Source organism: Phacochoerus africanus, chromosome 11 (genome assembly GCF_016906955.1).
Source record: "Phacochoerus africanus isolate WHEZ1 chromosome 11, ROS_Pafr_v1, whole genome shotgun sequence".
Taxonomy (NCBI): Eukaryota; Metazoa; Chordata; class Mammalia; order Artiodactyla; family Suidae; genus Phacochoerus; species Phacochoerus africanus.
The window spans coordinates 88,279,310-88,351,398 of NC_062554.1; positions in this window are offsets into that span (position 1 = coordinate 88,279,310).

Consider the following 72,089-nt stretch of genomic DNA (forward strand, 5'->3'; position numbering starts at 1 on the left):
GAATTTACCCAATTTGTGTAATATTCCCTCAAAGTCTTTGGTTTTTACCAGTTACCTATTCCACTAATTTAAATTATGCAACATGAAGATTGGGCTAATAAAAAAGGAACAATTTGAGACTTAACAAATGTTTTTATTTCTCAATCAATATTGTTCCTTTCTCCCGACTTCTAGACTGCTTTTGGTATGAAAGATTTTTCACAAAATAAACCTTTAAAAAATAGATTTCAGAAATTTTTCAAGTGTCATTTTAGTTCTTGAATTTAGTATGATCCGGAGGGCTATCCCTGATATTAAAAGCTGCTATCACACTCAAAATTTTCCTCAGGTTTCAGAGATACCAATCATCCTCTACCAATCAATACTAGGATTGAGAGTGGGAGGTAAAATTGATGAGGTTATAATCTGTGCTTTGGGTTACAGGGCATGGCCCCTTTCTGATCCAAAAAATTTTCCCTTTTCATATTTATTAACAAAAAAGTCACCCAATAAGTTGATATAAAATGTAGAAGAAATAAAAGAATTTATGGCCTGCTATTACTTTGTAGAGATTCACAAAAACCCTCCATATTTTTTCACATTTGAGGTAAAAATGATTAGGTTCCCACCATTTATAACCTGTGCTGTGATTGACATAGTTCATTACTGAATTGCACTTTATTTGAACCTCTTGAACCTATAAAGTATTTTTATTATCATTTGCAACAAATATCAAAATAAAAAATTGTAGTATGCTACAGTTGGGAAATGTTGTTTTGACTGATTTTGGCCAAATACCAAGCTGATAGTTATTAATTCTGGAAGCTAGTACCAGCCATTGGCTACTTATCTTACATGTCATGAAGTGGGAACCTGATCCAAAAATTTTTCTCAGGTTCAATGTTTAGTTCAATGTTGTACTTTCTTGTACAAAAAATATTTGTTAATACACATATCTTTTTTCATTATTAAAATCACATTACTCATATTTTGCAACTTGCTTTTTATTAATCAAAATGGCATCTCATCATTTTAATTTGTATTTAATTAGCTAGTATATTTTCTAATGTTTATGTTGCATGTGTATTATAACTTCTTTTAACATGAGTTTTAGGGACTTCTTGTCTCACATCCAATATGAAGAGGACTTAAAGTTATCATACTGACAAACAGGAAAACACTGGATAAATAGATAACCAACAGATAATCAATGATTCTGTTTTTTGATTCAACAGAACACAGTTTGCAGGGCAAACTACCACCTCAAAATCAGTAAAGCGTATATCTAGAGAGACAAAGACCTGGTACAGAAAGCACTGGAATAATGACCTAGTAAGAACTCTTATATGGTAATCTTGATACATCATGGGAGACTGAGTGTAGACTAGCTTAAGAATGAAAAGCTCCTGGGGTTCAGTCTTAAAGGGTTCCAAATGTTTTGTTTGCTTCCAGGAATCCCACCATATTGTCATGGTGACAGTACAGGAACTATATCCTCATGGTTCTTAAATAGAACAGGGGTTAGACAAAAGAAAAGTAGGTTAATTATTGTAAAATTAACTCAGAAACTTCTTCATAAAAACTGCCTAGTCTGATATATAAGGAAAAGCACTTTTCCAGAACTGATTCCAGCAGGAGAAAGGAAATTTTTCCCACTCAAGCCCTCCAGTCTTCTTGTCTTACCTACTGGGAACACAAAACAAAACAAAATGTAATCAACAGGAATCAGGAAATTTTGTAGCTGGGAAAGGGATAGGAGGCAAGAAGGAAAAGCTATACTATTGGAGAAATACTCATGAAGGTTGCATCCCTGAAACACAAGACTACTAAAAGACTGTGACTTAATCATAAGATTATGAAATGTTTCCCTGCTTTTAGACCTTAACACGAAATAACAGGGATCCAGTGGCTTATAGCTTAAAGAGCTGTATGACACAGACTCTCTGTGAGGGAGATTATTTAGGAAATCCTAACATCCAGAGGAAGAAATAAAAACAAGAACAAAAGAGGCACTAGAAGTCTCTGGAACCTATATTTACAGAAAACTTTAAACATAGCCCAACTACTAAACAGATTAACATAAAGCCTTATATTAAAGTTTATTTATAAGTTTGAATTATTGAATATGACATACACTGCCTTAAATCTAAAGTTACAAGATATATTAGAAGGCAATGAAATAAATCAATCATCAAAGCCAGACTTAGATATGACATAGACTTTGGAATTATTAGACAAGTCATTAAAAATAACTGAGATTAATATAGTAAGAAATTCTATGTTAAAAAGTAGACAACATGAAAGAATAGATGGATAATTTTAGTAAAGAGATGGAAGCACTAAGAAATGATCAAAATGTAACATTAAAATAAACAATAATGCCTCCAATGGGTTAATCAGTAGATTTAATGTAGCTGAGAAAAGAACCTGTGAAATTGAAGATAGAAATGTCTTAAACTGAAATGTGAAGACAAAGTAGAAGGAAATAAATGTAACAAAAGATCCAAAAACTGTGGGCCAATACTTAAAGTTTTTATGTAATTGGAATACATAAAATTAGAATTAGAAGAAACTCTAGATGAAGAAGAAAGACATGAATTAATAATGACCAATGACTTCCCCAAATTAATTGCAGACATTAAACTGCACATTCAAGTGCTCAAAAAGCACCAAGCAGAATAAATACCAAATCGCCATACCAATGCATGTTGGATTCAAACTGCAAGAAAACAAAAACAAAGAGAAAGAGAAGACAGAAAACAAAAGCCACATTACTTACAAAGGAACATGGGCAAGAATAACATCAACTTATAAGAAACTATATAAGCAGCAAGAGGGTAAAGTGAAATATTTTAAGTGTTGAAGAAAAACAACAATGTGGAATTCTCTATCAGTGAAATTATCCTTCAAAAATGCACCCCTCCAAAATGAAATTCATCACAAGGAGTTCCCGTCATGGCTCAGTGGTTAACAAATCCGACTAGGAACCATGAGGTTGCGGGTTCGATCCCTGGCCTCACTCAGTGGGTTAAGGATCCGGTATTGCCATGAGCTGTGGTGTAGGTTGCAGACATGGCTCAGATCCCGCATTGCTGTGGCTCTGGCGTAGGCCAGTGGCTACAGCTCTGATTAGATCCCTAGCCTGGAAACCGCCATATGCCATGGGTTCGGCCCTAGAAAAGACAAAAAAAATTTTAAAAATTTTAAAAAAAGGAATTCATCACAAATACATTCTTGCAAGAAATGTTAAAATAAGTATTTCAGGCAGATGCAAAAGGATATGTGTTAGAAAACTGGATCTACATAAAGACAGGACATCAGAGAAAGAATAAAGAGTAAAATAAAATGTTACATGTTTATTATTTATAATTTATTTAAAGGTAATTATTGATTAAAGCAAAAATATATGTGTTGTGTGATTTTAGAACATGGGTAAGTTAAATAATGACATAGTATTATAATGGTCAGGGGAAAGAATTGGAAATACTCTGTTATAAGGTAACTGCACTGCATGTCACTGGGTACAGTATTATTTGAAAATAGACTTAGATTATTTAAAATGCATATTGTATACTGTAGGACAATTTTTTAAATTTTAAAGTATAACTGATACACTAAGAGAAGAAATAAAATGGAATTATATTAAATTCTCACTTGAAATAAGGGAAGGCATAAAAATGGCAAAGGGGAGAAACAAGTAACAAATGCATCAGAGAGAAAACAGTTACAAACATCCAGCTCTATCAATAATCACTTTAAATGTAAATGACCTAAATACACCAATGAAAAGACATATTGTCACAGTGAATTTAAAAAAAAACCAAAAACTCAATCATATATTGTCTACTGTAGTACCACTTGAAATGTAGATATTCAAGTTAATGAGAAAGTTTAGGAGAAAGAAAAACTATGAAGATTAACAGTAATCAAAAGCAAGCTGAAGTAGCCGTATTAATTTCAAGCAAAACAGATTTCAGAACAATAAATATTATTAGGGATAAATTGGGGCATTTTATGATAACAAAAGTGTCAATTTTCCAAATAGACAAAATAATCCTAACTCTGTGTTCACCCTAGAACATAAGTGTCAAAAATATGAGGCTGTAACTGATAGAATTGAATATAGAAATAGACAAATCCATGATTAAAGTCATTTCAAAGCCCTTCTGTCAGTAATTGATATATCAAGCAGGCAGAAAATCAGTAAGGATACAAATGATCTGAACACCACTATCAGTCAACTCTACATAATTGACATTTACAGAACACACCATTAAAAAATAGCAGAATATACATTTGTTTCAAGTGAACATGGAGTATTCACTGAAATAGATCATATTTGGGGCCATAAAACATACCCTAACAAATGTTTAAAAATAGGTAACAGACAAAGTTTGTTCTCAGATGATAATAAAATGGAAATTGATAACAGAAAGTTAGCTGGAAGAACCACAAACTATTGTTAAAGAAACAACAAGCAACATGAGTCAAAGGAGACTCAAGAGAAAATTTTTAAAACATTTTAATTGAATTCCAAAGCATTTTTAATTGAAAAATGAAATACAACATCAAAAATGGTGGGGTATAGCAAAAGTAGTGCTTAGAAGGATATATAATGAATTAAGATCTAAACTTTTAAAAATCTTAACTCTTCCTTAGAAAACTAGAGAAGAAAGATTAAAATAAAGAAAGCAGAGGGAAGTTCATACTGAAAATCAGAATAGAAACCAATAGAAATGAAAATAGGAAAACAGGGAAGAAACACAATGAATCCAAAAACTGTTTTTTGAAAATACCAATAAAATTGGAAAAACTTTAGCTAGAATAACCAAGAAAAAAAGAAGTGAAGACACAACCTAAAAATGATGGAAATTAAAGAGGTGGCCATTTTTACTGATCCATGGAAATTAAAATAATAATAAACAGAAACTATGAAGAAATCTATGTCCAAAAGCTTAATAATTTAGATGAAATACACCAATTCCTTGAGACAGAAACTACTAAAACACACAAGAAGAAATAATCTTAACTGGCCTACATCTATTAAATATTAATCAATAATTATTAACCTAGAAAAAAGGAAGCAAAAGTCCACACAGTTTCACTGATGAATTCTATCAAACATTTATGGCAAAATGATACCAAATCTACAAAATCTCTTCCAGAAAGTAAAAGCACAATAAATACACCCTTATTCATTTTGTCAGGTCAGAATTATCCCAATACCAAAACTAGATAAAGATATTATGATAAAGGAAAACAGTAGATCAATATTTCTTATGAATATAGACGCAAAATTCTTCAATGGAGTATTACCAAGTTGAGTCCAATAATGTATAAAAAGAGTTTTACACCATGACCAGGATTTATTCCAGGTATGAAAGCTCATTTAACATTTGAAACTCTATCAATATAACCTACTATATCAGCAGGCTAAAAAGAAATCTACGTGATTATATTAATTAATAAAGAAAAAAATTTGAGAAATTTATTTAAAAAAAATACCTCTCTGGAGACTAGGAATATTAACTTGAGAAAGAACTTCTACAAAATACCTATAGCTAACATGATACTTAATGATGGGACACTGGATGCTTGCCCCCTTCATATTAGGAAAAAGGCAGTAATATCCCACTCACCAATTCCATTCAATATTGTAATGGAAATCCTAATGTAACAATGAAATGAGTACACGGTTCTCTGAATTCAGGGGTTCCACATTCTCATATTCAATACCATAGTATTAGGTATAATAATAATCTACAGATGATTTAAAGTATATGGGATGTGCAGAGACTATATGCAAATACTAAGCCATTTTACATAAGGGACTGGAGCATCCTTGGATTTTGGTATCCAAGGGAGTTCCTGAAACCAGTGTCCCAAAGATACTGAGGGACAACTATAACTCCATTTTTTTAGTTTAATTTTATTTTTTTATTGAAGTTAAGTTTACGTAACATAAAATTAGCTGTTTTAAAATGAACAATTCAGTAGCATTGAGTGCATCCACAATGTGCAGCCACCATCTCTCTCTGGTTCCAAAATGTTCCCATTACTCCAAAATAAAACCTTATAAATATCTGCAATTATTCCTCATTTGACCCTTCTCTCCCATTACAGACTTTGGCAACCACCAATCTACTCACTGTTTATACAGATTTATCTATTCTGAACATTTCATGTAAGTGGAATCCTACATGTTTGACTTTTTCTGTCTCAATTCTTTCATTTAGCTTAGTATTTTCTTGATATATCCACATTGTACAATGTATCAGTACTTTATTTTTTTTTTACAACTGAATAAGATTCCATTCTGTTGAGATAGACATATACCACATTTCCCCCCCATCCATCCATTGACAGACATTTGGGTTGCTTCCAACATTTCAGCTATTGTGAATGACATTGCTATGAACATTCATGTTCAAAATCTTGTTTGAGTACTTTTTAACACTCTTTTTGGGTATATATCCAGATGTGGAATATTCTGGATGATATGGTCATTCTGTATTTAACTTCCTGAGGAAACATAAAACTGTTTTCCACAGATGAATCACTTTATCACTTTATATATCCATAATCAATGTTCAGGTTTCCAATTCCCCACATCCTTGTCAACGTGTGTTATATTTCTTTTACTTATTATAGCCATCCAGGTGCATGTGAAATAATATCTTATAATGAGTTGGATTTGCATTTCTTTAATGACTAATGATGTTGACTAGCTTTTCATTTGCTTAATGGCCATCTATAGCTTTTTTTTTTTTTTTCCTGTTTAGGGCTGCATCCACAGCATATGGATGTTTCCGGGCTAGGGGTCAAATTGGAGCTACAGCTATTGGCCTAAACCATAGCCATAGCATGCTGGATCCTAGGCATATCTGTGACCTACACCACAGCTCATGGCAATGTTAGATCTTTAACCCACTGAGCAGGGCCAGGGATCGAACCCATATCCTCATGGATACTAGTCAGATTCGTTTCCACTGAGCGATGACGGGAACTCCTGATTCTTTTCTTTTTTCTTTTTCTTTTTTCCGGCTGCACTTGCAGCACATGTAAGTTCCCAGGTTAAGGTCAAATTGGGGCTGCAACTGCTGGCATAGGCCACAGCCACAGCAAGTAGGATCCGAGCTATGTCTGCAACATCGTGGGAACACCTGATGCTTAACCCACTGGGTGAGGAACTAGAATCTTCATGGATACCAGTTGGGTTCATAACCCTCTGAGACACAATGGGAATTCCCTATATCCTATTTGGATAAATGTCTATTTATTTTCCCATTTGTTAATTGGATTGTTTGATTTTTTGTTGTTGTGTTGTAGGAGGTCTTTAGATATTTTGGATACTTGACCATTATCAGATATACGAATGTCTGCAAATATTTTACCTCATTCTGTAGGTTATGTTTTTACTTTCTATTTTTCCCAAAACAAACAACATTTTATTGAAGTATAGTTTATTTACAATATTATGTAAGTTTGTTCCTTTATTTTCTTGACAGTACCCTTTTTGTGCAAAAGTTTTTAATTTTGACAAAATCTAAATTTTTTACTTTCATTGCCTTTGTTATCATGTATAAGAATTCATTACTAAATGCAAGGCCATGAAGATTTACCCCTATTTTTTTCTTACAAGAGTTTTATAAATTTATTACTTATACTTAGCTTAGTGAATTTTTTGAGTAAATTTTTCATGTGGTGTGAGGTAAGGACCCAACTTCATTGTTTTCTATGTAAATATAGAGTTGCCCCAGCATCACCTATTGAAGAAACATCTTTAACCACTGATAATCCTGAAACTTGTGAAAAATAAGTTGAGCATAGATGTTAGGTTTATTTCTTGGCTCCCAACTCTACTCTATTTGTAGTAACTTTTGAAACTGTTAAGTGTGAGTCTCCCAACTTTGTTATTTTTCCTGATTGTTTTGGCTATTCCAGACTCCTTGCAATTTCTTATAATTTGAAAATCATTTTTTCCATTTCGTCAACAAAAACTGTTATAATTTTATTAAGGATTACAATGCTTCTGTATAATATTTGTGGTAATATTGCTATTATGATGATATTAGCTCTTCATATTCATGAATATGAAATAATTTTCCATTTATTTAAATCTTTTAAAATTTCATACCACTATCAACTTAAAAAATCCACAACTTAAAAAGATGAGGGTTAAATTTTGAGTTTGGGTGCAAAATTAGGAACAGCATCACAGGGAAGTCTGAGAAAACCTGCTCAGAGGAGGCAAGGGGAGAGCTAAGATATACAGGAGTTTTTGCAACAGAGGGCAGATAGTAGGAACAAAAGAGGTCTGGGCTAAAAAAAAAGAAAAGAAAAGAGAAAAAAAAGAGGTCTGGACTGACTGTAATCACTGTGATATGCACCTCAGTTATTGGGGCCAGTATCCTCAGGGACTGACCTTAGGAGTGGCTGCATTCTGAAGGCTGCTAGATAGATGGCAGGTATTCTTTGTTTCTTTGCTGAGTTCCCTCAGGGTTCACCAGCTCACCCTTGGAGGTGGCTGCAATACCAGAAGACTGTGGCATCCTTTGTTTTGTCAACTTAACTAAGCCCAGGTGGCACTATTTCAGATAGCTCTAAAATACTGCCCCAAAGAGGCAGACAGAAATAATATTGGTGTATACGATAAAGGTAAGAGGGAACTGCATGCAGCCATGCACACATTTTACAAAAGTTTGCTGGTGGTCTCGTGAAGATTACTACTAGTCAAGAGGAGCAGACATCATCATGAAGCATTTTAGTGGTTTTATAGATATGAGGAGATGCAAGAATTGGACACATAAAATCTTATCCTAAAAAAAAAAAATCGGACTATCTGAAGACCTGTTCTTCTAGTATTCCCAGAGCACAGAGTGCTTCACTCTTGATTTCCACCTTGAACTCTGCTCAAGGGGTGCTACGGGTCAGCAGCTGCAGTGGCTCATGATTTAATCCATGTAGAAGCTGATGGCAAGTGATGGCAAGTGCCCAATTCCAGTTCACATAGCAATAATTGGTAGTTTTCATTGTACAACATTCACTACCTTGGTTAAATTTATCTCTAGGAATTTTATTCCTTTGTTTGCTATTGTAAATGAGATTGTTTTCATAATTTCCTTTTTGTTTTTGTTTTCATTTCTGATGTATAGAAACACAATAGGCTTTTGTGTGTTGGTTTTTTACGTTGCAATCTTATAGAATTTATTCAAGGTTCAGAAAGATTTATGAATTTGTCTCCAGTTATTTTAAAGATTTCAACTTTACATTATCCCCTGGTTTTATTTTCCAATTATTTATAAATAATCTGAATTACTTTTTAATATCTATAAACTAATTCTAAAGTTTAGATGGAGAGGCAAAAGACCAAGAATAGTCAACACAGCGTTGAAGAACAAAACTGTAGGACTGATACTATTTGATTTCAAGACTTATTATAAAACTACAGTATTCAAGACAGTGTGATAATGAAGAAAGAATAGACAAATATATTAATGGAAAGAATAGAGAGCCCAGATATGTACCCACATAAAATAGTCAACTGGTCCTTGACAAAAGAGCAAAGGTAATAATACAATGGAGCAAAGATAGTCTCTTCAACAAAAGATGCTGGATCAACTGGAAAACCACATGGAAAAAAAAATCTAGACACGGATCTTAAACCCTTAGCAAAAATTAACTGAAAGTGGATCACAGACCTAACTGCAAAACACAAAAATATCTAATTCCTAGAAGATAATATAGTAGAAAACTTAGATGACCTTAGTTATTGTGATGACTTTTTAGATAAAACACCAAAGATACAATCCATGAAAGAAATTAACTGATAATTTTAATTTCATTAACATGTAAAATTTCTGCTCTGTGAAAAAAATATTAAAATAATTAAAAGATAAGCCACAGTTTGGGAGAAAATTGCAAAGGATACATGTGATAAAAACTGTTATCTAAAATATATAAAGAAATCTTAAAATTCAACAAAATCAAAAACAATCCACTTAAAAATAGGCCAAAGACCTTAACAAATTGCTCACCAAAAAAGGTACACAAATAAGCATATGAGAAGAATACCACATCATAAGTCACCAGAAAAAACTAAAATGAGATAATGCTATATATCTAATAGAATGACCAAATTCCAGTACACTGACAGTACCAAATGCTGACAAGGATGTGGAGCAATGGGAACTTTCACATAATGCTGGCAGGAATGCACAATGGCACATCATTTCAGAAGACATTTGAAAGTTTCTTTCAAAAGTAATCCTATCAAATTGGATTGTGATGATCATTGTACAACTATAAATGCAATAAATTTATTGAGTAATAAAAAAATTAAAAAATAAATAAAAATAAAAAAGGAAAAAAAGGTAAAACACATTGTTACCATATGATTCTGCAATCATACTCTGTTATTTACCCAAAAGAATTAGAAACTGATGTTCACACAAAAACCTGCACACAGATGTTTATAGCAGCTTTACTCATAACTGTCTAAACTGGGAAGCAACCTGAATGGATGAATAAACTGTGGTATATCCAAACAATGGAATATTAGCACTAAAAAGAAATGACCTATCATGCTATGAAATGCCACATATTACTAAGTGAAAGAGGCCAATCTAAAAAAAAATATTGTATGTTTCCAATTATATAACATTCTGGAAAAGTCAAAATTGTGGAGATAAAAAGATTAGTGTTTGCCAGTAGGGAACTGCCAGAGGGTAGAGGGACGCAGTGGAGATGAATAACCAGAACACAGAGAAATTTTAGGGCAATGAAAATGCTTTGTATGATGTATAATTATGGATATATATTATTGTATTCTTGCCCAAACCCACAGACTGTAGGACACCAAGAGTGAATTGTAAAGTAAACTATTCACTGAGGGCTTATGATTTGTCAATGTAGGTTCATCCTTGATAAAAACATGTATCATTCTAGTGAGTAATAGCAATAAGGTGGGAAGGATATTTATGTGTATAGGCATGGGTAAATGAGAAATCCTGTACCACCTTCTCAATTTTATTGTAAACCTAAAACTGCTTTTTAAAAATGTAGTATTTCTTTTAAAAAGAACACTTTAAGAAATCTTTCTACATCACTTTCTATATATATATAATGAAGCCTATATATATGTCATGCTTATCTGAGCATCTGTTTAGTAATCCTATCAAGGAAAGAAATAAACCATACCCATCATAACTTGTTCTAAATGAATAAATGCTGATTCTTTACAATCATTTTTTTCTTTAGGTGCTCAAAAACTATCCAATTAAAATTCACTCTAGAATCTTGCTGAGATAAAGTCATTAGTCTGTAGTTTGTGAGAAATGCTGTCTTTTTCCCTTTGAGAATAAGAACTTTTTTCCTAGCTAACAGCCATTGTCAAAAAGACAATCAAGATAATTAAGAAATGTTTAATAAGATTTATTGCAAAAATGAAAATTTTTAAATATAATGCATAGAATTATATTGGAAAGGAAAGATGAAGGTATATGATTCTGAGGAGAAAGAGGAAATTAAATTTTCATGAGAGAATTAAGAAAGGAGAAAGAAGACAGGAAAAGAATAAAGAAAATGATATAAGAATAAGCACGCAATTGATCCCATAGAAGGGGAAAACACATTCGGGGGGGGGGAACAAAAAAAGAAAAAAGCACATGTTCACCAAATACTCACAAGCTCCAAAAAAAGGCAAGCACTTGAAATATTTATTAGCACTCTGAGGTGTTATATAGAAGTTTAAAGTATTCTCAACAAAGCTGAGTTAGAATGAAAGATTCAAGTTAAGACATTCACTACTCACTCCTGACAATTCATGTGTGTCTAATGAAACCAGGAGGCACATGGAGACTGAGATGGTAGAATAAAATAAGGTAATTATGATTTATTCCAATTCCCCCACCCTACCAATTCTACTAAAACTGACAGTGATTCCCTACATAGCACTTAAGAAGGGCATGCTCCTGAGTTTTCATATGGATTATTTTAATACAAGAATTAAATGCTACTGTTATACTCATTTGTCAACAAATACATTGAAATGATGAGAGATTAATTTGGCCAAAGTTGCACAGCTAATATGTGGTGAAAGTGGCATGTGAACTTGATTTTGTTACTTCACAACTTAATTTCTTAACTGGAAAATTTGTAACCCAGGGACATCCCACTTGATTTTTCACTATTGCACCTCCTAAAAGTTACATATAGCTAAATATAAGTTTGGAATATCCTTTTTCTGAATATGTAGGACTAAAAAATGCTTAAAAGATAATTCAGGGCTGAATTATCTGGAGATGAAACTGTCACACTTACCTTCTGTTCAATGGGACTATCCAGTGCAGTGCCAGGGCTGATACTCAAAAGCCAAAAGCTAATTGCTTTATCATTTAGGCACACCAATATCTCTGGCTCAAGGGGTCTCCTTCCTGTATGTAAAATTATAAACATGATCAGTCTAAGCCCCTTTATACATTCTTCTCATCCCTAAGTGTAATAGAACAGAGAATAATTTGTTAATGGCAGCTTTGTTTCTTTCGATGCAATCCTGAATTGAGTCTGCAAATTTATTCCAAGGCTGACATTTTCAATGTTGTTGTAGTTGTTGTTGTATTCCAGGGGGGAGTTGGCTACATTGGAAGGTACTTGATGGGGAGGCCAGAGCAGGGGAGTGCTGTCTGATTCTCCCATCTGGGCCAGGGACTCAAGCAGCCAATGGAGTATAAAACAGTGAAAACAAGAAAGCTAGTAGGGCAAATCCAAGCCAGATTCCTTAAAGGAGATATGCAAATAGATAGAAGCTCAAAAGAGCAAATGCCAAAGTCAATTCCTTCATGACAGTCTGACATAGAACTGGTTTATTGCAAAATTCTTTAGAAAAGTGACTCAACCTCATAAAAACATTCAGTGTTAGCCAACTAGAATGAAATTATACATATATTTCACCAGTCATCTCTCTGGGTTTAAGTGATGATGAACAGGCCCTAGCAGACTTGCTTTCATTCTAATAAATACACTAAAGTTTGAATATTAACCTAAGGCTCAGAATCCCTCTCCAGACCAGACCTACAAAATTGGACTGGATCATTTTCAACAGCTCTTTGTTTTTTCTGGCTAGACTCATGGTCCAACATGTTTATTGTTGGTCAGGAAATACCAAAACACAGCCTTTCCTGAGGAATTTGGCCATTTAGCTTCCGATTCTTTGCCAGAATTTAAACACGTTAAAGATAAGAATGAAGGGATGCAGAAAACGAGAAACAGAAATAGCACAAATTTTCAAAACTAGGAGAGGGACAATTGAATTCTTTTGGAGTATCAAGTGAAGAATTTAAAAAGACATCAGCAAGAAAGTAAATGTTTTACAAATAATCTTTTTTACAAAATTTATGTTTTACTTTAGGTTACTGCTTTATAAAATTGATCATTAAAAAAAATATTAGAGCAAATATTCCCTGAAATTGAACAGTGAAATATGTCACTAGTGTGTGTTTTACATCTTGGATCAATTTTCTTCCTTCTCTTTGATGAGCAAGATGGTCTTTATAAGATACTGCAAAATGGAATAAAAATGCCAACTGGATAAGATAATTAAATATTACTGCCAACTTCATACTAGATGAGATTAGTTGAGAAAAGTCAAAAGCAGAATCTTGAACATTTCCTGAGCATGTACCATATCTATCCCTTTATCTCATCTCTACCTGCAAGAGGTAGATAATTATAAGCAAAATTGGTTCTAAACCAGTATAAAGAGGGCAGATTTCCAGAAAAAAAAAATGTGGATGGTAGATATGTCTGGCAGCATCACAGGATAAGGAACCTGGGAATGCCTGGATAAGGTAATGGGCTCTGGTCTAGACACTGTTAAACTCTATTTGGCAGTACTGTATTTGACTTGAGACTTAGTTAAAATCCTGCAGTGGGCGGTTCTGAAAATAAAGATCCAGTTAAACCATCTGGCTCTTCAGTTATGCAAAATACAAAACAACTTGCCTGGCTTCCCTCTTTCCATCACTCCCTCTCTGTTGACTTTCATTGCTAAATTCTATTTTTGGCACTTTTATTATTCAGGAAAACATTTGAGCTTGCTGAATCTGCTCTATCAAATGACACTGATAGCAAAGCTTCTCAACACATAAAGCATTAACAGTCACAGAAAAATGATCTTTGAAAATATAAAAACACAAACCTTAGACCAAATGATATTTTATATACTTTATTTTACTATCACATAGTTTTATTTTTTGAAATGAGGTTATATATAGATGCAATTTACTTAGTGCTCTAGTGGCTGGTTTTTAAGTTTTGTAAGCTATCAAAGCATTATCTAACCTACTTAAAACTAAATCTTCCTAAGTGGAAAAAAGCCAATTATGAAGTGATAATAATACAGAGCAAAAAGATGAATTTGGGGGCAAATTCATACTTAATGGATATAAACTCAATGATTTTGGAATTGAATGCTGAATACAGTTAATCTAATTTAATGGCAATCTCCTTTAAAGCAATCCATACCATCTCAGAAAATTAAATAAACTATTACATATATTATTTTTGGAATGCAGATTTTTTTGTGAAGTATGTCTAGAAAAATACACATATAAGGTTAATCGAGATATGAAACAAAAAGAAATGCTTAGTTTATGAAATCAGCCTTTTAGATACATTCCTCATTTGTGCTGGCAAGTGTCTCTTGGCCCTTAAACATTAAAATATCTAATATTAGTAATATTCAAAGAATTATACATCTATACAATGAGACCTCTTAAAATAATAAATTTGAAAACATTTCAAAGAATTTCAATTATTCAGTACTACTGAAGCAATGAAAGGTTATGTGTATCTATACACTGCTGGTAAGAGTGTAAAAGAGTAGGAAATTTCTGGAATATTACTTGATGACATTTAAAAAGACTTCCTCTTTGACTCAGAAATTTCACGTCTAACAGTTCATTCTAAGGACATAATTAGAATCATGTACAAACATTATATATATAAAATATTACATATATGTCTCGTGTATATGTGTGCAAGAATGTAAATGCTTTATGATATGTGTGTATACATATTGTACATTTGTGTGTGTGTACCTTCTATATACTTATACATCAAGGCAGAACTTTTACTTACTTTAAAAACTGGGAACAAGCTAAACATAAAATTCATGACATATCCAGAGAGTACAGGGTTATGAAGCCAGAAAAAAATAATCATTTAAATTTATTTTTACTAACAAGGCAATTTATTGATGATTATGGTATTAAGAGAAGGACATGTATGATGTTTCTGAGTGCTGTAACAATCTATTCTGCTTCCGTGTGTGTGTGTGTGTGTGTGTGTGTGTGTATGTGAGAGAGAGCACACATATGTGTAGGTGTGGGAGAGGAAACGAACAAGAATGGTAGAATGCTGAAGCTGAGCAATGAGTTCATCAGAGTACATCATAATAACCTTTTTACTTTTGAGTGTTTAAAATGTTTTCAAAGCATTTTTTTTTAAACACACAAGGTTTCACATCATTTTCCAATAGCAGTATGTTGCCAAACTCCTGCTGTTCTGATTCTTGCTGTTACCCAGAACCGACACTTAAGTCCCAGCAGTTTTCCCTGGCTAATTTCTTTCTCTCTCATTATTCTGGTTTGCATTTATGTGTACATGGGCCTGCATGTCTGCTTGCCCCTCCTGACCATGGTCAATCCTCGTCTTTCCAAATCTGTCCTCCCAAATCTGTCCTCACTCCTGGCTCTGGCCTTCTGCTCTGGTCTTTGCCCCTTTTCTCCCTAGATTCATAGCACCATTTGGTTTTTCTCTTGTTAATTATCTTTACCAATCTGGTTTGCATGCCATATTGTTCACATCTGTTCTATACCCAGCTCAAGCCAACCACCTCCATGTACTGTACATCTCTAGTGCTATGTAGGAATGAAACAAATCTTAGCAGGGAAAGTAAAAACAAAGTATATCAATTATGAATGAGTTCATCTAATAGTTGACATTTCTATATTGTCAGAGATGAGGTACATGACTGTCAGAAAAGCTTGACTCTGGAACTAGTCCACCTGAACTTAAACCTTGCAGGTGCAAGTCAGTAGCTGTGGAACCCTAGATAAATTAAGTGCTTCAGTATTACAATCTGTAAAATGGGGGTAATATTGGCTGAGAGGATTAAATGAATGAATATACATAAAGCTTTTAGAACAAGTCTTGAAATATTAAATTAGTATTTGTTATTATTACTCTAATATTTATTTTTAGATCCTCTGAATGTTAAAATTACTAAATATATATTGTAGGAGGAATTTAGAATGGTTATTAAAAAACAAAATAATGAAAGCACAAAAATTGTCTTACATGAATGAATGAATACATTCACTCTTTTAGTGAATATTGATTGAGCTTCTAGATGAGGTAGCCACTGTGTTAGATACCAGGCAAAAGACCAAGAACAAGCGAAAACTTTGCACTTATGGCACTTATGTTGTAATGAACCTTAAATTGGAACTGATAAATCAATGTATCAATGACTTTGTGGATGCCAAGGAATGTGATTATAACCTTTGTTATCAAGTAGCTGCCTCTTTGCCAAATAAGTAAAGCCATCACTAGGTATGCTCAACTATTTTAAAAATCTTGTCTCTATTCTTTTTGCCCTTGAAAGGTGATTCATGACTGTGTATTTATTAATCGAATTAAAGTTTTATTACTCATTTTATAAGATTAGATCCAATTTTAATTATATAAAGGGTTGAATAAAATTAAACTTGCTTCACATCATCATAGCAAAAAAGCATTAGGCCTGGTAAAATATTCTCCTTTTTGTCCTTATTTTTCCACAAGAAAAAAAAAGTAGCTTTTATTATTTTTATTCTATGCTTTTATAATGCATGCTTATTGACAAACATTAAATAATACATAAAAGAATAAAATAAAACATAAAGGAATTGCAACCCCCTGAGATAATCAGCATCAATATTTGTGAAAGTCTTTTCATGAATCTCATGATGCATTTATATGAATTCATGAATCTTCACATAAATGGAACCATATTATACCCATGTTTCAGTCATCACATACTTTCCTTCTCTTCTTTTCCTCTCTTCTTCCTTCAATTTCTGTCTCTATACAGAACATTGAAATAACATTGCATATGAACATTGCATATTGGTGCTTTCACTCCTGTAGGTTAGATTCCAAAAGGAGGATTTTGAAGCCAAACTATCCACACAGTTTTAATTTTTATTGCTACTGCCCAACTGCTTTCCAGAATAGCCATATCAACTTAAAGTCTACCAGCTGTTGATGAGTGTTCTCATTGCTTCTGTCTTACCAACACTTGGCACATTCAAGATTTTACTTTTTTTTAACAATTTGGTAGGTATAATAGTATGTCATTTTAATTTTGATTTACATTTATCTGATTTGTTCTTCTCTGGATTAGCTTTTCATGTTTAGGGATTCATTGGACATTCTAAATATAATTTGTCTTTCATAAATTCAACAAAACATCAGCATTTTTCTCTTCTAATGAAGCTTCTCTTTTCTCCCCTTCATCTGTCTGTTTAGAATATTAGAGAGAGAGGTTTTTACTCAATCCTTTACGTCACTTAACTTCTCTTTCAGATTTTCGATCTTATTTGTCTGATATTTCTATGTAATCTCTTCAGATATTAGTTCACTAATTATTTCCTCAGTTATACCTAAGCAAGAATACCATCTTAACTAAGTTTCTAATTTCAATGCTCTATTCCTTTCTAGTATATTTAGCTGATTTTTCCCCTAACTCATTTTGATAGACCTTTATTTATTTTTTTTATTTATTTTGTCATTTTGCCATTTCTTGGGCCACTCCCGGGGCATATGGAGGTTCCCAGGCTAGGGGTCCAATCCGAGCTGTAGCCGCCGGCCTATGCCACAGCCACAGAAACGTCGGATCCAAGCCGCAACTGCAACTTACACCACAGCTTACACCACAGCTCACAGCAATGCTGTATCTTTAACCCACTGAGCAAGGCCAGGGATCAAAACCTCAATCTCATGGTTCCTGGTCGGATTCGTTAACTGCTGCGCCATGAGGGGAACTCCTATAGACCTTTATTTTTTTTTAATTACTTTTCAAATACTCACTCTTATTTCCAAACTCATTGGGTGTATTTATTTTGTTTTATATTCTGTATATCTGATCATTCAAAGTTGGCAATCTATGTCCATCTGACTTTGCAGAGATCATTTTTTGTAATTTTAGTATTTTGCTATTATTATTTACTAGTGTGGAATTTTAAGTATTCTAGTTATATGGTCATAATGTTAGTATAGAGAGATAATTTTTATTTTTCCAATGTTTATACCAGTTGTTTCATGTTTCTTGCCTAATTGCATTAACTAATTCCAAAACTACGTTGGATATCATTGAAAATTATAGCATTCTTGTCTTAGTTCTGATAGTTTTTCTATTTAATTATGTCTACCTCCTCTATTACATTTGTTTGTTTGAATGCTAAGACACTTGGCACATAAACAGCCAAAGTTCATTTAAAGAAACTTAGAAACCCACAAAAACGCAAACAAAAATGTACATTTATTATTCAACAATCATTTTCAATGAATTATATACATAGGGCATTATCTGGACACCTCTAAAGAAAAAAAAAACTTATACAAAAACACATAGAGTATTTAAAAGGTGTTAAGTATTTCTTTTACCAAAATCCCACAAAAGAGATAAGAAAGATTGAAAGGATGGAGCACACAAGGATAAGGACAATGTCCGAAGGAAATGACAACACAGTTTTGCAAACTAGGAAGCAGGTGTATTTGTTTCCGACGACTGCTTGGAACAATAAATACAAATGTGACGGCTAAAACAGCACACACTTATTCTCATAATTCTAAAGATCAGAAATCTGGAACAGTTTCACTAGCCTAAACCAAGGTGCTGGTACAAAGATTTTCAACAAAAATCTCTTCCCTTTTCCAGGTTCTAGAGCTGCATTCCTTGTATTCTTTGTCTCATGGCTCCTCCATCTTCAAAGCTAGCAGCAAAATCTCTGTTTCCATTGTCACATTAAATTTTCCCTCTTCTGTGGCCAACTCTCCCACAGACTCTCTTATAAGAATACTTGTGATTACATTTAGGGGCCACCTGAATAATCCAGAATAATTTCCCCATCTCAGGATCTTTAAGTTAATCACATCTGTGATGCCCTCTTTTGCCATGTAAAGTTATATTTCCTGGTTCCATGGATTAAGTCTTGACTATCTTGTGGAGCCATTATCCAACATTCTATATGTGGTACTGAGCTTAGTTTATTAAAGTTGCAAACTATACTGTCAGTTAGGAAAACAACAGAGGTAGGATATTTTGTCATAGAATCAAAGTAAGGAACAGGAATTGAAAACATCAGCCAGGTTCTTTGGCAACTGAGGGTATTTGGTGGAGTGAAAATCAAGAGAATTGGTTAACCATGGAAGAAATCATTAGTTTCCTCAGATCATCTTTTCAAACATTTGCAGTCAGATCACTCCCCTTCTCTAACGTGGTGGACTCAGGGATACTGAATATTGCTAGGGATAATGACACTATGTGGAAAATAAGGATATTCAATAATTATCATTGAAACCCGGATACCTTTCTCCAGTTGGCTCTAAGAATACTTATAGGCGGGTTGATACATCCTATGCAGGAGGATGAATGATATTCCCTGTGGAAGGTACAAGTTTAGAATAGCAGCTACTGGCAAATGTGGATCTCCCAATAAAACCAAATTAAGCACCGCACAGTTGGTCCCACCAATGGACAAGACCCACCTACCAACATATACCTTCAATCAATTTTTAATATCTATTTCATAAGTCTAAACGGAAAGTCATATAGAACCAGGCATTTGAAGAAAGCCTCTAACTATAAGAATAAAGACTGAAGCAAACATAAAGAACAAAAGGATTTCAGCAAAGAAACAGAAGACTAAAACAGACAAACAAACAAACCCTGGCACTTTAGATCTTTAGGTAGGTTAGGGTTATTATACTCATAAAATGAAAATATGAGGTAACTTTCTTAGACTGTCATCCACAGACAAAATCTTGGAAAGTGAAATTATAGCAGTTAATTGGATTAAAACCATAGAAAGGTTAGGGACAAAGTTGAAGAAACCTCTCAAAAGGCAGGAAAAAAAAGAAATAGAAAAGACTAGAATATAATTCCAGGACTTTAATCACCAAACATTTAGAATTTCAGAAAAAAAAAGGTGAAATAAGGTGACTTATAAAACTGTCAGACAAAATGCTTTTTCCAAGTTGAGGCACATGAATTTTTGCATTGGTGGCAGGTCATCAAGTGCTCAGCAAAAAGGTTACCTAAGACCTACACAAAAGCATATCACTGTGAAATTTTAGAACACATGGGGACAAAGAGTAAATTCTAGAGCCTTCTCACGAGGAGTAAAAAGAGCCTATACTCAGGAAGGCTTCTGGAGATTAGCACGCAGTGAAGGAATGCCTTCAAAATTCTCAGAGAATCTGATTTTCAGCTAAGAATTGTATATCCAATCAAGCTATTAAATGTAGAATAGCCCAAGTTAAAGACATGAGAATTTGCAATACTTTTACCATGCATGAAGTCTATCTCAGAAAGCTGCAGGAAGATATAATCAACTAAGATGAAGAGATTAACCAAGAAAGAAGAAAACCAGGGATCCAAGGAACAAAAAAGATCCCCTACAAAAAGTAAATGATAAGAGTCCCCAAAAATATAGTTATAAGACACCTAGGTCAGTTTTTCTCAACTGAGGGTGATTTTGTCTCCAAGGGGCATTTGACAATATCTAGAGACAATTTATTATCACAAGTCAGGCAGAATGCTACTATCATCTAGCATATAGAGGCCAAAGTTGCTGCTAAACATCCTACAATCTACGGGACAACCCCCCTACAACAAATAATTGTTCAGCCGAAAATATGAATAATGCCAAGGAAGTTGAAAAAACCAGTCATAGAATAATAGCTGTGAAGCAGGCTTGAAACAGAAACCAGGGCAACTCAAGTAAAGATTTTGAATTCATTCTCTAGTCAATTTAGAACCACTGAGATATCAGAGCTAAATCTCAGAAAGTAATGTTTGACATAAAAAATGATATAATGTGGGCAATGTGGTAATAAAGGTGAACAGAAAGTACTTGGGCACACAATTGAGTCATTTCCCTTGACTCTGATTACCACATTACCAACTGTTTGCCTACCATAAAAGACTCTTCATGATCTTGCCACAAACTATCACTGCAACTTTATATCCTACCAGTTTCTTCCACTCTACTATGTGTGATTTTTGAATACCCATCAATTTAATTCTCCATTTGTTGCACATACTGTTCTTTCCTCTTGAATTTCTCTATCCACCTTGTCCTCACAAAGATTCATCACTAATTTCCAAAACAAAGGTCCAAAAGTCAATAAAGCAGGAAAAAATTAAAAATGAATAAATGGCCTCTAAATATCAGACCATTCTTATGTAATTTTGCATAATATATTCATGTAATCAATTGGTATGTGTATTAGTTAAAGTAATACCAGCTACTGTAATTGAGCTACTGTAACCCCCCAAATGAACAAAGCACAAGCATTAGAAGACTGTTGCTCACTCACATAAAACCCAAATCCCAATTAGTAAGTGCCTCCCCTCTAAACAGTGATTTAAAATTCCAGGCACCTTCTATTTTATAGTTCTGTTTTCTTGGCTTCTGATTTTTATGTGTTCATCACTATTAAATGGATGGTTGGGTAAAAGCATGCAGAATAATATACAGCCCTGTACCTGGCATGTATCACTCACTTCATTGGCCAAAATTCAGACATGTGTCATAGTAAGGGAAGCTATAAAATATCATATGCCTACATGCCCAAGAAGAGAAAAAAATGGCTGAGGAATGGACAGCCCATCTCTGCCATTGTGTTTCTGAAAATTTTCTAGTAATATTCAGAAACAAAAAACAAAGTGTAAGAAGATTTGGTTATTTGTAAGGCGCATATGTACTAATTGATTATCATACAGCCTTTGAAATCATAGAGCAGAATGACAGTAAACCAAAACATTAAGATAGGAACATTAAAGAGTACAGAAAAGGTCCCTGAATTTCACAGTATAAAATAAAGTAGGAAAAGCAGATGAACAAATCATGTCAATTTCATCCCAGGGGATATTGTAAAGAAATGGTGGAAAGCAGTGAGCTAAACATTGCCATAGGGAGCAAAGAGGAGGCTTTCTTTTCCCCATGAGTCAGGATAATTAGAAGCAAGAGCTCTGCTGGTTATTAAAAAGAAAAAAATTAAAAACTGGAAAACTAGTTTTATCTAAGAGGTGAGAAAGCTTCAAAGACGGCTGGGAAAAAGTAGAAATGCTGAAGGAAATTTTTTTAATACATGAGATTTCTACCTGCAGTCCTGAGTAGGTAAGTTGAACTGTATGAAAAATGACTGCAGAGCAGAGCAGGAGAAGATTCTGTGTGAGGTTCTTATTAGGTGATCATTTGCTTCACAAGTTTGGAGGCAGTAATGGAAGAGAGGGCCAGAGCAATTCAAATTTACCTTATGGTTTAACCACATGACCTTTAATTGTGACCTTTGTGCTAGGCATTTTGCTAATGATTGAGTCCTTACAACAAAACATTGAAATGGGTACTATCTCATTTTTTTGAAGAAAGAAATTGAGGTGTCACTTGTCACATGGGTAGATAAGAGGTTAGATTAAAATTAAATATTGGTTAGAATACCTACGGAGTCCCTTAAACATTTACTCAAACACACTGTTATCTTTTTTTGCTTACTGTTATCTTTTTTGTTGTTGCCTATCTGATCATCTATTTTTTAATCATATCTACATACTAAGTTATAGTAAATGTATTTAAAGGTTTATATTTAAATAAATGTGGTTGCAGTGTTTCATTAAAAAAATACCATAAAATCTATGCACTATGGAATTATTTTTCAGTGTTCATTAAAATGGTGACTATCAATCCAATGGCTTAAAACAAAGGTGAGCTTTAGTGGTAATATTGAAGAAGAAAACAGGAAGGATTAAATAGACAATAAGTGGTTTCTTGAAGTTTTTTCTGGTTCTAGCATCCTGTCTTTAAACTTAAGATTCCTAAGTGAAAATGTGTATTTCAAAGTTCTCTCAGCAGATTTAATTTAGAAGGCAATAGTGGTCACACACTATATAAATGGTGACTTTTAAAAACTGCGCTAAGAATAGATACTATTACCAACCTCAGTCTGTGTAAAGAGTCCTAAGAATTGTCATTACAATATTTATTTCTTAAAATGAATATTTATGAAGTAATTGATTTGGGAAGGTGTCACAACTAACATTTAATTGCTACTACATATTTTGGAATTTTAGCTCTGTCCTTCCTTTTACAAATCATGTTAGCAAATGTCAGATAAATACACATTACAAAATGCTACACTCTAGATAAGGAAAACAGGAATTTTAAGTGGATCTCTCCAGCCTTTCCTATTTGGAATATCCTTTCACCTTGAAAACTATGCAAACAAAAGTAGAATTATTTGAAATACCCAGGATATACTCTTGTAATTCCCATTTCTCAGCTAACAAATTTCCTTCAGATTGAAATTTAAATGTCATTACAGTGAAACCTTTCCTGACCTCCCAGATGATTTCAGGTGCATATTTCCAGGACATTGAGAAAGATTCAGAAGAATGATTATCATGACAGATCATCAGTGTTTGCTGTGAACATAACTAAAATAATTGTTTATGGGCCATAACTAATATGGATTGTTAGGAAGACAGAAGTAGATATTCCTAATATACCTATAATAGTAATACTTTTCAGTCCATGTCAAGATTTAGTTTTTGCTCAGGCTATAATTTCTTTCTTTCTTTCTTTTTTGTGGTGGGGGGGTGAGAAGGGATGTATACAGGTTTTGAACATATATCCCTCTTATCCCATATTCAGCAAGTTTCCTCTCCTTTAAAACCCCAAACTATTTTGCAAATTCCAGAGATTTTAGGATATCAGCCCAATTTAATGAGAAAAACACAAGTCAATCCTATCTAGCCTGGCTACCTACCAAGTTTATACTGGCCCCCTTCTCCTGCTTTTTACTCCAATTGAAATGTTCAACTCAATTTGTCCTATTACTTGACACTTCTTTATGTTTCTGCTAAAATTCTGTTATATGAGTGTATATTCAATTACTTAATCGTAACTTAGATAAGGTCATTTTCACAGATCACCAAAAAGTCAACTTAGTGTGTATACCTGATTTTATCAAATATATGGTATCACTGAAGTACAGATTTTGATTGTGGTTAAGGACATATAACTGAGGTCCTATTATATGGTAGTTCTGGTTCTCAGGGTAAATAACCTTAGATCACAAGTTTAACAGGAAGGGCATTTGCCTTTTGGGCTTGATGGAGCCTAGCACAGAGTCTGGCACCTAACAGATATCTGAAGGTATTTGTGGCATGAATAAGTTAATAAATAAATTTCTTAATTCCTAAGGCATGGTATTCTTTTCCTTGCTTTTGTTAACAATGTATTGTTTTATTTAATAAACCACAAAATACTTTCGAATGAGATTTTTCATTTTGCTTATTCTTTCTGCACAACATTGTAAATAAGACATAACTTTACTTCAATCACTTTCTAGTCCAAAAGTCAACATTTTAGTAGAAAAGAAGCTGAACATTTCAAAATCTTAAAGAAGGGCTTACTTTTGTTTGAATTAATGAAAAGGCCATGGGAATCTGACATCTTGATCCATCTGGTCAGACATAAATGTCCTTATAATGATACTTTGGAAGTCACTTTTGAAATCCCACTTGGTTATACTATGTAATGAGAGTGGCACCAACGGTTGCAGAGTCTGTATCACATCCCCATTCCCCAGAGATGGATCATCTTTTGAAGCATTTGAAAAGTTAAAAATAGACCCTCATACAGAAATCCTACTACCCTGCCTCATAGAGATTGGAAGTTATTGAGGGTTGGAAATTTTGTGGAATTATTTTAAACTGATTTGTGTATAATAAATTGAGCAAATCTAGAGTGCCTTTGCAGATGTTAAGGAAAACACTATCCACTCCATAGGTAGAAAAAACAAATCTCCCTCCCACTGGACTGACATTTACAGATATTTACTTCCTTGAAACCCAGCATGATTCCTTGCTATTTTCAGCTATAAAACACCAGTGAAGTAACTGAGTATGAAACCTTAATATCTTTTGCTATTTCTATTTAGCACTTAAGCCCATATTCAAAGAGAAGGCATCCAAGGGCGGGGAAGAAGGAGAGATAGAAACTGCTCCCCTTACATCCCTCTTGACCTGTGCTGTCTCTACAGTTAAAGACTTCAGTTTATTTCCTCAGCAAATCAATCTGACACCTCTGAAGTTTGGTGCATTCACTTGCCTATTCAATTATTTCTTTAGAACCCAAACTAAAAGATAAGCACTTTTCAAGAGAACAGCTAAACAAATCCATTGCCTGCATTATATCAAACTCTTTCGGACAGAAAATGCAGTCAACAGTGATCATCCCACAGAGTTGCAGATGTTGAAAATGTCACTTCTACTGGATATTTCCCTCCAGGAGAGATTTTATTTTTCTTCTAGAGATGAAAATGCTTTCCCAAATAACTTCCTTGGGCTTAGCAGTCTACAGGCACTTTATTTATTTTTCTTTTTAAAAAAACCAAAGGTAATGCCTGTGATGAAGGGGGCAATGGTGGCCCCTCTTGTAAAGGGAATGTGGAGATCCATAAGAATATGTAACAAATGGGACGACCAGCTAGAAGCCCTGGGGTGCAATGACTTTTACTCTCTGCCCTGTCAGCCAAAGATTGTGTGGCTTCACTGAGCTCTATTTTTGGAAACATAGGGCTGATCATCATGAGGTTGTCTTACCAACTGGACTAAAATTTCCATTGCTTGTGTCATTCAGGAACTGATTGCCCTTAAAAGATAGCAGGGATGTTTTTTTGGCAAAGGTCAACAAAACTATAGTTATTAAAAATAACTCTTTTACAAAGGAATATGTTGAATAATATCAGAGACCTGGCAAATATTTTGATGGTTTGGTCCTTTGAGCTATGATTAGGGCACAAATCAGAGTTTAAATTCTTCCCACCTGATATGTGACCCAAGTTCTCTGTTTAACATTTTTGGGCCTCAATATCTTTATGATAAAATAGGGATAATATATCACTTCTAGAGGTTACTGCAGAGATGAAATGAGACAATGCATGCAGTGCATTTGCAGGTTATCTGACATAAAGCACTGAACAACAATAACAAAAAAGCCACAAATCTCTTCCTCCTTTGTTGAGAAATTGTGGCTCATATTCAAAAGAATGCCTTATGGAACAAGAGGTTTCTGAAGGCATTGATCATTTTTAATGGTGCTCCAGTTTGTCTCTAGTGTTTTCATCTCGGTTTTCCTGTTGTGTGGCTCTGGTAGATGCTTAGACTATTATTCTTATTTTGACATTTTGCTACAGTTCTGACCAAATGTTTGAAGTAAAGGGAGGATCATAAGAAATAATGTCAGTTTATTGATTTTAAGAAATTTCATTTCTAAATTAACCATTAAATACCTAGACTAAAAACTGAGCAGCCCATCTAATTCATTGCAGAGAGTTACTTTCTCATTTGATTTTCATAACAATACTATTAGATTATGCAGAGATTTTTTTTTTCCTTGCACAGTAAGTAGACTGAGGATTCATGTGATAAAGTCATTTGTTTAAGAATAAACACTAAATTATACAACAAGCCTAGAAACCCAAGTCTCCTAAAATTGTAAAAAAAATTTTTTTGGTGTTCTCTCATAGCATATAATCTGCCTATCTACCCAGGTTACCTTGAGCAGGTCACACAATCTTTGTGAATTTCAAGGGGGTTATTTATACTTAACTGAATGTTTCACTACAATATTAGATGCATAAATGAAGATAATGTATATGAAATATTTTGAAAAATATAAAATTATTATTATTATTATCAGGAGGGACTGTCAATATGTTTCCCTATGGCCTCTTTCCAACACTTTGGAAGGTGATATATATATTTTACATATATTTATTATACATGTATATATATATATTATTACAAAAGAACAGATTAGTTGTGTTTTAAAACAAAATTCCAAATGGTGTAAGAAAGTACAGTTATAAACTCTCCCTATGAATTACCCTTGTGATAATGAAGGAAATGATACCCTAGAGAAACACTCAATTTCACATCCCTAGACTATGAACCTGTATCCATTGCAGCTTAACAACTGTGAGAGTCAGGGTTCTCCTGAGAAACAGAACCAAGATGGGGTATACAGCTATACATAAGAGGAAGTCACTGATTTATCTAAAATCTGGACAACTTCTATTTTCCTTTCTCCTCTTTTCTATCTGTTCCTGTGAACTGCATTTACTGCATTTCTTACACTGTCATATTTTACTTTTAATTAGTTCCAAGCAGTGTAAATTAAGGCATGTTCATAACATTTTTCATTGCCTGGAGTAAAAAAAAAGAGATATATACATGCCTAAAGGTATTTAAATTTTTCTTTTTTTTCTCAATTTTTCGTGGTAGTAGTGAGGGGCACAAGGGTGTTGAGGAGAAAGAATAACTGTACACATCATCAAACAAACAGCTTTGTTTAAACTTATGCTTCTTACTTAAAATTTTTTTTTTCTCTTAGGGCCATACATACGGCATATGGAAGTTCCCAGGCTTGGGGCAGAATCAGAGCTGCAGCAGCCAGCCTATCCCCCAGCCACAGCAACAAGAAATCCAAGCCACATCTGTGAACTTCACTGCAGCTTGTGGCAACACTGGATAATTAACCCACTGAACGAGGCCAGGGATCAAACCTGCATCCTCATGGACACTAATTGTGTTCTTAACCCACTGAACCACAGTGGGAACTCCTTATGCTCCAAATTTTATTAGGGGGGCTCCACTGGAAATTTCACTTATCATTCCTTATAGTTTTCTAATATGGGCAATATTAATGTTGCTAATTAGCCATGTTTTATGATTTATAATATCAATTTACAAATATCTACAAGGCATCTAACAAACAGAGGAGACTAAGACTGATAAGTGGCCCCCAAGTAAAGGAAGTCTCATGCTGTGATCTACTTGGAGGCTCTTGTCAAGTCCTAGAACAACAAGCGCTTCTGCACAATCAAATTATCATTTAGGACATGCAAATTATCACCATCACTCTTGACACTGGAAAATGTTGCCTTTTTTTTTTGAATGAATACAAGTTTGTTGTTTGCCTAAGTTTCATTTAGCCTTATAGTGAGCATTCAGTTAAATGAGTAAAAAATCTGGGTTGTACAGGATATTCAGGGGATTTTTAATAATTTATTGTTTCTCAGTACCTTAGTGAAATATTAGGGTAAATGTTCAAAGAAATTGATGAAGTATGGGTTTTTCAAGGTGTTTTATTAAAAGACTCTAACAAACAGAAAAGTGAGACTTGAAAAGTGATCTAGATGCCCTGTTAGAGAAATCGCTGTTTGAAGGTTGTCCAAAATGAGGAACCCAAAAAATGATGTGTGTTGGGCTGAATTAATGTGAATCAAATGGTAAAAAAAAAAATAGACAGAATAAGAAGGAAGGCTGAATAAGCATGGAGATTAAGGTGCACATGGCAGATCAATTTCCTGAGATCTTAAGGACAAAAGAAAAGGAAATAACATTTATTGAGCATAGTATTCTATGTGCCAAACATTCTATTAGATATTTTAAATATGTTCTCATTTAATCATTCTTTTGATAAAATTTCTTCCAAATGCTATATATGTGCTTTTTAAAAATAGACTTCATTTTTTAGAACACTTTAAGGTTTTCAGAAAAATTGAGGAGGTATAGAGACTTTCCATATATGGCACACACACCCAGCATCCCCTATTATTAACATTTTATATTAGTATGACACATGTGTTACAGATAAATGTGCTTTTAAAACTCATTAAAATCCCAAAATATTTTTCATTATTTCTACAGGTGAGAAATCAAGGTTTAGAGAAATTGTCCCCCAAAATTACGTGGTCAAGAGTTTTATCCACACTCCATATAGCCACAGATCTTTCTATGCTCCAACAAAGTCTAAAATGTACATCATGTCAATGATCTGACCAACAAAATGTCTGTCTTATGCATTTGTACTTATTGCATGTCTTCTATATGTACTGCCCTTAACTATCCCTTAAGAATTTTCACGTGTGAGTTCCCGTTGTGGTGCAGAGGAAAGGAATCCGACTAGTAACCATGAGGTTTCAGGTTCGAGCCCTGGCCTCAGTCAATGAGGTAAGGAGCCAGTGGTGCCCTGAGCTATGGTGTAGGTTGCAGATGTGGCTCAGATCCTGCACTGCTGTGGCTGTGGTGTAGGCCGGCAGATATAGGTCTGATTAGACCTCTAGCCTGGGAACCTCCATATCCGTGAGGGCAGACCTAAAAAGCAAAAAGAAAAAAAAGAATTTTCACATGTGATGTTATTTCATTTTTCAGAAGGATTTATGGATAAATATAAAGAAAATTAATAGCAGATCCAAAAGTTTGGTCATTAGGGACTATGCCACAATTTGTACCTAGAAGGAAGTCCACATGATGAGGCTTAGTTTTATTTTGACATTTTGTTTGAATATTAAATCAATGATAGCAATAATACCAAAAACCTAAAAAAGACAAACTAGTTTTTCTTTCCTCATCTATGGAACCTACTTACTCGTCATATCTGACAATCATACTGTAAAAGTGTATCTTCTACTTACATGCCCCATATCAATTCACTATTACTTTTTCTTAAAAAATCCAAACCAACTCCTTTGTTCATTAGAATAGTTCTTGATGCTTTATTTTTATATCTACGCATTTGCCATTATCTGGTTCATATATAATAGGGAGTGTCCCTTCAGTCTTCTTTTCTTCAAATTACTTAATTTTATGGCATCCTCACTTTAGTGATATTTCTCAGACAGTGACTGTACACTTTCCACTTTTACCATGTTAGCTGTGACTACAGGCACAGGTAATAATCTCCATTAAAATGTGTACTAGAAATAAATCTTTCTAAAATGCTTGCTTCCGCAATGCCTGAAATGATACCTCCATAAGTCCCTTTTCTGACGACATAGTCTCGTTTTTACTCTGGTAGTTTTTTCCTATTCCAAATTTGTACAAATATGTTTTGTTGGAAGTTTTATATTTTATCTAAAAATGAGTCTTCAGAAGGAAACTTACCTTTTACTTTTTATTTTTGTCAAATAGCACATGAATGCAATTTAGAAATTTAAATAGGCCATTGGGCTTATATGGAGAAATAGCCATTTTCTCTCCCAACTTCCAACCAAATCTCTCTCTATAGCAGCAGCAATATTCAAATATCTCGGCCCTTTTTTCAACTGTCTTATGATTTTCAAATTTATGCCCATATACTGTGTTTTAATTTTCCAGTTTTAAATAAAATTTTTGACTATCTATAATGGAATATGATATCATCCTCTTTTCTACTACTGAAAATATTGAGTTCCAATACACCCCACTTTCAGCATTCACCAAATAGGCAAATATATAGAAACTAAATATTCAGTTTTCATATTATTATAACTTACAGATAATGCTCACATGTAAGCCAATGCTGGACATTGATTCCATTTAATTCTTTAACGCTTTTTATTTCTCTGATGTTAATAAATTACTTACTGCTTTTGTTTTGCCTTCCAGAGGAAAAAAGAGAAATTTCAAACACACACACATACACACACACACACACACACATACACAAAAGGCTAGAGAATTCTTTACCAGCACATACACACTATGACAGACTCTGAATTCAAGGCTTTATACTGAAGGAAAATGACCCCACATAGAAACAGAGAACTGTAAAAAAAGAGTGAAGAGGGTAAAATATAAGTAAATATAAATAAATGCTGTTTAAGACACCAATAACAACAGTAATAATAGCACTTTGTGGGGTATATAAAATATATAGAAAGAGAACATGCAGACAAAAATTGAAAAAAAAAAGTGAAGTAGGGGTACACGGAGTTAAACTTCTAGGGTCCTCAAATTTGCCCTAAAAGCACCAATCTGAAGTTCAATGGAATAAAATATATGTGTATATTATAACATTTCGGTTAACCACCGAAATGATAATACAATGTTTATGACTAAAAAGGTAATCAGGAAATAAAAGAAAATAATAATCATTCTAGATTAATAAAGCAGGCAAGGAGAAATACGGGGAGAGATGATAGATCAGATTATTAGAGTACAAGTTGCAAGGTGGTTTATTTACACCCCATTCTATCAATGATATCAAATATAAATTGACTAAATAATCAAATTAAAAGACAAAAATTACTAGACTGGATTAAAAACAAAGCATAACAAAATCCAATTTATTCGATTTACTAGGGACACATGAATTAGTTTGTCAATACACTAATACTGTATTTGGTTTTCTCTTGCTACTTCAACAAATTACTATAAATTTAATTGCATAGAACCACACAGATTTATAATTTTCAAGCTGAGAAGTCCAAAATGATTCCCCAAGGTAAAATCCAGGTTTTAGCAGGGCTATATTCCTTCTGAAACTTCTACGGGACAATTCATTTCCTTGCCTGTTACAGTTTCCAGAAGGTACCTAGATACCTTGGCTGGTAACTCTTTCCATCTTCAAAACCATCAGCATAGCATCTTCAGTCTCTTTTTAATCTGATTCTCCTGCACCATCTTTCACTTACACTTGGCACATCCAAATAATACAGTAAAATCTTTCTCTATCAAGATCCTTAACTAATCAAATCTGAAGACTCCCATTTGCCATGTAAAAAACAAAAATAAACACACAAAAAAACATAAACTCGTGGGTTCTCTGATTAGCTGGGGGGTAGCTGGCCTGGAGATTCTCTTAAATCAATAGAAGATTACAAGAATGAATGAGAAATACATTTTGTGGTGTTAATTGACTGAAGACTCAAGAATATTTACTAGAGCATAGTCCATTTCTCCTAATCCACCTAATTAAGTATAACACTGATATAAGACCATTATTCCATCACTTGCTAATATACCCTGCTTTCTTATACATATACACCAGCTGAAAATAAAGACAGGCAAAAATCACATCCATGTGATGTTATACATTAAAGTTATAAGCATATATGTTAAAAACTACATTTATCACATTTAATGATATAAAGAAAAGTGTTTACATCATTAAATATGGTGAACATAGTTGACCTGAAAATAAGTGCAGGGAACAAAAAATTATAAGTGACATTGCAGATTTAAAGAATTATCAAGCAGATGTTCTAGAAAAATATACAATAAATAAAATAACGATGGTAATGGAGATATTTAGCAACAGTTCAAACAAAAAAAGAAAAGAGACTTATGAACTGGCAGATACAAAAGAAGAATGACACATGATGAATCAAAAGAACAGGAGGAAGGAGAGATGACTGAGAAAAAGACACAGAAGTTAACCAGAGACAGAAACACATTCTCTTACCACAATAGAATTAAGCTAAATAAATTTTTAAGGCATTAAAATTAAATTGGAAATTTAAAAATATACTTTTAAATAACCCATTACACAGCAGAAAAAGTTATAATGGAAATTAGAAGATAGAGTACCATAAACTGAATAACAAGACAAATATAATACAGTATAAGAAAATTGTTAAAGGAGATTAAAGTTAATTCTTGGAGAAAAATTCATAGCCTTAAATGCATATATTTTTAAAAATCAGAAAGATTGAAATTATATAACTAAGAATTCACTTCAGATATTAGTAGAATGAGAGTAGAATAAGCCCCAAATACCAACAGAAACTGTAAAGCAGGAAAGAGAAACAGAAACAGCATAAATTAATGATATATGTGAAAAAAAAAAAAAACACAGAATGTAGAGACACAACAAAGCCAGAAGTTGGTCCTGTGAAAAGACTAATAACATTGGCAAATCTTAAATAAGTCAAGGAAAAAGAAAATTACCAATAGCCAATGTCAGGATGGGGTAAATATTAAATAAATATGAAGAGGCTATTAGTAAAAGTGTTTGTATTTTTCAAACTTCTAGGAAAAAATGAGAAATAGTAAATATAAAAACTCCCACTAACATAAAAGAAAAAGACTTAGTGGTTTAGTGTCTTCCCACAAAGAAAATGCCAAGACTAGATATGGCTTCACTGCAAAGTTAAAATAAACATTCAGAGAAGAAATAATTTTGATCCTACTTAAACACTTCCAGAGAAGAAAAAAATATAACACATTTCAATTCATTTTATGAGGCTAAGATAACCTTGATATTAAAAAACACAATTTAAAAAAGGAAAATTAGAGGACAAATTCACCTTCTTTAAGGAAGTACAGCTGATTTGACTTACAATGTTGTGTTAGTTTCAGGTGTACAGCAAAGTGATTTAGTTGTGTGTGTGTGTGTATGTATTATTTTCCACTATGTTATTATATGATACTGAATATAGTTCCGTGTGCTATACAGTAAATTCTTATTCCTTACTTTATGTATAGTAGTTTGTATCTGTTAATCCTATACTCCTAATTTGCCCCCTCCTTCCCCTCTCTTTCCCCTTTGGTAACCATAATTTTGTTTTCTAAATCTGTGAGTCTGTTTCTGTTTTGCATATAGATTCATTTGCATTATTTTTTAGATATGTGATATCATATAATATTGTCTTTGACTTACTTCACTAAGTATAATATTCTCTAGGTCCATCCGTATTGCTGAAAATGGCAGTATTTCATCCTTTTTTATGGCTGATAAAACTCCTAAGCCAAGAACTCAGTACTATGTAGGAAGGACAAGCTATCAAGAAAAAATTGTGTTTATCCCAGAGAAACAGAAGTTTAATATTAAAAACATTAGATCATATTAGAAAATAATTGAATGTATTTTGACACAAAAAGATGTTGAAGGAGAAAATATAATCATAGAGTTGTTTCAGTAGATGTTGAAAAGGCTTTCATAAAATTAACTTTCATATTCATCATGCTTAGAAACTAGAGAGAAAAGAAAGAAAAATTCACTTATTTGATAAAGGATATCTGCACTATAATTCAGAGCAACCCTCAGAATTGATGTTGAAACACTAAAAGCTGCCCTTTTTAAGATAGAGGCCAAGACAAAAATGCCCACTCTCTCCTGTGCAGTACTGTGCTAGAGATGCTACACAGAGGAAGCAGTAAATCAAAAAAGCAATGAAAAACATAAGAATTTGAAATGAAATAAAACTTTCCTTATTTCCTGGTTATATGATTGTGTAAAAGAAAATCCAGAAGACTCTGCAGATATATGATTAGCCTTCATAAAAATTTATCAAGATTGCTGGATTCAAAACTAAATAATCAAAATCAAATATACAAATATCCACCAGGAACAAACACTTAGAAAATGAAAATAACATTTGAAATAGTGTTAAAAATATCCTAAGAAAATAGGCAAGATCTGTATGGCAAAAATTATAAAACTTTAAGAGAAAATAAAGAAAATCTAAATAAATAGGAAATTCATCAATTGATCATTGGAAAACACATTGTTGTAAAAATGGCACTTCCCTTAGTTTGACTTATAGATTCAATTCTTATCAAAATTCAAGAAATTTTTGTGGAAATATAAAAAGTATAATAAAATGCAGAGTCAATTGGATCCATGACCCTCTTGAAGAAGAATCAAGTGAGAAAACCTGCTTTAGTAAGTAATTTTTAAAAAACTATTCAAAAAACAAATTCATCAAATGGATTAAGAAGTTGTAGTATGTATATAAATGGAATATTCCTCAGCCATTAAAAAAGAATGAAATAATGCCACTCACAGCAACATGGAGACTAAGCAAAGTAAGCAAAGTAAGTCAGAAAGAGAAACACAGGCATCATAGGATATCATTTGTATGTGGAATCTAAAATATCACACAAATGAACGTATTGTTGAAACAGAAATAGATTCACAAACATAGAGAATAGCCTTATGGTTGCCAAGAAGAAGGGAGAAGAGAGGGATGCATTGGGAGTTTGTTTAGGAGATGCAAACTATTACATTTAGAATGAATAAACAACAAGATCCTACCTTATAGCACAGGGAATAATATCCAGGATCCTAGGATAGAAAATCTATATATGTATAACTGAGTCACTTTGCTACTCTGTAGAAATTGGCACAACATTGTAAAACAACCATACCCTAATAAAAAAAAATTAAATAAATAAATTCACCATGTTATTGTTGCATGTAGATGAAAGACCTAGGAAAAAATAAAATTAATTAAAATAAAGTTTAAAAAGGCTAGAAACAAAGCCATTGCTTATATATAGGCCCTTGACTTATGAGAATTAACAAGCAAACACAAGCTTTCCGAAAAATGATGTTGTGATATGAATATTAAAAAAGTATATGTAATTTGCCTCTATCTCATATCACATACAAAATTAACTTCAAGTGGATTAAGGACTTAAATATGAAAGTTAGGCTTATAGTTTTAGAAAAGAATATAAACAAATATCTTCATTATCTTATTTAGAGGAAGATTTCTTAAAGAAGGCACAAAAATGTTAATATGAAAGGAGAAAATGAGCACATTCAACAATATTGAAATTAAGAATTTCTATTGCTGGAATTCCTGCTGTGCGCAACAGGATTGGCAGCATCTCTGGAGCACTGAGACACAGGCTTGATCCCCAGTACAGTGGGTTAAGGATACGGGTCCCTGGCCCAAGAACTCCATATGCCATGGCGTGGTCAAGAAAGGGAAAAAAAAAAAAAAAAACAGAAGAAGAATTTCTATTCCTTATAGAATACTCTAAGAATTAGATGGTAAGTCATTAAATAGGGGAAGTTGTGCAAAACACCATCAGTCAAAAACATTGCCTATAGAAACCCCTACAAATCAATTTGAGAAGGAATATAATTCCATTTAACAAATGAGACAAGATTTGAACCAATACGTCAATGTGGAATAAATGTGTTACTGTCTAGGACAGTCCTAATGTATGTTACTTATGGTTTAATAGCTAATAATTCACTCTTTTATGCTCAAGAGCATCCTAATATGTTCAATAAACTATACATTCACCATATCCTTCAATCATTCTGATCTCAGACCTATAGTTTACCCCTAACTTCTGTGCTATCTAAAGCTTCTAACTGGGGAGTCTCACTGCAGTTAGGCAGAATTAATCTTCTTGCCTCTCTCTAGTGGGCTTCTCTGTAGCTTTCAGCTTTCTGTTTTGAGTTTTCCATTTCACAAAATGTTATCACCCATTTTCTTTGTTCTCTGTCCTTGTGAGTTTACAATACTTTATTTCTTTACAACTACCTCAAAGAAGATGGAGAAGAATCCAAAATAAGTGATTATTCCAAAGTGTCATACTTTACCCAGAGTGCTTATTTACTGCTCTCTGTTCATCATTTAAATATCTAGTTGAAATCATTTCCACTTTAGAAATCCTTCACAATAAAGCAGATCGTACTATCTTCCTGAAAAACAAGCCTGTTCTTCATCACAATAATTGCATTTTACTTTTTGCATATTTGATCCCATACATTTCATGACTTTTACTGCTTTATTGCTTTTGAAGGAATTTTTTTTTCAGAATTATATTGACCCTACTTGTGTCTATTTGTGACCTTTATACACTGAATGGGAATTAAAGGCCATAAAATATGAACCCATGCTGCAAAAAACTTACAGAGTCTCCTGAGTTTATTACAGTATCTATCATCAGAGATATGTTGGAGATTCACAAAAATGTGCCATTTGCATAGTCTTTCTTTTCCTGATTTTTATTCACAATAGTATTAAAGACAGAAACCTACTTAATTTCTTAAAAGCTTCTTCCCTAAGGACATCAGTCCAGATTCCAGGTACACAAAATAATTTGCTGAAATTATTTTGACTGTTAACTGAAAGAGGACAGGAGCCACATTTTAATCATTTTTAGATCTTTGGCACCAAAGAAGGGCTCCATAAATGTTTGCACTTGAATGGTATTTAAAGTGACTGTTTTTAGTTCTGAATAGAAATGTATTTGCCATTTTAACTGAGGGTGAGGTCATGATGCTGCTCTAGTTCCTTCCTCCAAGTTTTTACACCCTAGTAGTTGAGGTAAAGACAGGAGATAACTTGTCTGAGGAGAAGATAGCTGGGTCAGCATTTCACTGGGTTTGTGCCAGTTCTAAGGAAAAGTTTTGTGAATTGATAAACTTCTTTAAAGATGTGACCTTCAAAATAGATCCATCTTCTTGAGAAAAAACTAGAAAAATAAAATTTTTGCAATTGCTGGATACTAGCATAATAAAAGGGGTTCCCATTGTGGAAGTGGTAATGAACCCAACTAGTATCCAGGAGGACATGGGTTCACTTCCTGGCCTCATTCAGTAGGTTATAGATCCAGCATCGCTGTGAGCTGTCGTGTGGGTTGCAGACATGGCTTGAATCTGGTGTTGCTGTCTGATTAGAATTCTAGACTTGGAACTTCCATATGCTGTGGGTGCGGCCCTAAAAAGAAAAAAAAAAGGATCCCAGGAAAGTGTCCTTGTGAGGGAAACAGACAATTGCTCTCGATATACTGACATTATGACCTGAGGTTCAAACACAGTCCTGAGCCTTAAATTGCAATACCTGGGCTCATAAGATGAAAGTAATCTCTCTCTCTCAACTGTACAGCAGTCTGTGCCTATGAGAAAAATTTCTCATAGAGTCTCTGTGAGGCAGGCCAGGAGTAGGATGAGCGTCTTTACTTGCAATCTGCTGGAACTGAGGAAAAGGGAATTTAAATAACATGACTAAAATTTCTTTGCGCATGGTGGGCTGAAATTAAAATGTAGATCTCCCAATTCAAGGTTGGACTACCATCACTGGGCCTGGGAGGAATCCAAGTACACTGACAGAAAATAGCTTTTGCTAACTTCACAGTACCTCTGACTGCTTGGTATGCAAAGAATTCAGCCCTTCATTGTGCTCCCCTGAGAGATGCAGGACTTGGAGAGTATACCCTCTAATTTTCCTTGGATAATTTTCCATCCCTGTAGAGTGAACAAATGCCAGTGACCTATAAGGACCCTAACAGTATGGGACTAGGGGCAGAAGATGAGAACACTGGGTCAATTTGTGTCTGAATGGAAGTGATGGAAGATGTCAGGAAGACTAGACTAGTTAAACATTTTGAGTCTTACACAAAATGCATATGCACTACATATAAAATAGTAATGAATGTGTGTTATGTTAGAAAGTTCAAATTAGTTTTTATGTACATCTATTTATTTGATCTTATCTTTGAAGCAAGTATTGCCATTATCTTATAAATGAATACAGGGACTTAGAGAAGCTAATAACTTGCACATAATTGTCCAGCCACGGAATAGTAAAGAAAGAGCAATAATCTTAATAAAAAAACATTAAATTTGCGTCTTTTCTTTCCTTTTCTTTTTGCAATAAGGAAGGGCAAATAGGGAGTGCTGGCAGTAATTGTGGTTTAGAGCAATTACTCTGAAGCAAAACATTATAGCTTTATTATGTTTTCAAAGCTAAAAAGAATTTATGTTTAATATCAAGACAGGTTGGCTGTCACCACTTAAAAAAACTAATAGTTGTGGTTTTGAGCAATGTGGGTAACTTCAAGCAGAACGTTACAGCTTCATTATGTTTTCAAAGCTAAGAGAGATTTGTGCTTAATATCAAGACAGGTTGGCTGTCACTATTTATAAAAACCAATAGAAAATAGAATCCTTCCTTTGTACAATTTGTAGCCAAATGAGCAAGTATAGAAAACTTAGTGTCATGTATACCAGCCCAGAAAGTATACATATTTGGATGTGACTTCATTACCAATTGTTCCAGCGGGTCCCAAGTATATGTTTTCTCTAAAACTTGCTTAGTAATTACTTAACATTTGTCACTTGAGATTAGCCACTCCTTGATTGTGTGATGTGTTTTTTTGTTTTTTTGTTTGTTTGTTTTTAGCAGCATAAAGTTCCTGGGCTGAGATTGAATTGGAATTGCAGCTGTGGCAACACCAGATCCTTTAACCCACTGCAATGGGCTGGGGATCGAACTTGCGCCTCTGCAGTGACTAGAGTTACTGCAGTCACAGCAGGAACTCCGCGACGTGCTTTTTATTTTTTACTTTTACAATGATTTTCATTTTTTTCCATTATAACTGGTTTACAGTGTTATGTCAATTTTCTACTGTACAGCAAGGTGACCCAGTCACACACACATGTATACATTCTTTTTTCTTATCTTTTTAAATGATGAAAATAAAGACAGCAGAGAAAAAAAATTGTGAGAGAATGTGAGAAAAAAGAGTTGCTCTTGATGCGTCACAACTGTCTAATTAACACAGGCAAAGAAAAGTTTCCATCAGGTAGACTGTCAAAACTGCTGGTGAAGCAACAGAAATAAAACACATCGGTGGATCTTTGATGAAAACGTACTAATAAATAAGCAGAGGCACCATACTCATGAATTAAATGTTTAGGATTACATGCTGAATTAATATCTATGCTTTTTGGTGGGGAAAATCTGTTGAACATATCTGGACCTTATAAACTTTTAAGTATTGAAGGATATTACTATTACCACCTTCTATTTTCACAGTTTGTAAATGTCTGCTTTCCTGACCCTCATTGCACGAAATATTTTTTCTAGTGTTTGCTTTCTCTAAGTAATGCTAATAATAGCTACTATAATTCAAGCTCTGGGCATATTACTGCATAGTTTTAGACAATTGCTCATTTAATCATCATACTAATTCAGCAAGTTACTATTCTCATTTTACAGACCAGAACTCTGAATCTCAAAAAAGGCTAAATAACTTGCACCATGTAGTATGGTAGTAAAAAGCAGATCTGGGATTGAAATCTAGAATTTAAATCCCTAAAGGTGAGGCACTATCTTTTATCGTCTACATTCTCCTCTATCAGTATGTGCACTGCGTCACCTGAAAAACTTAACAACATTGTTCTCACTTTGTACTCTCTGGAGACTCTGATTCAAGTGGTTTAGGTTGGAACTGCAGTTAGAAAACTCCCTTAACAAGATTCTTACACAGCCTGTAGAAAGATGTGCTATTTAGGGTCACCAAATCAATGCCATCCATATAGTAGGGAATATGTATACATTTCTAAAATTTTGAAGTAAATTCAAGGTATCAAGCTGATACTTCTTTGAATTTTCTAAGAATTAAAGATTCTTTTTTGACGGTGGGCCACAACACACTGACACATGGATGGATGAAAGTCAGAACTCCTGTTACTTAGTTCCAGAAGAAAGGACCACACAAAGTGTTGTAGGGAAAGGATAGCAGCAACCTGGAGCTGTAGAGGCAGCTTATGTAAGCCAAGTGGGATGGCAGGGCTAGGTTTCTGGGGGCTCCAGCTGTCTGGTACTTGGCCATGGAGCATAAGGAAGAGTGCAGAGTAATCTGGAGTGTGAAAGCCAGTTAAGGGTAGTGGTTTAGGTATGTGCTTAACTGACTGCTCAAAAAGCAGAACTGATCTGCCCCTAGCCAGTGCCTCAAAAACTAGGTCCAGGCAGCACAATTTATAAAAAAATCACAAACCAACAATTATAATATACTCTGCTTCTAAGGATTAGCCAAGATTGGTTCAAATCTTCAATGTAATTATATTATAATTTAATTCTCAATTAACTATACCTAGTTAAATCCTTCCCAATATATCTGTAGTTTCAAATACAAGAAGATGGAGGAAGAATGGACAAGAAATGAGATCCTACTGTATAGCACAAGGAACTATATCAAGTTTTTTTCTTGGGATAGATTATAATGGAAGATAATATAATAAAGTGAATGTATTTATATGTATGATTGGGTCACTTTGCTTTAAAACAGAAATTGGCACTTTATAAATCAAATATACTTTAATTTTTAAAATGGGTAAGAGAGGAAAAAAAGATGGAGGTAGAGATTTATGCCTTCTATCCATTTCTGGCTCCCACTTATAACCCTAATGAATTTTGTTTTCCATGCTAAGTTTTGAATTTGTTATCATCTATTTTGGACTTAACCTCATCACTTTACCTTGTTTTGCACATTAAAAAAAAATAAGAAACACATTCAGACACAACATACAAAAACACTTACAGAAGGCATTGTGTGTGTAGCACACTGATGAAGGCTTGGGGGTTAAATTAAAAGGCACTTAAATGGCTACAGCAACAATAATTTAACAATAATCATTAGACATAGTTGCTTCTAAACTTCTTGGACAACCACAAAATGTTGCCCAGGTATGGGATATTTTTCTCATAATTCTCTGTTCCTTGTATCTGTGCCTTTCTTATTTTCTTCATTTTTTAAAAGTTTTATTGAAGTATAGTTGATTTACAATGTTGTGATAATTTCTGCTATACAACAAAGTGATTCAGTTATACATGTACACACAACTCTTTTTCAGATCTTTTTCCCAAACAGACCATCACAGCATATGGCAGTTTCCAGTTGACCAATCATTCCATATACCAGAGTGAGCACATGCCAGGCTCAAACCTCCAGTCTATCCTTCCCCCCACCACCTGCCACCTTAGGTAACCATAAGTTTGTCCTTAAAGTCTGTGAGACTTTTTCTGTCCCTAAAATAAATTCATTTGTATCATTTTTTATAGTCCACATATAAGTGATATCATCTGTTTTTCTTTCACTAACTTCATTTTGTATGATGATTTCTAGGTCCATCCATGTTGCTGCATGTGTCTTTTCAAATTATGGTTTGCTCTGGATAAATGTCAGGAGTGGGATTGCTGGCTCATGTGGTAGTTCTATTTTTAGTTTTTTGTGAAAACTTCATATTGCTTTCCATAGTGCTTGTACCAGTGTACATTCCCACCAATAGTGTAAGAGAGTTCCCTTTTCTCCACACCCTTGCCAGCATTTTTGGTTTATAGTTTGTTTTGTTCTGTTTTTGTTTTTTGGTGTTTTATTTTGTTTTGTTTTTAGCTTTTTAGGATTCCCCTGCGGCATATGGATGTTCCCAAGATAGGGGATGAATTAGAGCTGCAGCTGCTCTGGCCTAGGCCACAGCCACGGCAATGCCAAATCCATGCTGCATCTGTGATCTACTCCACACAGCCTGCAACAAAGCTGGATCCTTAATCCACCAAGCAATGTCAGAGATTGAACCTACATCCCCATGGATACTAGTTGGGTTCTTAACCCACAATAGGAACTCCTATTATTTGTAGACTTTTTGATGATAGCCATTTTCTATGATGACCATTCGGACTGGTGTGAGGTGGTACCTCCTAATAGTTTTGATTTGCATTTCTATAATAATTAGCGTTGTTGAGCATCTTTTCATGTGTTTTTTTGGCCATCTATATGTGTTCTTTGGGGAAATGTCTCTTAAGATCTTCTGCCCATTTTTTGATTGGGTTTTTTGGGTTTTTTTAATACTGAGCCTGCATGAGTTGTTTGTATATTTTGGAGATTAATCCCTTGTCAGTTGAATGATTGGAAAATATTTTCTCCCATTCTGTTGGTTGTCTTTTTGTTGTTTATGGATTCCTTTGCTATGCAAAAACTTTTAAGTTTAGATATGTTCCATTTGTTTATTTTTGTTTTTATTTTCATGACTCTAGGAGACGGATCTGAGAAGATATTACTGCAGTTTATATCAGAGGGTGTTCTGCCTATGTTTTCCACTGTGAGTTTTATGATATCTGGTCTTATATTTATGTATTGAACCTATGCATTTCTTATGCAGTTGAGCTTAGCTATCTCTTTTGTTTCCTGGCCTTTCTCCTACCCTTCTTCTCATGGTCTCACATTCTACTCATGTAACTTTTCTGGGTATTTTTCCTAAAGAGAGAATGTTCTACTGCTTCCAGCTATTAATATTCATATTTATATTCATTCTGCTACTGAAGACATTTTTCCTTCTCATGGGAAATCTTCATTTCACCGAAAGATGTCATATAAAGCTCTTTACTTAAATTATCCCCCTAAGTAGGTTTTGATTATATCATTTTCCATTAATTGTAAAGTAATTACCTTGATTTCTATTCAGCCTCAGGGAATAAAATAGTCTGGCAAGAGTATGACTATTGTCTTGTACACTTTCGCCAGTAAATTCCTTATACATTGGAGGACATAATGGCTTAAAATCAATTTCACTGAATCCTATCACATAATTACAGGGCCAGAAGTAAATAATGACTCAAAAAAAGCAAAGTCTGCAATTAGAAGTAATAATTAGTATGAAATAACCAGCCAGGGTGGAAGGCCAAAAAAATTAAGCAATACACAATGTTGTTTCATTTTGCCAGAGAGAAAAACATGGACTCCCTTTCTTAACCTTCTTTTCTGAACCTCAGTTTTGGAATGCGCCAGAGGACAGTTCTCAACTTTGCTGTCTCTATACTCATCCCCAGATGACCTCATCCAGACCTATATGCTGCTGCTTCCCAAAGAAATCTCAGCCTCATTTCTCCCCCAAACTCTGCCCATGCCATGTTTCTCCTTGGGTGCTTAATAAGCACTTCAAACAACCAAGGACAGAGCAGAACTCTTCATTTTCCCTTCTAGCTCCTCTTCCCCAAATCAATGTATTTACTGCAGTTCATGACATGAATCTGATTCCTTGCTTTTCCTTGTATCCTTTCAACACATCAGCACATCATATTGGCTCTGCCTTCAAAATACCTTCTGAGTTCTATCACTTCTTACTATATCCGATATTAGTCCAGGCTGCCATTATCTCCAGCCTCAGCTAATGAAATACATTTTTTTCTTTTCTTTTCTTTTTGTTTTGTTTTGTTTTTTTAGGGCCACACCTGTGGCATATGGAAGTTCCCAGGCTAGAGGTCGAATCAGAGCTACAGCTCCTGCCCAACACCACAACCACAGCAATGTGGGATCTGATCTTCATCTGCAACCTGCACCAGAGCTCAATACAATGCCTGATCCTTAATCCACTAAGGGAGTCCAGGGGTCAAACCTGCATCCTCATGGATACTAGTCAGGTTAGTTTCCACTGCACCACAATGGGACACCCTGCAATATATTTCTAATTGTTTGCTTTTTCCATTCTTCCCTTCTACAACCTACCACTCAGGTGTCAGAGTAAACATCTTTTAAAAAAAGGTCAGAACAAAACATTTCCCTATTCAAAACAGTTTAATACCTTTTATTCACATTTTGAAAAATGTAGAACTTTTTTTGTCATGGCTTATAGCTCTACATATTTTAGTCCCTGATTCCCTCTATGACTTCGTCTTTGACCTCTCATCTCCTGCTTTGTTTAGCTCCATGCTCACTGAGCTTCATTTCATTCCTTGACTATTCTAACTGGTTTATACTTGAGACTTTATAATTCTTCAACTTTGGACCTGCCATGAACTTTCCAGATCATTCCTTTTCATCAAAAGAAGCATCAACAGAGAAGTAGGATCAAGATAGCAAAGGAGGAGTTCCCATTGTGGTGCAGTGGTTAACGAATCTGACTAGGAACCATGAGGTTATGGGTTCGATCCCTGGCCTTGCTCAGTGGGTTAAGGACCTGGCGTTGCCGTGAGCTGTAGTGAAGGTTGCAGATGCGGCTTGGATCCTGTGTTGCTGTGGCTCTGGCGTAGGCTGGTGGCTACAGCTCCAATTGGACCCCTAGCCTGGGAACCTCCATGTGCTGCAGGAGTGGCCCAAGAAATGGCAAAAAGACAAAAAAAAAAAAAAAAGATAGCAAAGGAGTAAGATGTGGCACTCACCTTCTCCCACAAACACATTAAAAAAAATTGATATGTGAATTGATTTCACACAGAACATCTACTGAATGCTGGCAGAGGACCTTAAAACTCCAAAAATGGCAAGAAACCATCCATGTAACTGGGTAGAAAAAAAAAAAGAGAGAAAGAGAAAAGGAAAAAAAGGAATAAGGATGGGACCAGAACTCTAAGAGGGAGCAGTGAAAGAGGAAAGGAATCGCCACTCTGGGAGGCCACCTAACTAATGGGGAGATCAGCCAATTCACAGCAGGAACCTCAAAACCTCAGAGAAAAGCACAGCAACTGAACTGAAGCATGGAAAGCAGAGAGAGAGCTACACAAAACATTGATACCACCACCCCCGGACACCGTAGCCTGAGACACTTGTGAGGGGGCTGGGCACTGAGAGTCAGACTCTAGAGGTCAGTTCCAGGGAGAAGACTAGGGTTGGCTGTGTGGAGACAGTCTGAGGGGCTAGGGAGCAGAGTGACACAGCTAAGGGAGCATGGGAGGAGGACTGAGACCACAGGAGAAGCAAGGTGCTATTGTTGAGGAGGGCGAGAAGAAGAGGGGCAGGACCACCATAGGAATATCTTTGTGTGCACTGGCCTCTCGGACAGTAGAGTGCTTCTTGTGTGGGCTACAGGCAGCAAGGAGCAAATTGCGACAGCCATCTAATACTCCAGAAGTGGGCATGGCCAGTACTAGGGGTTCATGAACAGGCAACATGCTGCCCCAGTCATCTCAAGGATACTTGCAGAGAAGGGCACTGAAACCTAGAGCCATCCATCATTGCTCCCAAACCCCTAGGAATGCACACACCCTGATGTTGCCATTGCCAAAGGCTCTGGGCACTACCTATATCAGCCTGCTATTCACTGCCACTTCCCAGGGCCCTGCAATCAGGAACAGCCTATGCCACCTCCTTTCAGGTCCTTATCACTGTCAAGGGCCCAGAAACCAGGCACTGGCTACAGGACTTTCCCACTGCTTCTATCTCCCTGAAAGCATGTGCAGACTGTACACAAACACACCTCTTATCAATGGAATAACTGTCTGCATACACTGAGGAAAGAGACAGCAAGCATCCAAACCAAAAGCAGCTCTCGCTCTCTCTCTCTCTCTCTCTCTCACACACACACACACACACACACACACACACACACACACGAAACAGTAAGCCCTCATGAACTACCCAGGGGCATTCTCACATATAAAAAGCCCTCAAGACTACAGAAGTTATTTTCTCTAAACTCCCTAAATTCACAGAATAAGAAAAATAAGCAAAATGAAGAAGTTTAGGAGCCATTACCAGTTATGAGAACAATAGAATTCCCCTGGAGGAGCCAACAATGAAATAGACCTCTGCAGGCTGACACCAAGAAATTAAAGAATTAAGAGTAGATAAAACAGTAATACAGATTACTTTAGAAAGGAACTATAAAATAGTTAGGGGCTAAGAAAAATTTAAAAATTCATTTGCAGAGATGCAAGCTGAGTTAAAGTCACTGAAGAGCAGAATGAATAAGGTAGAGAAATTAATTGGTGACTTGGAAGACAGAATACTGGAAATCACCCAATCAGGATAGCAGACAGAAAACCAAATGAAAAAGATGAGGTCAATATGAGATCTATAGGATAATATAAAGGGGGCCAATCTATACATAATAGGGATTCAAAAGGAGAAAAAAAAGAAAAGGGGATTGAAAACATATTTGAAGAAATTATGGCTGAGAAATTTCCAAATCTAAAGGAAAAAGATATCAAGATGCAGGAAGCACAGAGGGCCCCAAACAAGTTGAAACCAAACAGACCCACAAAGGGAGGGGCTGTAGGAGCAAATACTTACATTGCAAGCTATAGGAAATAGTGCTGAAAGCTATCTGATAACAGGAGAGGTTGGAGGAACCACTGCTGTCTCTGCATACTATAAAAGCAAAACCTGCCTCGCAGACCCCATCCCTAGCAGCCATCCAGCTCCAAAAAGGGGAGCGTGATACTGCTGCTCCCAACCCATGCTCTGGGTACACATGAACTTCTACCACTCCTGAGAACTTCAGGACTGGGCACCTGCTGCTGCATCTACATACCTGCTGTCAAGGGGACAATAAAGAGAAAGGTAGCCATTATGAGACAACAAAGAAGTATCTTTCAGACAAAGTAACAAGACAAAGACACACAAAATCCACTAAATGATGAGGAGATAGGCAATCTTCCTGAAAAAGAATTCAGAGTGATGATAGTAAAGATGACCTAATGTCTTGGAAAAAGAATGGAGACATGGATCTTAAAAGAAATGTTTAACAAAGAGCTAGAGGATTTCAAGAGCAAGATGAATAGCACAATATCTGAAATGAAAAAAATACACTAAAGGGAACCAATGGCAAGTTAATGGAGGCAGAAGATGAATAAGTGAGGTGGAAGACAGAGAGCTGGAAATCACTGCCATAGAAAAGAATAAAGAAAAAACAATGAAAAGAACTGAGGAGTGTCTAAGAGACCTCTGGGACAACATTAAACATGCCAACATTCACATCATGGGGTTCCAGAAGAAGAAGAGAGAGTGAGAGAGACAGAGAAAATATTTGAAAACATTATAACTGAAAATTTCCCTAATATGGAAAAGGAAACACTCACTTAAATTGAGGAAGCACAGAGAATTCCATACAAAACAAACCCAAGAAGAAACACAGAGAGACACATACTAATCAAATTGTCAAAAATTAAATACAAAGAAAAAATATTAAAAGCCACAGGGAAAAGCAACAAATCACATACAAGGGAACCACTATAAGGATAACAGCTGATTTTTCAGTAGAAACTCTGCAAGCCAGAAGGGAGTGGCAAGATGTATTTGAGGTGATAAAGAGGAGGAATCTAGACCAAGAATACCCTACTCAGAAAAGCTATCATTCAGATTTGATGGAGCAACCAAAAGCTTTTCAAATAAGCAAAAGCTCAGAGAATTCAGAATCTCTAAACCAGCTTGACACCAACTACTAAAAGAAGTTCTCTAAGCCGAAAAGGAAAAGCCATGAGTAGAAACAAGAATATTACAAAAGAAAGAGCTCACTGGTAAAGGCAAAGATAATATAAAAGTAGGAAATCACCCATTGATAAATATGATATCAAAATCAGCAAGCATGACAAGAGGAGAAGACAAATGCAGAACATTGAAAATGCATTTGAAATTAAGAGACCAACAACCAGAAACAAGTCTGCACACATATAGATGGTTATATCAAAATACAATGGGAACCACAAATCAAATCACTATAATGGACACACACATAAAAAAGAAAAAGCAAGCCAAATATAACATTAAATATGGTCAGCAACTCACAAAAGAAAACAACAGAAGAGCAAGGAAAGAAATAAGACCCAAAATAATAATGCAAAAAAATTAAGAAAATGACAATATGTACACAAGTACACAATGAAAGTAAGGACCTATCCACAATTACATTGAATGTAAGCAGATTAAATGCTGCAACTAAAAGACACAGACTGGCTGAATGGATACAAAAACAAGACCCATATATATGCTGTTCACAAGAGACCCACTACAGATCTAAGGACACATATGAACTGAGAGTGAGAGGATGGGAGTTCCTGTTGTAGCACAGCGGAAAGGAATCTAAGTAGTATCCATGAGGATGCATGTTCGATCCCTGACCTCACTCAGTGTGTCAGGGCTCCAGCATTGCCGTGAGGTGTGGTGTAGGTCACAGATGCAGCTTGGATCCTGCGTTGCTATGGCTGTGGCGTAGGAAAGCAGCTGTAACTCCGATTTGACCCCTAGCCTGGGAACTTCCATATGGCACAAGTGTGGCCCTAAAAAGCAAAAGAAAGAGAGAAAAGAAAGTGAGGGGATGGAAGAAGATACTACATGCAAAGGGAAATTACAGAAATACAGAAGTAGAAATACTCATATCAGACAAAATAGATTTTCAAATAAAGGTCACAAGTGACAAAGAAGGACATACGGCTCAACCCAAGAAGAATATATAACAATTGCAAATGCATATGCATCTGACATAGGATCACTACAATATATAAGGCAACTACTAACAGCCAAAGAAGGAGAAATTGACAGTGAAATTGAGTATGTGACTAAAAAACTTTCAAAAAACAAAAGTCCAGGACCCACAACTTCACAGCTGAATTCTATCACACGTTCAGAGAAGAGTTAACACCTATCCTTCTGAAACTCTTCCAAAACATTGCAGAGGAAGGAACACTCCCAAGTTCATTCTATGAAGCCACCATCACTCTGATACCAAAACCAGACAAAGATACCACAAAAAAAAGAAAATTACAAGCCAATATCCTAGTGAATATATATGCAAAAATCCTCAACAAAATATTAGCAAACTGCATCCAAATATATATTAAAAAGATTATACATTATGATTAAGTAAGATTTATCAAAGGATTCTTCAATATCTGAAAATCTATCAATGGGATACACCACATCAACAAACTGAAAAATAAAAACCATATTATCATCTCAATATATGCATAAAAAGCTTTTTCAACATCCATTCCTGATAAAAACTCTCCAGATAGAGGGCATAGAGGGGGAACTACCTCAAAAGCCGTTTGTGACACACAGCTGACATCATTCTCAACAGTGAAAAGATCAAAGAATTCCCACTAAGATCAGGAACAAGACAAGGATGTTTACTTTCACCAGTGTTATTCAGCATAGTTTTGGAAGTCTAGCCATGGCAATCAGAGAAGAAAAAGAAATAAAAGGAATCCAAATTGGAAAAGAAGTAAAACCATCACTGTTTGCAGATGACATGACACCATATCTAGAAAAAACTAAAGACACTACCGGAAAACTCTTAAGAGTTCAGCAATGAATTCGGTAAAGTTGCAGGATACAAAATTAATATACAGAAATCCATTGCATTTCTATACACTAATAATAAAAGATCAGAAAGAGAAATTAGGGAAACCATCCCGTTACCATCATACAAAAAAGAATAAAATACCTAGGAATAAATCTACGTAAAGAGACAGAACATTGTAAATCAACTATAATAAAAATTTTAATAAAAAAGAAGCATCAACACTTCATCCTTCTTCCCTTCCCTCCTTTCTTCTCCCGACCCTCTCATTTGCTTCTTCCCTTCTCACATGTAATTTATTGTATTTCTTTCACTAAGCTACACATGTTGTGACAGCATGGACTTTGCGTATCTTCTTACATTAAACCCAGTATCTAAATAAATGCCTAGCACATATCAAATGATGAATAAATCTATTTTCCAAATCTAAAATAGCAGAGAAAATAGAGATGTTGAGAAATAAGAGTATAGATAATTAATTCCTAAAACAATAGTTCTATGTTGATAGTTACTATAATGTAACCATACCTACCAATATTTATTGAGTATTTAGTATCCTTCGAGGCATTGAGTAAAGTACCTCATGGACATCATCTCATTTATTTCTCATGACCCTCAGAAGGAGTGCTTTTATTTTTCCTAAGGTTCACAGAGGTTAAGCGACTCATTTTTCCATGGTCACACAACATCAAAATGATGGATTTTGGTCTTTAATTGAATCATACTTCAAAATTTATGCTTGCAATAATCATATTATGTAAAAATAACATGGTAATTTAAAAAAAATAGACTATCTGAACTCATGTCTATATTACTATTACTTGAAGGTACTGATAATTCAATAATTCTGTGAAATAATCTGAAAAATCTGTGAAGGAATACATGAATACACTGTAAACAGCATAAAAGAAAAGTAATGGGAGTGGAGAGAATGCTGGATTAGGGATCAGAATTGCTGGGTTCTAGTTTTTTGTAGGCTGTTCTTTAGCATTATAAACTGGACCTCAGCCTCCTTTTCCATAAAAAATGGACGTTAGACTAAATTTAAAGCATTAAAACAGAATAGTACCTGAACATATTTCAGTTCTTGGGCTTATTTTCTTATTTTCTATCTTTTTTAAAAAAAAAAAAATTTATGGTAGAGAATTTGGGAACTTAGTTCAGTCCCAGACTCTCCCAAAGGGTTCCTTTGTGCTTCACTGAGCCCACTAAAATCTTCACTATTTCTTACCCTGATCCTTGGAGAACATTTGATATTTCGACAGCTATGTTAGAATCCATGGTATTGCATTCTTTTTCAAGTCAAAGAATACCATTCACCAGGAGCTACCCATGGAATAAATATTAAAATATTTTAGTGGTTGCATCATGACTTTTAATTGTCAATCCAAGCATGTATTAACAAATGAGGTAATGAGGTTCATATCTCGCACAGCTGGAAAAGGACAAAAGCATACTAAATTTACACTTAAATCTCTTAAATATTTATTTTCAAACATTATTTTATCTGTGCCCTGACTGATACATGGAAGAGACAGTTTGTTTCATTGCTGTCATTTTAACATTACTCTGAAGAATTATGATAAGAAATGAACATTTCACATAATTAGCCAAGAGAATAGGTCTGTGGTAGCAAAATAGCCAGATGTCAAGTGAAAAATTCAATCACATTACAGTTTCTTTACAGAAAATTGAACATCTGGAAGCTTAGAGAGAACGTCACAATTACTTAAATATTTCATTTCTTATCTCAATGCTTATTTTTCATGTAGCTGCAGTCTAACTTGGCACATTGTCAGTAAGTAAGGGCAGGGTGAGGGGAGTGTTGAAATATAAGGAGAAGTTGTTTTCTCCCAAAGAACTATTTAAGATATTATTTTTAATTATTTTTAAAAAGGTCTGGAGAGTTCCCATCATAGATCAGCAGAAATGAATCTGACTAGCATACATGAGGACGCAGGTTCAATCCCTGGCCTTACTCAGGGGGTTAAGCATCTGGTGTTCCCATGAGCTATGATGTAGGTGGCAGATGTGGCTCAGATCCTGTGTTGCTGTGGCTGTGGTATAGGCCGGCAGCTACAGCTCTGATTGGACCCCTAGCCTGGGAATCTCCATATGTTGCAGATGTGGCCCTAAAAAGACAAAAATAAATAAAAATTTAAAAAGTCTTTTCAAAGGCCTTTTGCTAATATTGTGAGAAGCATAGTGCAAAGAGAACCAAATACCTATAATTATGTAATAAATCTTTATTCCTGTTAAACTTGCATTAATTAATCATCAATCTAGTTATAACAGTATATTAAGATTATGTACATTAAAATTTTGGGAGGAAATAAACTAAATGTAACTCTTTCACTAGAATGTTTCACAATTGAGATGGTTTTCTCCCTTTTTACTTTCTCAATTTTCTGTAATAGCTTAATATTATTTTTAAAAAGTTAGTCTTTCAGATCAATGCAAATATTTATGAATTTATTATCCATAAGAAAGCCCTCATCTTTTTGAAATAATACTCCAGCTTGGATACCTGATCAATATGGTTTTTATGAAGAGTACCCATCTCCCTGGAAATATGAGCAAATGGAAGTCTGCTAATACTTAAAGTGCATTGACTTACTCAGTTTTACCAACTAAACAGTATAATGCAATCTTTCTCATTAATGAACAGAGGCGAGCATTCACAGGAGCATCAGACTTTCAAAGTACTACATGGACAAGTTACTCAGGAATTTTATATTGGAAGACACTATTAAGAAATTTAAAGAATTGTCAGAGTTCCCATCGTGGCACAGCAGAAACGAATCCCACTAGGAACCATGAGGTTGCGGGTTCGATCCCTGGCCTCGCTCAGTGGGTTAAGGATCTGGTATTGCTGTGAGCTGTGGTGTAGGTCGCAGATGTGGCTCGGATCTGGCATTGCTGTGGCCGTGGCGTAGGCTGGCAGCAACAGCTCTGATTAGACCCCTAGCCTGGGAACCTCCATATGCCACTGGTGCGGCCCTAAAAAGGACAAAAACAAACAAACAAAAAATTGTCATGGCCAGCTCCAGTGGCTCTATTACTTAGCTTGCATTACGTAAAAGAATTTCCATGAGAAGAATCTTGATTGTTTACTTCTCTCATAAAAATGAACTGAGGTTCAAAATGTATTGGGAAACAAAGAAACAGAAAAATATTAGAAGCAACTGAAAAAGGCCCAGAAATTCAGACACTTAAGCAATCAATTGAAAGTAACAAACATTAATGATAGAATTCTCTATCTTGTTTTATCCATTTCTTCTTAATCCAAATGCTATTAGCCATTCACTATAATTTCTTAGCAAAATAATGCCTTGTTTGTGGGAGTGACAAAGATGATAGAGTAAGAAGACTCTGAGCTCACCTCCTCCCATAGTAACTATCCATGAGAGCAACGTGAAGACTAGCAGAAGAGGTCTTCTATACCTAAAGATATAAAGAAGGAACCAAACAAGATGGGTAGGAGGGGTAAAGATCTGGTGTAGACAAAATGCATACCTCCAGGCATATTACCCATGAATGGGAAGATAATTACAATTGCAGAGGTTCTCCCCCAAAATTGCAGGATCGAAGCCCTTCATTGGGCTCCCTAGCTTTGGAGACCAGTGGAGCTTACTTTGAGGAAAGCCAGGATGGGAAATACAGATTCCACTCTTCAAGCGCACACACAGAATGTCATACACTCTGAGACCCAGGCTAGAAACAGCAATTTGAAAAGACCCTGGATCAGACCCACTTGATGATCTTGGAGAGCCTCCCAGAGATGCAGTCATCAATTGAAACTCACCCAGGGGACACAGATGCTAGAAGCAAGCATTTTGTGGAGTTCACGAGGACACTATTGCTGGTAAGCACAATTTTGGAACACCCACTCTAGTTTGTTAGGGTTGGGACCCATCCCCACTCCCCAGCTGATCAGCACCAGTCCTGGGATGCCTGAGGACAGGCAGTTAGCTGGGAAGGGAAACGGCCCTAACCACCAGCAAGTCAGGTCCCCTAGCCACCCATGACCTGGCCTTACCCACCAGAGGGGCCAAGACTAGGTCTCATCCATGAGTGGGCAGACTCTAACCCAGGACTCCTGGGAACCCTTCAGCTAGCTGTCAGATGTGATCCTGCACTCCATTGTAATTGCAGTAGTCCTGGGGGGTCTCATTCACCAGGAAGTGGGCATCAGCCCTGAGATGCCCTGGGCCCCACTAGAACACAAAAGACACTGAATACGCAATCTTAAGAAAGAAGAACAAAATAGGAGGTATAAAGCTGCTTGATTTCACATTATATTATAAATCTACAATCATCAAAACAGTATGGTGTTAGCACAAAAATAGATACATAGATCAAAGCAACAGAATAGAGAGCCCAGAAAGAAACTCACACTTATATGGTCAATTACTCCATGACAAAGGAGGCAAGAACGTGCAGTGGATAAAGACAGTCTCCTCAATAAGTGGTGCTATGAAAACTGGACAGCTACATGTAAAAGAACAAAACTAGAACATCCTATAATACCTTATACAAAAATAAACTCAAAATGGATTAAAGACTTAAATGTAAGAACAGAAATCATAAAATTCCTAGAAGAAAACATAGAACACCCTTTGACATAAACCATAGCAATAATTTTTTCAGATCTGTCTCCTAAAGCAAAGGAAATAAATGCAAATAATAAGTAAGCAGGAAGTTCCCATGTGGCACAGCAGGTTAAGGACTCAGCATTGCCAGAGCTGTGGTGCAGGTTGCAACTAGAGTGCAGGTTTGATCCCTGGTATGGTAATTTCCACGTACTGTGAATGTGGCCAAAAAAATAAAAATAAAAACTTATTTATAAGAAATAAATAATCAAATAAATATTTGGACCTAGTTAAATAAACCATCAACAAAATGGAAATAATTCATACTGAATGGCAGAAAACCTTGGCAAATGGCATGACCCATAAGGAGTTAATATCCAAAATATGTGCAAATAGCTGATACAACTCAACATCCAAAAAACAAACAACCTGATTAAAAATGGGCAGATCTGAATAGACATTTTTCAAAAGAGGACATGCAGATGGCCAAAAAGCACATATGCAAAGATGCTTAACATTTGTCCTCAAAGAAATGCAAACCAAAACCACAGTAAAGTAACACTTCACACTTGTCAGAACAGCTATCATCAAATAACAAATGCTGGTACGGATATGGAGAAAAGAGAAACAGCGCACTGTTGGTGGGAACGTAAACTGATGCAGTAAATGCAGAAAACAGAATTGAGGTTTCTCAAAGAAATAAAAATAGAACTACCAAAATGACCCAGCAATTCTACTCCTGTGTATATATCCAAAAAAAAGCAAAAGGCATTCATCTGAAAGATACATACATAGCAGTATTATTTACAACTGCCAAGATATGGAAGCAACCTAAATGTTCATCAACAGATGAATGGCTATAAAAGATGTGGTGCATAAATACAGATACACACACGCAATGGATTACTACTCAGTCATAAAGGGAGTAAAATTTTGCCATCTGCAACAAAAGGGATCGACTTGGAGGGTATTGTGCTGAATGAAAGAAGTCAGAACAATAAGTAGTGTATAATATTACTTACATGTATAATCTATAAATAAACTAGTAAATATAACCAAAAGAAACAGAATCATTGATATGGAAAACCAACTAGAGGTTACCATTGGGGAGAGGGACGGGGAAGAGGCATTATAAGAGTACGGAATTAAGAATTACTCGAGTTCTCTTATGACACAGTAGGTTAAGGATCTGGTGTTGTCACTGCAGTGGCTCTCATGGCTGCTGTGGGGCAGGTTCAACATGGGGACTATGGCCAATATTTTAAAATAACTATAAATAGAATATAACATTTAAAAATTGTGAATCACTAAGATGTTTACCTGAAATTGATATAATATTGTACATCAAATATACCTCAGTAAAACATAAAACAACTACTATTGAATTATAGCCCAATGTAGAAAGTAATATACAAGTGTCCATACTTTCGATATAAATAAATGATTGAATAAATAAGTAAATGGGGGAAATCGGCAAATCTCCCATATAGATGAAGTCCAAATATTTTTTTCACATATACCCATCAAAAGGTGGAATATAATACCCCTCACATAAGTGTAGGTTGTCTTAGTGACTTTTATATACAGTCTGAAATGGAGGAAAAAAAGAGTGACTTCACAGTGGAGAAGCCTGGCAAGCACAATCTTACTCAGGTGATAGGTGCTGATAACATTCACCCTAAATATGTTGGAATGAAGCTGGCACTTTACCTCTGAGGCTTTCCCCTCTAAACCCATAACTTCAACCTCAACATGAGAATTAAGGAACATTCTACAAAATACATTTCTAATACTCTTCAAATCAGTCAAGGTCATCACAAACAAAGGCAAATCTGAGGAACTGTCACAGCTAAGAAAAGCCTGAGGGGGTGAGACAACTTAATGTCACATGCTGTCTATCCTAGATAGAATCCGGGGATGGAAAAAGAATGTTAGGTAAAAACTAAAGAAATGGGGATGAAGTATAGACTTCAGATAGTAACAGTGTATCAATATGGGTTTGTTAGGTGTGACAAATGTATCATACTAATGTAAGATCCTAACAACAGGGGAAACGGCACTGAGCTTCTAAAAACTCTGTATTAACTTGGTAACTTTTCTACAAATCTAAAACTATGATAAAATAAATGTTTATTTCTTTTAAAATGTCTTATTTTAAGAGGGGTTGCTTATTTTAACACTCTAGGAAGAGATGTCATTTAATAAACTACTGAATGAATTGCAATTTGATGGGCCTGTGGTAATAACAGCAATACACCCAGTAGTATAGCAGTGAGAAAACAGCAGGATCATCAGAATGAGCTACCTGTAAGTGAATCCGAAATCTGCCAGAGTCATCAGCACATTCCACTTCATGCAGCAAATCAGGCAACCATAAAACAAGGGAAGCTACAGTAACTGTGATTAGATTTGGCTTGTACCTTCATCTACTGAAACTCCCATAACAAAATACCACACACTGGGTAACTTAAATAACAAAAAAAATTTTTTCACAGTTCTGGAGTTTCAAAGTTTAAGATCAGGATGCCAAGATGATCCATTTTGGGGAGAGCTCATTTCTTGGCTTATAGATGGCCACTTTCTAGCTGTGGGTTCACATAGCCTTTCCTCAGAGTTATGTAACTGGAGAGAAAGAGAACAAGAAGGAGCTCTCTTCTTTTTCCTATAAGGATTAGTGCCCCACTGTTATGACCTCGTTTAACCTTAATTACCTCCAAAAGACCACTTCTTCAAAGATAGTTACTTTGAGGCTTAAGACTTCAAAATATGTACATTTTTGGCCATTTGGGGGGGGGGGTGCACGCATGTGCGTGTGCATTGGAGAAAAGAGACTGAGAATTTAATATTGCTAAAATATTTATATTAAGAACTTTATAGAATAGATGAAAATGTTAAAATTTTACTAAAACATTTCCAATGCTAACTGGAAAGATTTTCCATCAGTTAGTAAACTCAAGTAAATAAACCTATAGTTCACAGTTTCAATAGCCTGGTTTGAACCATCTGTGTGTGGTCAATAGCAAGCTTAAATTCAAAGCCAAAAAATGGTCTTTTTATTGAAGCTTTCTTTTCACAGAAATTCTCTTCACCTCTGAGCTTAAGTTTCTTGAAAACCTAAGAATATTTAAAACTTTTCCTTCAATGGGAAAGAATAAAGGAATGAAATATGAATGAGTTTGCAACAACATGGATGGAACTAGACACTCTCATACTGAGTGAAGTAAGTCAGAAGGAGAAAGACAAATATCATATGATATCACATATCTGGAATCTATTATTTGGCACAAATGAACCTTTCCACAGAAAACAAAATCATGGGCTTGGAGATTAGACTCGTGGTTGCCAAGGGGGAGGGGGAGGGAGTGGGATGGATTGGGAGCTTGGGGTTAATAGATACGGACTATCGCCTTTGGAATAGATTAGCAATGAGATCCTGCTACTTAGCACTAGGAACTATGTCTGGTCACTTATGATGGAGCATGATAATGTGAGAAAAAACAATGTATACATGTATGTGTAACTGGGCACCCTGCTGTATAGTAGAAAATTGACAGAACACTGTAAACCATCTATAATGGGAAAAAATAAAAAATCATTATATTAAAAAAAGAAATATGAATGAGTGAACATAACAATGATTTGCAGATGGTCTTAACACAGTGAGCTTTTTTGTATTTTTTCCTTTGCAACATATTTTTTGTTGTTGTTGTTGTTGTCGCTATTTCTTGGGCCGCTCCCGAGGCATATGGAGGTTCCCAGGCTAGGGGTTGAATCGGAGCTGTAGCCACCGGCCTACGCCAGAGCCACAGCAACGCTGGATCCGAGCCACATCTGCAACCTACACCACAGCTCACGGCAACGCCGGATCGTTAACCCACTGAGCAAGGGCAGGGACCGAACCCGCAACCTCATGGTTCCTAGTCGGATTCGTTAACCACTGTGCCACTACGGGAACTCCTCCTTTGCAACATATTTTTAAAGTATTTAATATTACAAAAGACAGGCCAGATACTAGTGACGAGTTCTCTGATGTTTCAGAAAATAATATGCCTTATCAATCAGACAACATTTATGTTATACTAGCAATGAATAACAGGAACTTGAAATTTTAAAACTCCATTTACAGTCACATCAAAATATAAAATTCTTAGGCATACATTTGGTAGATGTATAAGACCTAAACACTAAAAGCTATAAAAATGTGCTGCAATAAACTAAAGATTTCAATAAATGGAGAAATATACTGAGTATCTGAATTAGAAGACTCAATATTTTTAAGACATATATTCTTCCCCAAATTGATCTATAGCTCTAGTACAGTCTCAATCAAAATCTCAGAATGCCTTTTTTTAAAAAAGAAATTGACAGGCTGGTACTGAAATTTTAAAGTAAATTTAAAGGATCTCAAAACAACTTTGTAAAAGAATACAGTTAAAATATGGGCTCACCAATTAGATCATCTCGGTTTGAATCCTGCCTCAGCCACTTCCTATTGTGAATCACCTCGAATGCTGTTCTTAACTCTCAAGGAAGTACACTACCCGATTTCAATAATTACTAGAAAGTTAGAGTAATTTGGATAATGTTTTAGTGGAAAGATAGACAAATAGATAATGGAAAATAATAGAAAGCCCAGAAATAAATCAATACCACATATGGTCATTTGACTTTTTACAAAAGACAATTCAACGGGAGAAAGAAGTCTTTTTAACAAACAGTAATAGTGCAATTGAATACCTTTGTATTAAACACACACACACAGACACGCACACACAAAAAAACACAAAACCAAATGAAAAAATTGACTCTACCACAAACAAAAAATAATCATAATTTTATCATAGACCCCACTAAAAATTAAAAGCATTTGCTTTCCAAAAATACTGTTATAAAATAGAAATATGGGCAGGCCATAGGTTGGAAGAAAACAATTCTAAAACTGATCCCAACTAAGCTAAGAGCTTGTGTCTAAAATAGATAGTTTCAAGTCTCAAAAATAAGGTAATGAACAATTCAATTTAAAAAGGGAAGAATGTCTGAGGAGTTCCTTCTGTGGTGCAATGGCATTGGCAGCATCTTAGGAATTCGAGGAAAGGGTTCAGTCCCTGGCCCTGGAGTTCCCTTTGTGGTTCAGTGGAAAGGAATCTGGCTAGTATCTCTGAGGATGCAGATTAGATCCCTGGCCTTGCTCAGTGGTTTAAAGGATCTGGCATTGCTGTGAGGTGTGGTGTAGGTTCCAGATGCGGCTTGGATCCTGCATTGCTGTGGCTGTGGTGTAGGCTGGCAAATACAGCTCCACTTCTACCCCTAGCCTGGGAACCTCCATTTGCCGCAAGTGCAGCCCTTAAAAGATTTAAAAAAAAAAAAAATTCCTGGCCCAGCACAATGGGTTAAGGATCCAGTGTTGCTGCTGCTATAGCTTAGGTCACAGATGTGGCTCAGATCTGATCCCTGGCCTGGGAACTTAATATGCCATGGGGAAGCCAAAAATGAAAAACATAAAAAAATAAAAAGGGAAGAATTTTATTTATTTATTTACTTGTTTTTAGGGCTGCACCTGCAGCATATGGAAGTTTCTAGGCTACGGGTCGAATCAGAGCCACAGCCACAGCAACACCAAATCCAAGCCAAGTCTCCGACATACACCACACCTCACAGCAACGCTGGATCCTTAACCCACTGAATGAGGCCAGGGACTGAACCCTTGTGCTCATGCATCCTAGTCGGGTTTGTTAACCACTGAGCCAAGAAGGGAACTCCCAAAAAGAGAAGAATATTTGAACAGACATTTCACCAAAGATGTAAAGATGGCAAATAAACATTTAAGAAGATGCTATTAAGAAAATTCAGGAAGTTCCTATTGTGGCTCAGCAGTATCAATCTCCACTAGTACCCATGAGGATGCAGGTTTGACTCCTGGCCTCACTCGCTCAGTGGCTTTAGGATCTGGTATTGCCGTGAACTGTGGTATAGGTAGGAGATGTGACTCAGATCTGGCATTGCTGTGGCTGTGGTGTAGGCCAGTCCCCGTAGCTCTGAAGTGATCCCTAGCCAGCAAACTTCCATGTGCCACAGGTGTAGCACTAAAAAGCAAAAAAAAGAGCACAAAAAAAAAAAAAAGAAAGAAAATGCAAATTAACAAGTTCCCACTGTGGAGCAGCTGGTTAAGGATCTGGCCTTGCCATAGCTGTGGCATAGGTCGCAGCTGCAGCTCACATTCAATCCCTGATCCAGGAAGTTCCATATGTTTCAGGCATGGACACACACACACACACACAAAACAATAAATTAAAAATTAAAACCTCAATACGGTATCACTACACACTCATTAAAATGGCTAAAAAGAAAAACTAACCATATGAATTGTTGTTGAGGACATGGAACAATTGGAACTCTATATCTACTGGTGGAAACATATGTTGGCATGTGCACTTTTGAAAACAGTTTGGCGTGTTCTGAAAAATTTCAATACATGCTAACCATGTGACCCAGTCAAATCACTCCTAAGTATTCACCAGAGGATATGAAAACCCATGCACAAAATCTTGTATGCAAGTGTTCAGAGAAACCTTATTTGTAATGCCCCCCAAACAATCTAAATCGCCATCAACAAGTGAATAGATAAGCAAATTGTGATATATATCCATTCAATTCATTTTTACTATTAAGCAGTAAAAAGGAAACAACTGCTAATGCACAAATCAAAATGAAAGAATCTCAAAATACTTATGCAGAATGAAATAAACAACACCCCTCCAAAGGAAAAGATACATAGGTATGGTTCCATTCATGTAAGATTCTAGAAGATGCAAGCTAATCTATCTAGAGTGACAGAAAGCAGATCAGTGGTTACTTGAGGATGGGGAATTACAAAGTTCAGAAGGAAAATTGGTGGCTATATTCATTATCTTGATTGTGTGTGATACACATGTCAAAATTCACAAAAATAGACTTTAAATATATGAAACGTAATAGCTATCAATTATGCCTCAATGAAGCAGTAAAGAAACCAACAGAGTTCCCGCCGTTGCTCAGTGGTTAACATATCTGACTAGGAACCATGAGGTTTCGGGTTCGATCCCTGGCTTTGCTCAGTGGGTTAAGGATCCGAAGTTGCCGTAAGCTGTGGTTGCAGATGTGGCATGGATCTAGCATTGCTGTGGCTCTGGTGTAAGCTGGCAGCAACAGCTCTGATTAGACCACTAGACTGGGAACCTCCATATGCTGTGGGTGCGGCCCTGGAAAAGACAAAAAGACAACAACAACAAAAAGAAACCAACCAGCAAAAACAGAAGAAAAACCAACCTGTGTAAAGAGAGGTCAGTATAGTATACACCCCTGGTGCATGTGAGTGGTCATGAGAAGCAAAAGAAGCTTATGCAGTCCCAGTAATGCTCTGTTTTGATCTGGGATACTGATGGCACAAGTGTTCATCTTCTGAAATTAATTTAGCTGACACATATGATATGCATACGTTTCTAAATGTATGTTTTTCTTCTTTAAACAAGGTTTACCTTCTCTGTGTAGACAGACCAACATAAAATATTCCAAGCAACTTTTCATAAAGACAAGATGAATTACAGATGGGAATAGAGGTAGAGAAAAATAAAAAGCCCATTCAGGTGATATTCCTATCATGTTTACTTAAACATAGCCCAGAAACTTCTCTCAAATTCCTGATTTATAAAACCATTTTATCACTGATACTTTTTCAGAGACATCATTTTTTTTCTTATATTGCCTTTCCCAAGACATTATTTCACAAAGTGGATTTTTCAAAAGTCTTTTTCAGCAGCATGTTAAAGAACTATGTGGTGAAAAGTGTTTCGGGGCAAAAATGATTGAAAAGTTGGGTTATACAAAGTTAAACTGTTTTCCTCCATGCATTATATATATATAAGCTTTAATCATGTTAAAATGTGCCCTGAATTCCACACAGGGTATATGCAATATTTCTCAAACTTGTGTATTCACAGAACCTTTTTCAAAGAGCATGCTAAAGGACTAATATTTTGATGAATATACATTCTAGAAATGGAATACCAAATGTGGTTGTTTACTATAATAGTTAAAATGTGTTTTAAAATTGGAACATCTGGGTTTGAAAAAGTAGCTTCTGCTACTTTTTTCCTGTGCGAATGTGAATGACGAAAATATACATATAATTTTCATCAGCTAGATTAATTTCGGAAAGTGAAAACATGTGTGCCATCAGCATCCAGATCAAAACACACCATTACTGGAAGCCCAGTAGCCTTTCACGATTGCAGTGATTACCCACACCTACCAAAGTTATCTTTCAAAAGGAGATGATAAAAATATGGCTATTGTGGGTACAAAATGACTAAATACACGTAAAAAAATGTTTTACATGACTCAACACATGTAAACAGTGCCTGCAGTTAAGTGCTCAAAGGTATTAACTATTAATATCACTAAGAAAAGCTGCTTAAGCAAGGACCACAAGGTAGAGATCATGTTCCCTTACAGGTCCTGATGGAACTTAGGGTCTATCTCACAGCTCATCAATTCACAAAAAATCTGGCAACAGAATTACATGAGATATAGATGTTCCCACACCACCACCACAGCAAAATGGATAATATATGATGTGAAGAATGTATTAAGTAACCTTATAGTGGCAATCACTTCTCAATATATGTGTGTATCAAATAATCATATCATCTTAAACTTACACAATGTTATGTGTCAATTATATCTCAATAAAACTGGGGGGGAGAACAATTACTATCTTATATGCTCATCAAGAGGACTGAATGACTTAATATAAATAAAGTGTCTAGTCTTAAACCTCTAAACGTCAAAAGAATTATATGGGATGCTGCTATGTATTACCACTGCCAGCATACATGGTAAGATTACAAATTCCTTGAAAGCAGAGACCACATCTGTCCATCATCTTCCTTTTTAAGCGTTAGAGTTGAGGTTAATCAGTTTAAGCATCTTAGAACCTCTGGGATGTCCAACAGTTCTAATAGCATGAGGGAATCCAGGAACTTTGGAGTAACTGTGAAGGAACCATTGGGTCCTTTGTCCTGGATGAACAGGACAAAGATGTGCCAGGAAAAAAACAGAAGACCATTTTTAACAGGATTTTACTTGGATGATGTTGATGGGGTCCTTAATCAGGATTCTTTTACCAGACCTTCACATTAGAAGATGTTAAACTAAACAGAGTGAGGAGATCAGGGACATTAAAATTGTGTTAGCAAAACGGAGGATTGGAATCAAATGCTTCTCTGGTTGTTACTTTAATGCTTGATTTTCCTGAGGCTGATGTGATAAGGGTTATATGTTTATCCTTCACAATGCCTAGCACCATACTTGCACATAATAGATGTTAATGAATGTGTTCTCTCCAGCATGTGGTTTTGTCAGAGTGATAGTCATGGAACTGACACTCCCATTTTCCTACTCCAGCTATGGAAAAAGAAAAAAAAGAAAACAAAAAATGGTAATTGCATAAAAGAGATAAAAAGGAAGAATTTTAAATTGGGCAAAGCAGAGTTTATTCACAAAAAGAAATGTGCTTTATATAACTTCAGGGACTAAAGCACAAGTAAGGATGAGATGGTATTCACCTTCTAGGACTTCAAGGGTTAATTCATGTGAGAAAGTGCTCTGAAACCAAGGGTATGAAAACCTCTTAAATGCAGTCTCACCATGGCAGCCTGCTGCATTGTGTAGCTGCTATTTTTAGCCAACACTCTTGCTGCTTGCTCTAGGTCAGGGTGGGGGACATCTGTGGTGAGAGGAATGAATCGCTTGCAGCAAGACAAGTTTTGATGAATAATTACTTGTGTTATAATGTGCAGTCAGCACCAGCTCTATTCCACAGACTGAAAACTAAGACTTCCAGGCAGTAACTATGGGCATGTCCTCAGTGGCTGCTTATGGCTTCCAGCACTAATGATACTTGGCAGTGCTGCCAGGATGATCAGGGACTAATTGATTTGTTGTGAACCTTACTGGAGGTTAGTACCAAGGCTGATTTTATACAAAGCAGATGCATTTTCAACACACATTATAATCATTGTTTTTGTCCCAATGTTTCAGATAAGGAAAAAAATATTTTTCCTAATATTCTAATGCTATTTTTCAACTTTATATTTCTAAAGTCATTTTCCAAACCCTAGACTTTTTTTAATGATTTTAATTTTTTTCCATTATAGTTGGTTCACAGTGTTCTCTCAAATTTCTACTGTAAAGCAAAGTGACCCAGTCACATATATACATTCTTTTTCTCACCTTATCCTCCAACATGCTCCATCACAAGTGATTAGACATAGTTCCTTGTGCTATACAGCAGGATCTCATTGCATATTCACTCCAAATGCAATAGTTTGCATCTATTAACCCCAAGCTCTCAGTCCATCCCACTCCCTCCCCCTTCCCCTCCCCCTTGGCAACCACAAATCTAATCTCCAAGCCCATGATTTCCTTTTCTGTGGAAAGGGCCATTGGCAGATTAGATTAGATTCCACATATGTGATATCATATGGTATTTGTTTTTCTCTTTCTGACTTACTTCACTTAGTATGAGAGTCTCTAGTTCCATCCATATTGCTGCAAATGGCATTATTTTCTTCTTTTTATGGATGAGTAGTATTCATTGTATATATGTACCACATCTTCTTAATCCCTTCATTTCTCAATGGACATTTAGGTTGTTTCTATGTCTTGGCTATTGTGAACAGTGCTGCAATGAACATACAGGTACATGTGTCTTTTTCAAGGAAAGTTTTGTCTGGATATATGCCCAAGAGTGGAATTCCTGGGTCTTATGTTACTTCTATATTTAATTTTCTAAGGTACCTTCATACTGTTTTCCATATTGGTTGTAGCAATTTACATTCCTACCAACAGTGTGGGAGGGTACCCTTTTCTCCACACCCTCTCCAGCATTTGCTGCTGACTTATTAATGATGGGCATTCTGACCAGTGTGAGGTGGTACCTCATAGATAAATGCAAATCAAAACTACAAATAAATAGTGATGTTGAGCATTTTTTCCTGTGCCTGTTGGCCATCTGTTTATCTTCTTTGGAGAAATGTCTATTTAGGTCTTTTGCCCATACTTTAATTGGTTTTTTTGTTTGTTTGTTTGTTTGTTTGTTTGGTGTTACATTGTAGTAGTAGTTTGTATATTTTAGAGATTAAGCCCTTGTCAGTTGCATTGTTTGAAACTTCTTTCTCCCATTCTCTAAGTTGTCTTTTTGGGTTTTTTAAATGGGTTTCCCTCACTGTGCAAAAGCTTGTCAGTTTGATTATGTCCCATTGGTTTATTTTTGCTTTTATTTCTGTAGCTTTGGGAAACTGACCTGAGAAAACATTTGTAAGGTTGATGTCAGAGAATGTTTGCCTGTGTTCTCTTCTAGGAATTATGGTTCCTTGTCTTACATTTAAGTCTTTAAGCCATTTTGAGTTTATTTTTGTGCATGGTGTGAGGATATGTTCTAGTTTCATTGATTTACATGCAGCTGTCCAGGTTTCCCAGCTATTCCCATTTTATGTACTTTCCTCCTTTGTGAAGATTAGTTGACCATAGGTGTCTGGGTTTATTTCTGGGTTCTCTATTCTGTTCCATTGGTCTGTATGTCTGTTTTGGTGCCCGTACCGCACTGTCTTGATTACTATAGCTTTGTAATATTGCCTGAAATCTGGGATAGTTATGCCTCCTGCTTAGTTTTTGTTCCTCAGGATTGCTTTGGAAATTCTGGTCTTCTGTGCTTCCATATAAATTTTTGGATTGTTTGTTCTAATTCTGTGAAAAATGTCATGGGTAATTTGATAAAGATTGCATTGAATCTGTAGATTGCTTTGGGTAGTATGGTCATTTCTATCATTTTTTTTCCATCCCAGGACCATGGACTATCTTTCCATTTCTTTGAATCCTCTTTAATTTCCTTGATTAATGTTTTATAGTTCTCAGCATATAAGTCTTTTACCTCCTTGGTCAGGTTTATTCCTAGATATTAAATTAGTGGGCATGTGATTTTAAAAGGTGTTGTATTTTTGTATTCCTTTTCTAATATTTCATTGTTAGTATGCAGAAATGCAATTGATTTCTGAATGTTAATCTTGTATCCTGCTACTTGGCTAAATTTGTTGATCAGTTTGATTAATTTTTGCATGGAGTCCTTAGGGTTTTCCATATATAGTATCATATCATCTGCAAACAGTGGCAGTTTTACTTTTTCCAATTCAGATATCTTTTATTTCTTTTGTTTGTAAACCTTAGACTTTCTACTAAGTGCAAAGCTCTTTCACGAATTTTATGTTTCAAGAGTCAAAATAAAAATTCTTTTTCATTTCTTATTTACTTATAACTGTTTCATAAAGCAGGTACCAAATTTCTTTCATTTTCTACTTTCCTATAGTCTAGTGGAACCACACCCTGATCAGTCGTAACCCTAAATTACTCTAGTCTTGCTACATTGTTAGCAAAGTCAGAGTCACAATTTCTATTCATTTTAAAAAATGACATTAATTGATTACATTAAATGAGGACCTACCACATGCCTGAAACATTGCATAGTATTGTTAACACTTTCATTATCAAAGTATTCCATGTTTCTTGCAGAAAAATTAGAAAAAAACATAACCACTCAACATTGGATAAATAGCCTTCTAATTCTTTTCAGTGCTTATATGTTTATCCTTTTTTTTTTTTGTCTTTTTGCTATTTCTAGGGCCACTCCCCTGGCACATGGAGGTTCCCAGGCTAGGGGTCTAATCTGACCTGTAGCCGCTGGCCTACACCACAGCCACAGCAACTTGGGATTCGAGCGGTGTCTGCAACCTACACCACAGCTCACAGCAATGCCAGATCCTTAATCCAGTGAGCAAGGCCGGGGATCAAAAATCGCAACTTTATGGTTCCTAGTCGGATTCGTTAACCACTGAGCCATGACAGGAACTCCATATATGTTTATCTTATGCCAAATCATGTGAATTTGATTTTTCATTAGCTATTTTGTGAGCTTTTCTACATATGCTCAAATGTTCTCAGAATGCATGATTTTAATGTTTCAATTATTTTTAATACAGCTACATGGTAATTAACTAATCTCTTATTGTTGAATATTTAGATTTTTTAATTTTTCTTTCTAATCTTCTATAGTATGCATAATGCAGATCCTATATTAACATATTTAAGGATACCACTGACCTTTTCTGAGCATATATTTTAATGTGTGAAGATACAGTGGTAAAAATATAGACATGTCTATGATGTATATTGTTGAATTTCTATTAAGATCATTTTTTATTTAAAAAATAACATTTATAAAAAAATAACATTACTAGAAGTTTGGTGGGCTAGGACTAAAAGGGAAAGAGATAGTTCAAAATTAAAACATGTCCTAGAGAGCTCAGACTTAGAGGGCAAAGAACAGCTATCCTACTTAACTGTAAGCATATATCATTTTTTTTTTTTTTTTTTGCTATTTCTTGGGCCGCTCCCGCGGCATATGGAGATTCAAATTCATTCAGGCTAGGGGTCCAATTGGAACTGTAGCCACCGGCCTACACCAGAGCCACAGAAACGCGGGATCCGAGCCGCGTCTGCAACCTACACCACAGCTCACGGCAACGCCGGATCCTTAACCCACTGAGCAAGGGCAGGGACCGAACCCGCAGCCTCATGGTTCCTAGTTGGATTCGTTAACCACTGCGCCACGTCGGGAACTCCGCATATATCATTTCTAATAGAAAAGGAAGAATGACTCAGATGATGAAGCCTTGAGAGCATAGCTAAGAGGTTTGAAGAATCATTACCAAGTAGGGTACTGGGCCCTAACAAAGGGCCTGATAACATGTACCCACCTGTGTTTCAGAAGTGCCATGGAATAGGGATTGCTGTATATGCACTTATCCATAAAAATATATGATGAACCAATAGGTAGATAGGATCCACAACAATAATGAATCATTAGCAAATCAATTAAGTAAATTAGCAAATCACTTAACTCATCAGTAAAGTGAGAAATTTCTGATTTAGTGGTAAGCAAGCACTAGGTCATCATGCATAGGCCACAAATGCTCTGCTTAACTTCAGAAGATGACCTGCAACCTCATTCAGGATGGAAGATTAGAAAGCTACCTCTATGTGGCAACTTATCAAAAGCATCTAGAAACTAACATTTTACTGACTAACACAACAAATTTGCATAGGCTACTCTTCTATTCAGTTAAATAAATTACCTGTGGTCTAAGAAAATAAATCCTTCGCCATCACTGCCCTACCAATGCACAACTCAATAAAAGAATTTTCACTTGAGAAACCCATTGCAATTAACTAGTTACTTATGATGGAGCATATGTGCAAAAATAGAATGTGTACATGTATGTGTAACTGGGTCATGCTGTTCAGTAGAAAAAAAAGTTGTATTGGGGAAATAACTATTTAAAATACTTCTACTACTACTACTACTACTAATAATAATAATAATAAAATAATGGTAGCCTGGAAAAAAAATAGGAGTTCCCCTCATGGTGCAGTGGTTAATGAATTTGACTAGGAATCATGAGGTTGTGGGTTCGATCCCTGGCCTTGCTCAGTGGGTTAAGGATCCAGCATTGCAGTGAGCTGTAGTGTTGGTCGCAGATGTGGCTTGCATCCCCCATTGCTGTGGCCCTGGCGTAGGCCGTTGGCTACAGTTCTGATTAGACCCCTAGCCTGGGCACCTCCATATGCCGCAGGAGTGTCCCTAGAAATAGACAAAAAGACAAAAAATAAATAAATGAATAATAAAATAAATTTTAAAAATAGGTACTCATTTCATTCACCATGGTTGATACAGTTTCCAACTTTCCCTCTATTCTACAGATATGATTAATTAATGACACTCCTCTGACCCCTTTTCTGGCAGATGTCACTAACTGACCACGGTACTATTTTTTACTAGTCTAAACTTGGGCTCATAATCTTTTTTTTTTTTGCTATTTATTGGGCCGCTCCTGCGGCATATGGAGGTTCCCAGGCTAGGGGTCGAATCGGAGCTGTAGCCACCGGCCTAAACCAGAGCCACAGCAACGCTGGATCCGAGCCACATCTGCAACCTACACCACAGCTCACGGCAACGCCGGATCGTTAACCCACTGAGCAAGGGCAGGGACCGAACCCACCACCTCATGGTTCCTAGTTGGATTCGTTAACCACTGCGCCACGACGGGAACTCCCTCATAATCTTTTTCAACACAGCATTCCAGGCAGTTTTTGCTTGCTAATCTGAGTTTTTACATAGATTGACAGTTATTTACCAATATATATATATATATTTTTATTGTTATTTCCCCCCAACACAATTTTTTTTCCACTCTTCACCATGGGGACCCAGTTACACCCACATACACATACACATAATTTTTTCTCCCATTATCATGCTCTGTTTTAAGTATCTAGACATAGTTCTCAGTGCCACACAGCAGGATCTCATTGTTAATCCATTCCAAAAGCAATAGTTTGCATCCGTTAACCCCAAGCTTCCCATCCCTCCCACTCCCTCTCTCTGCCCCTTGGCAACCGCAAGTCTATTCTTCAAGTCCATGATTTTCTTTTCTGTGGAAAGATTCATTTGTATGCTGTATATTAGATTTCAGATATGAGTGATTTCATATGGTATTTGTCTTTCTCTTTCTGGCTTACTTCACTCAGTATGAAGAGTCTCTATTTCCATCCCTGTTGCTGAAAATGGCATTATTTCGTTCCTTTTTATGGCTGAATAGTATTCCATTGTGTTTACTATACCACATCTTCCAAGTCAATCATCTGTCAATGGACACCAATTTATTGATGTTTATTTATCATTTTTCCCTATGATGTTGTGTGTTTTTTGATCTCTGTGATCCACGTAATTAATTTCCCAGGTGGGGGTGAATTATGGATAGATTCTGAAATCTCAGCTCCACTCCTCAGCCAGTAAAGCATAGTTTCTAAGGTCATGTTCCCTGGAACAGAAACTTTTTATCTTAATTCTACCCCATAGTAGCTGTGTGACCTTGGGCAATTACTGTGCCTATTTGTATCTCAGATTCGTCATCTATGTTTTATGATGATAAAACACGGGAAATAACATCATCCACTTGAGATTAATAATTATTAATTAAAATACATAATAATATATATAAAGCACTTAAAATAATGGTTTGTACCCAGTCATTCACAAATATGTTATTATTCTGTTACTATTATTTTCATCATTATGTTTATTACTCCTACCTGATTTTCTTCTATTTTTAAGTACTTTTCCTCATACATGGCTTGGAGAAATTATTTGGTATGATATAATTTAACTTGTTATCTTGTGTTGGCATAGTTGGAGAGATGAAACAGAGATATAATTGGCAGCAGCAGCCTTGTCACTTTACACAGGTTGTCTTTTCAGGCTGTGTTATCTTGATAAAATAACCAAGGTCTAATTCTGCTTTGTAGTATAATGAATTCAAGGTATGTGGATTCCTATTTATCAGTCTCTCAGAGATTGGCTCACTCTAATGAAACTCATAAAAGTACTTGTATTAAATAGAATGGCAAACTATTCACCAATATTGAAGAGATTTATTTATTTCATCATCACAATATTCACCTTTGCTCTACAAAGCACACTGTCTCTGGTAGTGTATCTCTTAGAAAATAAAATAGTGATCAACAGCCTCCCCCATCTTCTTCCTTAGATGGATATTTTTAAACTACTTCTGTTCATTGCTAACTAACCTCATCAGGTATGTGCTAATTTTACAGAAAAGAACCGTCATTGAAAATCCTTAACAATCTATTTTTTTTGAAATAATAACAATGGGGAAGTACATCTCTCTCATAAAATCTCAGTGACTTTGTTAGAAATAATAGTCTTCAAACTAAGTCTGGATCAAGAATAAAATAAAAAAAATCACTTTGACAAATAAACCCTTTTGTATTTTTTTTAATAATAAGTAAGGCTAGAAACTCATAAATTACATAATAAGTAAGGTAAAGAAATCCTACTTGCTTTGTGCTTTGGCAATACTATAAAGTAACTTCATCTGTTGGTATTAATAGGGATAAATCCTTGTAAGATTTTTCTCCAATGTACAGGTAAGTGACAGAAGTGCTTGAATTTTAACGCATGTTAAGTTCCTGCTGGTGAGCCAGATTCTACTGATTGCTTCCATAACAATATAAATATGGTTTCACTTTCCTCAAAAACAAAATAGTATTTGAGACTTTTAAGCTACTGACTATCCATTGAATATTTACTGTTCAGAGAATCAAATATTTTTCAATAAAAGAGTCCTCAATAAAAGCTATTCAGAGACACAAAGACCACTGTCACTAAGGAGATTAGAAACACCAAATTTTCTTGGAAATAATACCATATTTCAACTAGCTTTGTCCAAATTGACTAACAGCATTTTAAATATCAAGAGTCTGTGTGCTCAGAAAACCAATAAAGCAACAGAGATCCTAAAGGAAACACTAGAAAAGTTAGACTTCATTGATATCTTCAGGACACTACATCCAAAAAAAGCAGAATACACATTCTTCTCAAAGGCTCATGGAACATTCTCAAGAATCGACCACATATTGGGACACAAAGCTAATCTCAATAAGTTTAGGAGCATAGAAACTATCTCAAGTATCTTCTCTGACCACAATGCCATGAAATTAGAAATCAACCATGGGAAAAGGAAAGAGAAAAAACCTACTACATGGAGACTAAACAACATGCTACTAAAAAACCAATGGGTCAATGAGGAAATCAAGAAGGAAATTAAAAACTACCTTGAAACAAATGATAATGAAGACACAACCGCTCAAAATCTATGGGATGCTGTGAAAGCAGTGCTCAGAGGGAAATTTATAGCAATACAGGCCTTTC